Source organism: Lemur catta, chromosome 13, assembly GCF_020740605.2.
Source record: "Lemur catta isolate mLemCat1 chromosome 13, mLemCat1.pri, whole genome shotgun sequence".
Classification (NCBI taxonomy): Eukaryota; Metazoa; Chordata; class Mammalia; order Primates; family Lemuridae; genus Lemur; species Lemur catta.
Window position 1 is genome coordinate 5981488 of NC_059140.1, and position 72089 is coordinate 6053576.

General features: G+C 36.8%; 1 protein-coding gene across 1 annotated transcript; it reads left to right on the top strand.

Moving 5' to 3' along the window:
* Positions 1-30314: 30314 nt before the first annotated feature.
* Positions 30315-53316, top strand: LOC123649006 (zinc finger protein 708-like). Its single transcript, XM_045566963.1, has 5 exons — positions 30315-30329; positions 31783-31909; positions 32405-32500; positions 51566-51853; positions 51932-53316. Exons 1-5 carry the CDS (start codon positions 30315-30317, stop codon positions 53314-53316), a joined length of 1911 nt encoding a protein of 636 aa, XP_045422919.1.
* The last annotated feature ends 18773 nt before the right edge of the window (positions 53317-72089 follow it).

Here is a 72089-nt window from a genome sequence, read left to right on the forward strand (position 1 = left end):
GAACCTGTATATGTAGAGTTTTAGCAAGGCCTGGGAAATATTCCTCAATTATATCTTCAAATAGCTTATCCAACCCCTGCTTATTATCTTCTTCACCCTCAGGAGTGCCCATAACTCTCACATTAGGCATCTTCACATAATCCCACTTTTCTTGCAGACTCTGGTCTATTCTCTTATTTCTTTGCTCTATCTCTGTGACTGACTTGTTTAATTGGAAAGTGTTATCTTTGATCTCTGAGATTCTTTCTTCTATTTGATCTACCCTGCTCTTGAGGCTTTCCACTGTGCTTTTTAGTTCCCTGAATAAATTCTTCATTTCCAGGAGTTCGGTTTGAATTTTCTTTAATATTTCAATTTCTTTAGTGAATTTTTCTTCCAAGTCCTGGCTTTTTGTTTTTTTGTGGTTTCTTTGTGTTGGTTATCCATTCTTTCTTGCCTATCATTCAGCTTTCTTACAATCCATGTTTGAAATTCTTCCTGTGACATTTTACGGCTCTGAATCTGGTTTGTGTCCTTTGCTAGAGAGCTGGTGTTCGTCTTTGGGGGCATGATTTCCATTTGATTCTTTATACTCCCAGAGTTCTTTTTCTGAGTCCTTCTCATCTGGATCAATGGTTAGTTCTCTTTTTTCAGCTTTCATCTGGATAGCAGCATGCCTTGTGCTCTTTTCCTAGGCTGTGTAACAGTCTAGATGTGTTGCTTCCTTTGTCACTAGGGGAAGCCACTTATGTGTTTTTCAGGATTCTTCTACCAGAATTGGGGGGTTGTTTCTGGTGGTTCCAGCCCCAGGGTATCCTTTGACCTAAAGCCGGTTTGACCAGTTAAGTCACTGGGCTGTCGACTTTTGATCTGCTGCCAAGATTCACACTGATTGCAGACAGAAAGTGTCTTTTTCTTGTCTCTCCCTCTCTAGAGGTGGTTTCTACCTCTTTCCATGCCAAAGATACTGGCTAAGGGGAGGGGGTGGTGCCTCCATTCACCCAGCACCCCAGCTGCTGCAGATCCCGCAGGCAATGGTCTGCCCCTCCCCAATGTTTGCAACGTCCATGCTCTAATCTCTCCCGACTGGGGAAGCACTCAAAGTTCACACATGGGTGGAGCTCCTAGTGAGAGTCCACGGACTAGGGGAGTGAGCCACCCAGGGAGTCTCCTCGCACCCTATCGCACCACAGAGCTAGGCTGTGGACCCCCCAAATGGCGACTGCCCACCTGCAGATCACCAGTACTGGGGGTGAATGTTCAGGGGTTGGCAGGTGCCGGAACCGGGGGCTGAGTGGGCCTAATAGCCCACAACGGTTTCCAGGTTAGAGTCCCCTAATTAGTTTTTACCTCCATCAATCTGGACCTGCTGAGTGGTAGAGGCAGTTTACCCGTCTCCTAACTGCCTCCAGCGGTAGCCCAGACCAGTCCCTCCCCCACCAAGTGCAGTCATGGCACAGAGCTCAGGAGTTCAAAATGCTTCCCGTTAATGTTTCCTCTCCACAGAGCCCCACATCTCCTGTGGTGATTCTGCACTGACTTCAGGCAGATCCCTGACTGAGTGGGTGTGGATGTCAGTGGGGAAGCAAGACGCTCTCCTGTGGAACTGATCTCACCTCACTCACTGGTGAGGCGGGCACAGCCATCCCACACTCCACTCTCTATTTTTTGTCCGGCACTCTCTAGATTTTCGTGATCTTATCTCCCGTTCACCTTATCTTTTTCTTGCTTTTTGTGTCCCACGCTGATTCTCTGTGGATTCACACTGCTGTTCTTGTGGGGGAGCGATCCACTCACATTGTGGCAGGCCGAGATCTATACCTTCCTCTCTGGGAGCATGAATCCAAGAGGTTACCTCCACTCTGCCATCTTTCTCTCAAATTTTCTTCTTTTTTAAGGCTTAATTGTATTCTATTGTATATATAAACCACATTTTTTGTATCCATTTATCTGTTTATGAACAGAGGTTGCTTCCATATCTTGACTTTTGTGGATAATGCTGAAATGAACTTGGGAGAGCCGATATCTCTTCAACATAATGATTTACATTCCTTTGGATATTTACCCAAAACAAGAATTGTGATATCATAAGGTACTTTTATTTTTAGCTTTTAGAAGAGCCTCCACATTATTTTCCAAAAAGATTGTACTACTTTAGATTTCCACCAATGGTTCCCTTTTGTCCACATTCTTGCCAACACTTGTTATCATTGGTCTTTTGGATACTCACCTGGTTTGTCAGGGAGCTGTGGGGGCACCACCTCAGAGATCACAGCGTCTGTGCAGTGTGGGCCTGGCTGACCCTCCCCTTCCCTGGCCCCGCAGCCTCTCCTAGACCCTCCACGTCCCACAGGACTTTGACCACCAGCAGTCCCACACCCGTGGGACATCCGCCTTCTCACCTCAATCTGGCTTTGCCCGAAAATCCTCTGGGGCAGACCTCTGAGCCCACTAGGTCATGAAAGCAGGAGGGGCAATGGTGGCTCCAGAGTGTGTCATGTCTCGTCTTCTTGCCAGCCTGGGCAAGGGGGCAGGGGTCGGGTTTTAGGTGATGCACTCACACCCGCCTTCCAAATTACACCTTGAGGCTTTGGCAGAAGCTAGCCAGGAGTCGGGGAAGCAGGCAGTGGCTGCGGACGCCACTCCTAGGCTGGTTCTCCAGCTGTGGCCTCGCACTTGGACGATGGCCCGGCGGCTCCAGGTGCAACACAAATCTCTAGGTTGGATCTGGCCCCGAACTTTGGAGAGGGAGCAACAGGAAGGCGGGCACTGGCCCCGTGGTGCCACTCACATCGGTGACCCCGCCCCACCAGCTGCCCGTTCAGGTCCCTGACTCCTCTTCCTGGAGTACTCCGGCCCCTCCCTCATGCCTCCGGGTTCTTCCTCATCTGCCGCTCTCCTCAAGAATGCTCTGCTTCACACCCAGGGCCTCTGAGGCGGCGCTGCTACGACAGCTACGGCCAGGCAGAGAGCAAGGGCGCAGGCCCAGGCATGGGGGGGGGGGCACAGTGTCCTCAGGTGGTGGCGGTTACACTGCCCCCACGCAGGCCGGAGAATGTGCAGGAGCAGGGCACCACTCCGGAGTCTGCGGGAGGAGAAGGGCATCTGGTCACCTGGGCTGAAGGGCAGGAGCCGCGGTGGCCCGGCTTCTAGTAACCGACTCTTCCGACATCCAGTTGCCCAGGCGGTGCAGCTCAGGGCTTCCGGGCCCCCTGCTGCCTCCTCCCTGCCGCGGTGCCTCCCCGGCTGCTGCAGAACCTCTCGGGCAGCCGCGGCTGAAAACTTTCTAGAGCCGGAAGCCAGCGCCCTGGTGGGCCCGCCGCAGGGACCGCTCGGGATCCGAGCCCTCCGGGAGGTCCCAGCCACTCTGCCCAGCGCCTGCCTCGACCCGGCTGCAGTACCTCCGCGACCCTCCGGCTGGGCTGCGGACCGGCAGGGGTGGCGAGCGAGATCACCGTTGCCAGAGGCCGCGTCTTGCAGCGCCCAGACCACAGGCTCTCGCTGGGGCTCAAGGACAAGCCCTTCCTGGCAGGTGGCTGTGGGCAGGAGTATATGTGTTTTGTGGAGAACAACGTGTCAAAACTGGCTCCTTGTTTCCCTAAGGGGAGAAACTAGCTTTGTAAGTACATTTTTCCTTATTTATTTAAAAGTGGTAGAGTCTAATTATGGTATGATGTACTCATGATTCTGTCGGTAAATATAAGCACATTTTTATTAGTTTTGGTCAGTTTAACTAGTGCTTTTGTTAGTTTCTATTTTTAAGGCAAATTTAAAATTCTATCTGAAATCATTAAGATACCTGCAGAAAACTTTCGATGAGAGGAGGTGAATATTCTTTTGCCAAAGAAATTTGTATCTCTGGCTAAATATTTGTCCTGATGTTATAGTTTGTAAGTCAGTTATTTCATTACACTTTAGTTTCAGTAAAATAAAAATTTTTACAAAATTAGTAAAAATTTCCTATAGTCATTAAAATGGTTTAAAAAATTCTATTGCAGTGGAGATATACCAATCTTTAGAATTCTTAAATATTCTAGTGTTTCAAATTGAAGCCCTGCTTGAAAAATTCATGTCATAACAGTTCTGTTATTTTTAAATGTCTTTCTTTACTCTGGGGGAACAAAAAAACAACAAACAAACAAAAAACAATGCACTCATCATTGCACCCTAGCAGCCTGGAGAGCTGGCTAAAACACCCTTTGAAGATTAAATTTTAATGAAATAGACCTTAAATGAATACAAAAGAACAAGCCCTTTAGTTTTTTTCTCCACCTTTACAAATCTTACTGAAAAAGTGTTCGGAAATCAAAACCTGTTTGTTAGGACTTTATTCTGTCCAGGGTTTTAAGAAGTAAAATTGTGTGTGTGTACGTGTGTGTGTGTGTGTGTGTGTGTAGTGTAAAATGTATGTATACCATGGCATTTTTTCCATGTATCAGTAAGTTGCCTAACAATGGCCCAGTGTAACTTGCAGAAAATAATTGGATATTATATTCAAAATAATAATGGCAATCATTCCTTGGATGTTCTTTATCAAAATCTTTTCAGATAGTACTCTTTAATTTGTTTTTGTAATTTTCTGAAGTTATTTAACTAAAGCTCTTCACTATGGAAAATAACAGAAAAGAATGTATTTTGTCTGCTATTATTAACTTTTATTATCTGTATCTGTTAGCTTAGGAAATGTTCTTTCCGTGAACCCATCTTTCACAGGGTCATTTAGCTAACTGGGCTGTTTAAACAGATGTGCTGGGAGAAAATAAGGATATATTTTGACCAAATGCACCATTGCATTTGAAAATATAGTTTCTGAAGGCTTACCCTGGCTGGAGTTGTTTTGCACAAATTACACATCACCTGCTTACATACCAGCATTGCACAGACAGTCACAACCAAGAATGTGGGCAAAGTTACAAAAGTGGAAGTGAATGCATGCATATTTTTTAAAATTTTGGAGGCTTAAACTAAATTTTCTTGGTATTTAAAGCTGTATTTCTGCAGCTTTAAGTATTGAGAAAAAGAGTAAATTGAACCCAAAACAGTTTTTATATCAGGAAAAATTCCAAAGCATGTAAAAGAAAGACAGATGGAGTCATTGGCGTCATTGGCCTAAAGCTACAACATTGAAATACTCTGTTGTGTTTGCTTTTACATTTTTGCATCAAAAAACAAACAGTTAAAGCCAAGGTTACTTTTTATATTAAAGCAAGCTATAGCTTTTTAATTGAGTTCCATGATACTTAATAGTGTAATTTGCCAGGGCAGGTACTCTGGGATGATGGTTCCAAATTTATTTTTTTACTGTCAGTGAAGCTGGATCTAAATAAAGTGTCTTAAACTTTATCAGAAACTCATATATATGCTATATATAGTGTATTTATACAAGACAATTATAAACATAAATTCATCTGACAAAAGAGCAAAAAATACATGGGCCAAAAACTGACAAAACTGAAGGAAGAGCAACGAACAATAAGACTTACATATTGAACTTTCACTTGTGAATAACATATTTATTAAACAGATACTTAAATACAAAGTTAAATGCAAATATCCCCTGAGCAACCCACGTACCAGTTCTGAATTAAAGACCTGACTGAAAGCAGCTAAAGCTCCAAACCTGTCATCCTTGCCTTATTCAGCATCACATCTGATAGAATCTCCCGTTGCTCACCTGCCAGACGCAGGAATTGGAGTCCTTATCAAATCAGGGGCTCTAGAGTGAGAACTGTCCAATTAGGGGGCAGCCAGAGAAAAGGAGCATGACCTTCACTCCCACAGGGCCTTGGTTTCTGTGCTGCCAGGCTCCCTCTGGTCTCTGCAGAGTCCCCTCTGTGATGACAAGGTGACTCTGTAATAGCCTCTGTCGCCCTGTGACCTATAGGTACCGGAAGGTCCTTAGGGAAAGACACCTGACATCCCGAAAATCAGAAAATGGTGAGTATGCGAGTCTGGCCTCCCAAGACGTGGCAGACTGGCTGGTTGGAACAGGCTGAACTGGCTGTGGTGGGACACCAGGCCCACTCACCCCCCACCCCCCCCCCCCGCTCCCTGCTGTCAGCTTTGGAGTCTGCAGAGCTGATTCACTGCTGGTGCAGCTGGACCCTCAGTACCCTCTGGCTGCAGAGTGAGGCTGGGTCTCTGTACCACCCCAGCACAGTCTTTCTCACCAACCCAGAGCCCTCTGAGTAGCTCTGCACCTGCAGCCTCGCATCTCCCCCAGATTATGCAGTGACAATGGGAGGGTCATCAGAGGAAGATCCTGACTCAGTGGAAGAGGTTTAGGCATGGGAGAAGCTGTGGTCCATTAGGCTCCTAGTCCCTCCTTTCTCTTTTCAAAAATAAACTGAGATATCAATAAAATGTTAAAGAGTTATTTGAGCAAACAGCAATGAATGAATCGGGAAGCCTTCAGCCATCATTTGTGATTTGGAGTCCACTGGAGAGACTTGAAAGAAAGGCTTGTACCTGTACTCACCATTAAATTGGTTTCACTGATCATCACCTAAGAGCACATTTAGGAATAACATTGATTGGGTGTCTGGCAGATGTGGGGGGGGGAGGGGATGGGTGAATATATACATAATGAGTGTGACGGGACACGTTTGAAGCTCTGACTCAGGGGGGCGGAGGGGCAAGGGCAATATACCTAACCTAAACTTTTGTATCCCCACAATATGTTGAAATAAGAAAAAAAAGATGAATGAGGAAGCAAAGAAATTAAATACTTGATAGGATACAAAGTCACCTCTTTTGGACTATCCAGGTGAAATTTCCTGGTTTTGTAACCAGAGGATAATTTGCAATTTGTTGTTGGTTAAGCCTAAATTTTATTTCCAAGTTAATGTTTGGATGTGGAAAATGATTCTTCAAAAATATGGTGCTAAGGGACACTGAGGGCTTTTGAAAATTGGAAAGCCTCACAAATAAGCCTCAGAATCAAGGTCCCTCTAACCTTGTTTTGTTGCCCCCACCCCAAATGCAAGGAAAGAATCTGACATTTTCTTATCTTACAAAAAAAAAGGCTTCTTACCATAGAAGGCACAATTGCCTTCTATCCTTTTTCTGTGACCTCATTACCTAGTGCAGAAAAGGAGACAGAAGAATTGCAACCATGCTGGGATGGCCTTTACACAACATAATGCCTCTCTCTGAGGCTCATTCAGATTCCAAAGAGAATACTTTACAAGTTAATTTCTGTCTCACTGGTTCATTCGTTTTTTCCTAATCATTTACTGTTCTTAAAAAAAATTTGTGCATTTCCCATCTCCTATCTCCCTATTAAAAAAAGGATATTTAAGCTTCTGTACTCCATTGGGAGATCGGAGTAATTAATCTGTCAATCCTCTACCACACACATTAATAAATTTGTATGCCTTTTCTGTTATTAATTTTGCCTTTATTCAGCTGATTTTCAGTGAACATTCAAAGAATGAATAAATAAATTTTCCCTTGGCCCCTACTTTAGTAACTTATGACAAATATATTTGAGTTAGATTTTGGTTTTCTTAGGTATGAACCCATGGGACTAGAGCCATTTCAATCTAATTGCCTCCTATTTAATTATTTTAATACTCCTCAGGGGGATTTTTTTTTTTTTGTTCATTTCCCAAATATATGGCAAACAGGATCTCATATCTACCACTTGGTTTCATCAGCCTAATTCTTCTATGGATTGCAGTAAAATCTTGTTTCTAGGTTTTTTTCTACATTTCCAAATGCCAGCTTCTCCTGCAATTCACACTGTTAATTGTTTTTCCTTTATTATACATTTCAAACAAACACAGTGCTTTAATTATTATTTCTTTGCACAACAGTGGATGACTGTTTTTAAATATTTGTTTTCTGTTTCTGAACATTTCACATGAGAGGAAAGCAGACAATAATCCCCTTATACTCTGCTATAACAAATTCTTTTTGCTTTTCCTACTTTTCTCTTTCCTAGGCACACATACTTTACCAGAATATCTGTAGGTTGAGGTTTCTCTTTGGAAACTTTACAAGGTAATATTTCCTCAGCTATCCTCCTCTCTTTTCCTGGTCCTGGTTTTACAACTCTCTGGGGATAACCCAAGATGTCCACAGCAGCCATGTCTCCTGGAATGTCTAATGAATATCAGCTCCTGGGTGATCTCTTCCAAGAGGGCAGCATGAACTCTGAGAGTAGACCCTCTCAGGGCAGCAGCTGGATGCCCTGGGGCTGAGGAGTCTTATGGTGTACCATTAATCTAAAAAGCTAACCCCTTTATATTTTAAGATTTTTCCTCCAACTTCAGTTTTCATTTTCTGGAGACACATTAGTGGTCAGACAATCAGATGCTGGTATTCAGGGGAAAATGCAGAAATGATTTCTGCTCTCCAGATTCTCTCAGATTTGTGAAGGGAGAAGAACTATCCCAAAGGGCAAAGGTAACTCACCCCCATAGGATGGTGTTAGAACCTCCAAAGCAAAATGTGGAGAGTTATCCTAGGGTTGGAAAGGATTTTGTTGTTAGTTATATTTTCCAAACACAGTTCAGAATTACTAGACATGATAAAAAAATACATAAGGTACCCACCAGGCTTCACCGTTAGAGAGGACTTTTCTTCTCAGGCTTCCAGTAACAACTTACAATTGTGCAAAAAAGTGCACACTGCCCCCAAATCTGCAGATAGAATGGTCTTTCTGCCTATTTGTGACTCTGTAATTTCTTCTAGAGCAGTTCAACTAGATTTATACAAAACTAACTTTATGGGGTAGAAATCAGCCTTCCAGGCTCTGCCAATTAATGCCTCTGGCATCTTTAGAACTGAAACCGAGTCAGAGGCTATGAGGCCTTGAAATACAGCCAGGACCATACATGGGCACTGAGTAGGCCTGAGAATCTCAACTGCCCTACTCTTTCTGAAATTCCCATGAATGTGTAGAGGGCATTAGCTGCTTCCCTGCTTCTCTGAAGCCTAAATCTGCCACTCCAATTTCTGAATCAAGGTCCTGGGATTCTTCATGATGCATTAGAGCAGCCTCTGTAAAGAACTCTCTCCTCCAGTTTTTCTCTCTTTACTGTAATACACATGAATTCAGAACCAGGTTGATTCCACCTACAATATTCACATAAGTGCTGGCCTCATGGGATTCACAAGACAGGGCAGATTTTGAACTGAGTATGTACAGAATACCCAAGGGAGACATTTTCTGCATCTTGAAAAATAAGAGTGGGAAAAAAAGAGCAAAAGAAAGAGCAAAGAACAAAGAGAGAAAAAAAGACTGAAAGAAATGATGAAAGAAATAATGAAGAAAGAAATGAGTCAAAGATAAAAACATAAAAAGTGAAAAAAAGGCAGTGCAAAAGAAAGAGTGAAAGAGAAAGACTGGAATAAATTTTAAAAAGAGGAAAAGTAACAGCAAAAGAGTGAAAGAAACTGCAAAAAGAGCATTAAAGAAGGAAAAAAACAAATGAAAGGGCAAAAGGAATACTAAAAGAACAAAAGAAAGGGCAAGGGAAAGACAGAACAGCAGAAGAAAAAAAATAAAGAGTGACAGAAAAAAAATGAATGAATGAAAGACAGCCAAAGAAAGAAAGAGTGAAAGAAACAGCAGAGGAAAGTAAGAAAGAAAAACAGAAAGAGAAGAAAGAGTGAAAGAAAAAGTGAAAGAAAGAAAAAGATAAAACAAAAGAAATAGCGAAAGAATGAAGGTGCTAAAGAAGAAAAGACAGAGAAATAGAGCAAAAGAGTAAAAAAACAAGTGAAACAAAGGGTGAAAATAAAAAAAGAAAGAAGCAGCCAAAAAATGATGAGCAAAATAAAAAAAGAAATGAAAGGGAAAAAAGAGCAAAAGAAAAAAGAGAAAACAAAGTGAAGGAAAGACAGAGCAGAAAGAGAAGGGAAAAGAAAAAGAAAAGAAAAAGAAATAGCGAAAAAAAGAGTGAATGAAAAAATGGGTTAAAAAATAGAGAAAGAGTGAAAGAGAAAGAAAGAAAGCAAAAGAACGAAACAGAGAAAAATGAAACCAAGTGCAAAAGAAAGAATAAAAAGGACTAATGACAGCAAGAGTTAAAGAGCAAAACAATAGTGAAAGAAAGAACAAAGGAAGAAAGAAATAAAAAGTCAAAGAAAGAAAGGGCAAAAGACAGAGAGTGAAGATAAGAATGAAAGACAAGAGAAAAGAAAGGAAAAAAGTAAAATAGAGATAGAAAGAGTGCAAAAGGGAAGTGAAAGAAAGAAAGAGCAAAAGGGGAAAGGGAAATAAGAGTGAAATAAAAATGGAATAGAAAAAGAGTGAAAGAGAAAAACAAAAAAAGAGAAAAGAAAAAACAAATCATAAAGGGAGTAAAGAAGGAAAGGGCTAAAGAAAGAGTGAAAGGATGAAAGAACAAAAGAAGAAAAGAAATAGGAAAAGAAAGAACAAGCAAAGCATAACTAAAGAGCAAAAGAAAGCTAGAAAGAAACAGCAAATGAAAGAGTGAAAGAAAGCAAAAGGATAGGTATTGAAAGAAAGGGCAAAAGAATAAACAGAGAAATAGCAAAAAAAATGAATGAGTAAGAAAACAAAAAAACAAATCAAATAAAAAGAATGGGCAAAAGAAAAAAAAACAGCAAATAAAGAAAAAGAGCAAAAGAAGGAGAAAAAAGGAATAAAGAAAGCCACAGAAAGAAAGAGTGAAAAAAGTAAAAGAAAATAGGAGCCACAAAAGAAAAAATTGTGTAGAAGTAAAAGAAAAAAAGTCAAAAGATAAAGTGAAATAATGATTAAAAATAGGGAAAGAAAGAGGAAAAGGGCGAAAAAAAAGAAAACAAAGAAAAAGTAAAAGAAAGAGCAAAACAATGAAGAGTAAAAAAGCAAAAGAAAGTAAAATAAGAGTAAAAGAAAGAGTGAAGAAAGAAAAATTGTGGAAAAAGAGTGAAAGACAAAACAAAAGAATGAATGAAATAAAGATACCATAAATGAAGGAGCTAAAGAAAGAAAGAGTGAAGGAAAACTAATGGTAGAGAAAAAAAAGAGCAAAAGTGAAAAAAAGAAATATTGAAATAGCAAAAGAAAGGAAGAATAAGCAAAAGAAAGCAAGAGTGAAAGAAAAAAGAATGAAAAAAAGCAAAAGATAGAATTAAAGTTAAAGAGTGAAAGAGAGAATACAGTGTGAAAAATGAAAGTTTGAAAGAGTAAAAGAAAAAACAAAAGAAAGTGCAAAAGAAAGAATGCAAGAGAGAATGAAAGAATAAAAGAGCAAAATAGTGAATGAGAAAACAAAAGAGAGAAGGAAAGAAAAAGTGAAAGAACAAAGAAAGCTAAAATCTAAAGAGTGAAATAGCAAAAGAAAATGATGCAGCAAAAGAAAGAGTGACAGAAAGAACAAAAGAGCAAAAAAAAAAAAAAAGTGATAGAGCCAAAGAGAGAGCAAGAGGCATGAGAGACCCCTCCTCCAAAAAAAAGAATTAAAGAAAGAGTAAAAGAAAAAAGAGGTTAATGGCCATAACAAACTATAAATCAGTCTCTAAGTCCAGAGAGCAGTTATTCAAAATTTCTAGATTTGAGTTTGAGGCATATTTTCCTCTTGTGCAGTTTGAATGTCAATGGCTATGACATCTAGCATTTTAGTGAACTACCTGAGAAATCCATACATCAACCTGCATGAAAGTTGTCCTGTGAAATTTATATCAAATCATTCAGCTCTGGCATGTAGGGATTCGGGGAAAGGACAGTTTATAGATAGATAATAAGATCTCAAAAAGAAATGAACAGTACTAGAAGCTAATAATGGGTATACTATAGTTTTTTACCAAAACATATTTTTTTAGAGTTGCCTTTATTTCTACCAAAAATAACCACAGTAATACTAATTTGTTTGAAAAATTCATCTAGTCTCTTTAAATATGGGCTGATTATTTACATAAGTGCAGTAACAATAGTGATTGATTATATATACTTTTTAAGTTTGTTTTGTTTAAACTTTTTTTTTATTTCAGCTCATTATGGGGGTACAAAAGTTCAGGTTATATATATTGCCCATGGTCCCCCATCCCCCCAAGTCTGAGCTTCAAGCGTGTCCGTTCCCTAGACAGTGCTCATCGCACTCATCACGTAGGTAAGCACCCATCCCGTCCCCCCATCCCCCCCCCAGTATTTCAGACTAAACTGTTAAAAGACTTTCCAGGATAGGAGGCCATGTCAAGGGCTTGGCATCAGACTTTACCTGAAATACCTATAGATCTGGTGAATTTCTCTTCTCAAGGTCCTCAAAAAAATTTTTTAAGAATTCTAGGTCTTTCTTAACTTTTAAGCCTGGGGAACAATTAAGTTAATTATAAGGCTGGCATTTCTTTCCCAGGGGCTCCATAAAGTCAAACTGAGTTCCTTAAAAATATCTGGGCATAATTAGAGTTTTACACATTCTCAAATACATCATTCTAATTAAAGTCTTGGTGATATAACATGTTTTCAACTGTATCATGTTATAAGGAGAACAGATTCTTATTGAACTTAGGCAAATGAGTATATTGCCATAAAAATAAGAATACTCAATAATAGTTTTTGAATTCTAGAGGGATCAGGCAGGGAGAAAAATTGTTTCATATTTGTTCCTTAAATGTACATTTTACCAAATTAATGCGAGCTATAGACAGCTTAAGAGAAAACAAAAAGATTTTCCTAAATCTGGAAAACAAAATATTAAAGAACCAACAATGTTTTAAACAAAACTATCATTTAAAAAATCCTTAATTCTTCATCAGTTCACTCAGTCCAATGTAATTAATTCCTGTTCTGCTTGATGTTTGGTTATCAGCTCCATGAACCAAGCAGTTTCTTCATTAGAGTTCCAGAAATACTTACCTAGTCCAAAGGTAGGACATAAAAATTAGCAGAAAGCTGTACTAGTCAGTCTTTTCCATGAATCTCCTTTAAGACACAGCAGTTGCTAAATACTGTTTTTGATATTTGTCCTTTGAGATTCTATATGAATTTCAAGATGGATTTCTCTATATCTCAAAAAATACTGTTGTAATTTCATAAGGATTGGACTGAATCTGTAGTTTTCTTTTGGTATATGGACATTTTAACAATATCAAGTTTTCCAATCCATGAAATAGCATGCTTTTCATTTATTTATGTCTTCTTTACTTTGTTTTAGCAGTGTGTTGTAGTTTTCATTATATTATACAAATCTGTCACTTCCTCTTCAATTTTATAGGTATATTCAGATTTTTTTTAATTTTTCATGATTCACTCTTTTTTGTTGTTGTTATTGTTTCTAAGAATTTGTCCATTTCCTCTAGCTTATCCAACTAGCTGGTATACAATTTTTCATTGCACTCTCTTACACTTTTTAAAAATGTCTATAGAATTGGTAGTAATTTCCTCATTTAATTTTTTTAAGTAGATAATATCAGCCTTTTAAATTTTTCTTAGGCAACTTTGCAAAAGGTTTATCACTTTTGTTAATCTTTTTGAAGAACAAACTTCTGGTTTTCTTGATTTTTAATTTTTTATGCTGCATTTTATTTACTGCTTCTGTAATCTTTATGATTTATTTCATTCTGCTTCCTCTATCTTTAGTCTTTTCTTCTTTTTCTGGTTCTTGAAGTTGTAAAGATGAAACTTATAACTTTCTTTTTTAACATTAGAGTTCATAACAATAAATTTTCTCCTTAGCACTGTTTTTATAGCATCTTGTTAGTTTTGATATGTTGTGTTTGCATTTTTATTCTAACCTTAGTATTTTCTAATTACTCTTATTTTTTTCCTTCATTCATTGGTGAAGAGTGTGTCATTAATTTCCACAAATTTGTGAATTTTCCAGTTTTTATTCTATTATTGATCTCTGACTTTACCTCGCTATGTTTGAAAAAGTTACTTTGGACAATATCTATTTCTTTAAAATCTATCGAGGCTTTATTTGTGGACTAATATATTTCTATATTTATGGGACTAGCTCACCAAAGTGTCACTCTTGGGTCAGTTTTTTCCTCTTATTTGTCATGGTGAAATCTAGGAATTCTGGTCTGGTTAGATCCCTGAGAGATGAACCCTTCATGTGTGCCCACCAGTTTAAGCAAAGTTTCCTGTATGTTCTATCATTGAGAGTTTTCTATGGGACAATTTCTCGTCATAAGTGATATGCTCAGACACTTCCACAGGACCCCAGGCACCTGGGGTGCCTTGATTCTGGGAGAAAAAACATCCCTTTGTCTTTGGGACTTATTATATACTCATAAAGTTATTTTTATGTATAGATTTTGGTACTCAAAAGAATTAAATGTGACAATTTGAACAAGATTTAAAACCTTACCAGTTTACAATCACAAATTTTGCTTAAGCCACAGACATTTCACTCCCTTCTGTTAAAAACTTCTTTCCCTTTAACAAATTTGAATGAGAAAAACATTTTAACCTTAATCAAGATAGAGAAATAAAACCTTAACACTAAATAAAAGTAAAATCACAAGCTGCAAACAGCAGAATCTATAGAGAAATAACAAATAAAATCCCTACCTTGAAGCAGCAGAATTTCAATTCTAGCACTATTAAACCTGAAATCACATCACTTAAGTCTGAATTTCACCTAAGCAATGGAGGTTCAAAATGCAAGAGGGCCTTGTCAAGGACTCCTGCAAACAAACTCTTGTGAAAGTCAGTTGAATGGAAAAGTGTCCTGCCAGTTCTGAGCACAGGTCCATGAATAAACAGAGGTCAAAGCAAAAGTCCACTTTGGGGTCCCAACTGGGTCATAAGATATGTCAATGTAAAATAATCAAAAGGGTCAGAATCCCATTTAAAAGAGTTTATTTGAGTGAAAAATCTGGCAATGGACAGTCCAGGATGCCCAAAGTCTTGTTCTCCAAAGTGAAAAACTAAGTTTACTCAGTTAAATTTCACACAGACATTTGATAAGATTACAACGTTTTCTGTACAAGGCTGGTTTAGAAGTTATAACAAATTAATTAGTTATAGTTTCTTTCCATTTCTGTGTAGCTTGTTTTCTTTTCTTTGTAGTTGGTTTTCATTTCCTTTCCAAATTAAAAGGGTGTACTTAATATTTTATCTTAAGGCAATGTAATAGCCATGAAGTCTTTGTGTAAGAAAGGTAAGAGGTTAATCTATAATAAAATTCAAGAGTTGAAAGGTAAGAGGTCTTTCCTGGTGTCTTTTCACCATTTACAACATTTTACAAAACAATGCAGTTAAGGGAAAATGCTTAATCAGGTTTAAATAGGGTTTCTCTTCTCCATGCAAATGATTTAAATATGGTCATTGTTCCCTAGGTTGCTTTCCTATAATTGCTTACTACTCAGAAGTCATATAGCTGATGGTCATAAAGACTCTTAGCTTTCTTCATTTGCTCCCTTAGGTAATATCACCCTAGTGAAATCTGAGGCCAGTCTTCGGGATCTCTTTCAGACCCTGCATTCTGGTGGACCAACGAACTCAAATGGACCAGTGGTCCATATCAAAGAGTCAACCCAACTGGTCTTGAGACTTGGAAACTGACTCAGCACAAGGGCACAATTTTTGCTTCCTGACCCTATGAGTTCATCCTCAGCCAATCAACAGACCCAGTTCTCTAGCCCTTTGCCCAATAAAATATGTTTAAAAACCCTTTCTCCCACGTTCTTAGGGAGATAGATTTGAGCAATTCTTCCCATCTCCTCATGGTGCCTGCAATATTAAACTCTTTCTCCATTGTAACACCTTTTGTCTCAGTATGTTGGCTTCCTCTTGAGCAGTGGGCAATGAACCTGGTTAGGCTGTAACCGTAATAGCCATGCTATTGGGTGTGAAGTGGTGTCTCACTGGGGTAGGCCATTGATTTTTATATTTATTTTATAAATATGTTTATTTGATATCCTGCCATCATGCTAAATCTTCATATTTGTTGATTATTTTGGTTTCCAGGTATACTATTATATCATCCACAAATAGAAAATATATTACTTATTTTTTCCTTTGAGAACCCCTTCTGTAATGCTATAGAACACTTACTATATGCCAGACACTGTTCTAAGAATCATGGAATCAAACTATAATGTGATGGAGACTGAAGATGTAGACATTTCCAGAATTATGGCTATGAAGGTGACAAGCTAGATGGTGAGCTTCTGCTCCCTGAGGCCCCGTAAATCTGAGTTTTTTTCCTTTCCCTATTATGAAGGCTTTAATTGATTTCAAAATGCTTTAGTGTAGACAGGTTGAATATTATGTGTAAGTTAGTTACTTGAATCTACTCTGTAGGGGCAGTCAATTGCCTAACCAGGTTTTCATATTACAGCTCTGGTAAGCAAGCATTTAATCAGAAATTCTGCTCTCTGGAGACAGCTACTATCAGTGCTTCACCTTTCTTTATTGCTCATCAGTACCAGTGGTTTGGCCAATTGACATAATGAAATGTTAGAAATAGATTCTCATTGGTTAGATTAACACCATTCAAGATAATGGGGATTGGCTGGGCTTTGTTAAACATTCTCCTTGCTTGCATGAGCAGGATATTAATAACCTAGCAAGTCTTGTTGCCTATAGCCATAGGAAATGGGACCACAGATTTGATCCTAAAATTTTTCAGATCCAGGCTTTCTCTCACCACTCTCTTGGGGGTCTCTGTTGGCCCTGGACCCCTCTCAATCTCTCTTCTAGGGGTGTCTTTCCACTGCTTCTTTTTTGGTCTTTATCTCGCCACCTCTATTTAGAGTCTCTGTTTTCTCTCTAATTCTCCTTCTGTAGAAAATGGCAGATTAGTGGTGACCTCCTGGCTCTCTGCTCCCAGAGAAGGTGAAGAACTCAGATGGCTACACAAGAGTGGATCGCTCCAAGAACAGCATTGTGAATCTGCAGAAAAACAGTGTGGGAAATGCAGCGCAGGAAAAAAAAAAAAAAAAGGTGATTTGGATATAATCGCAAAGACTGGAGAGTGCGAGATATAAAATAGGAAACACAGCATGGGATGGCTGCACTTGCCCACCCAGCCAGTGCAGTGTGATCTGAACCAGAGGATGACGCCCAGCTCCTCCACTGACCTCTGCACTCACTCAGACAGTGATGTGCCTAAAGTCTGTGCAGAGTCATTGCATGGGAATAAAAGGCTCTGTGGAGAGGAGACAATAGTGGGAAACATTTTAAGCTCCCTGGTGCTCTATGCTAGGACCCCACTGGGTGGGGGAGACTGGTCTGAGTGGTCACTTCCCATGACTGTGTGAGGGAATTTGAAGACAGGTACCTCACCTCTGGTGGTCAGCAGAACCAGAACAAAGGAGGTGAATGCTGAAAGGGGCTCTGCCCCTGGAAACTGCTGACAATTTGGCTGGCTCAGGGCAGGTCAGAAAGAGCAGGACTCTCTGCTGTGCAGATGAGAGACAGCAGGATTCTGATGCAAAGAGGGCAGCTGGCAGCCTGTTGATCCAGCCTGCTGAACCAGAATCTGACAACTCCTCAGTGGTTGCCCCCAGTGCTAGCTCTCCATGGGTGGGTGGCTGCTATTTTGGGGGTCCACAGCCTGGAGACACTGCAGCCTGCTGCAGTTTTGGACAGCACCCCTCCCCCAGCCCAGGAACTTTTGTGCTGGGTGTGGTGGGCTCTTCCCCTGGGGGTGGGGAGAAGCAAGAAAAGCTGCTTCCTCGTGCAGCTGGTGTGAATCCATGGGACTTTGCTGCTGAAAAATAGTCCAAGACCTGTTCATTCAGCTACCCTGGCTGGTGTCAGTGGGCAAATCTTGAGTGCTTTCCCGCAACACTAGGTCTCCAGGGGTGCGAGGCCGCCATCTGTGGGATCCCCAGACACTGGGGCATATGGCAGTCTCGGGCAACACCCCTCCCCTAGCCTGGCGACTTTCACACTGTGGGCGGCATGTTTCACCCTTGGAGGTGGGGAGAAGCCAGAAAAGCCAGTTTCTCTGTGTGACTGGCATGAATCTCTAGGCCCTTGGTGTTGAACAACAGTTGGTAGCCTGTTGATTCGGCCCTCCAGACTGGCTTAGGTCACCTAATAAGAATGTAGTTCTAGGGCTTGCTCTCTACATCTGAGCGGTTGCCAGCATTGGGGTTTGTGGACAGGGAAGGAAAGTCCTGACCAGTGACTTCAGCAATTGCACCAATTGAACCCTCCCATAAGGAGCAGCCTCCCAAGTGTGGTGAAAGAGCCCTTAATAACATATTAGTGGCTCCCCCTAGTGACAGATCAAGCAACCATAGAAGCACACACACCCAGGCTTGCAGGCACCAGCTGCAATCTATCTCACCCTTACCCCCACCTTAAGGAGAAACAGGGTCAAAATAACCCTCAGGAGTGGCAAGACACTTCCTAAACAATGGGGTATTCATATACCCCATCTGGGGGACAAGAGCCTAACACAGAGGAATCAGATTACTTTGATAACTGGCTCCTCCATGCAAACTACAATCAATGACAGAGGGTAACTCCATAGCTTAACAAAGTGCCTTCCATCTCAAGCTATTAGAGGGCAGTGCAGTCATACACACAAGTGTGATCCACCACCTGGGAGCTTTAGCTGGGAGATCAAACTAACTAATCTTCATTGGCAGGAAGTAAAGACAACAGGTCAGAGGTAACCTAACTTGCATAAAAAAAAAAAAAACTCTAAAGCAATAGAGGACCAGCGTGCCTCTTCCTAGCACTGTCAAGAAACGTCCCTTGGGAACTTTTAGATAGGGCCATAAACCAGTCCTAGCACCCCTAGTTCTTGACCAAGTAGCCTGATGAGAAAGAATCAGTGAAAGAATGCAGGAAACATGGAAGATTAGAGAGAAAAGTCACCCCCAAAATAAATCATTAGACCTTTAACAATGAATATCAATTTAAACACAATGATTAAAATGATGGAGGAAGAATTTCGAATATAGATTGTAAAAAAAATCAATGGAACTGAAGAGAAAATAGAAACTCAACATAAAGATGCCACAAAAACAATACAGAAAATGAATGAAAAATGCTCTAAAGAAACTAAAATATTATGAAAGAACAAAATAGAAATACTGAAAATGAAAGAGGCATTTAAGGAACTACAAAACACAGTGGAAAGCCTTAAGAATAGAATGGATCATGCAGAGGAAAGAATCTCAGAGCTTGAAAATAATGCCTATATGCTAAACAAATCAGATGAAAAAAAAGACAGAAGCAAGAGACAAGAACAAAACATACAAGAAATGTGGGATTATGTGAAGAAACCAAATGTAAGAATTATAAGTATCCTGGAGAGAGAAGAAGAAAATATACAAGAGCTGGAAAATCTATTTCTTTGAATAATGGAGAAAAATAAGCCTGGCCTGGCCATAAATCTAGATATCCAGAAAAAAGAGCACACAGAACTCCTGGGAGACTCAATATGAAAAGGCAATCACCATATCACATAGTTATTAGGCTGGCCAAAGTAAATATGAAAGAGGCAATCCTTCAAGCAGTAAGACAAAAATAGCAGATAACCTACACAAGAAAACGTATCAGACTAACTGCAGACTTCTCAACTGAAACCTTACAAGTCAAAAGTAACTGGGGACCCATCCTCAATTTCTAAAACAGAATAATGGCCATCTTAGAATTCTTTACCTGGAAAAATTAAGCTTCATCTATGAGGGAGAAATAAAAACTTTTCCAGGAAAGCAATGATTGATGGAATCTACGAAGACCAGACTTGCCCTACAGGAAGTACTCAGACCTGCATTATATACTGAACAGCACAATAGACACTCACCAAAGTAAAATCACTCAATAGGTAAAGTCCAGAACCTGGATTCCACAATGGCTTGAGAGGTAAAACAAAACAATAAGAATTTATCCAATAATATGAACAAAAATTTACCCCAAATATCAATTCTCTCAATAAATGTGAATGGCTTGAATTGTCCTCTGAAGAGAAATAGACTGGCTTAGTGGATAAAAATTCATAAGCCAAGTATCTGCTGTTTCCAGTAAATGCATCTAACCTGCAAAGATGCTTTCAGACTCAAGATCAATGGTTGGAAAACAAACTTCCAGGAAAATGGAAGTGCAAAGAAAGTGGGGGTAAGTATTCTTATCTCAGATAACATAAAATTTAAAATAACAAGAGTAAAGAAAAACAAAGATGGTCACTATATAATGGTGAAAGGAAAAATCCAATAAGACTTAACAATTCTTAATATTTATGCACCTACCACAGGAGCACCCAGATACATTAAGCAAACAATGTTTGACCTAACTAGCATGATAAACACTAGTGTCATAGTAGCTGGGGATTTCAACACCCAACTGACTGAACTGGACAGATCCTGCAAGCAGAAAATAAGCAAAGAAACAATGCAATTAAACAGAGCTCTAGAACAAATGGGTCTAACAGACTTCTACAGAATCGTCCACCCAAATAAAGCTGACTATCCATTCTTCTCATCAGTTCACGGAACTTTCTCCAAAATTGATCACATTCTAGGCCATAAATGAGAAGTCAACAATTTTTTTCAAAATAGAAATTATCTTATGTATCTTCTCAGACTACAGTGGTATAACATGAGAGATCAATTCCAGCAGAAGCACTCACCATTTCACAAAGTCATAGAAATTAAACAATGTATTGCTGAATGACTATTGGGTAAAAAGGAGATCCAGATGGAAATCAAAAGATTGTTCTAACTAAATGATAATAAAAACACAAAATAACAAATAGCAAAATAAAATAGCAAAAGTAAAGAAAGACAAAGATGATCACTATATAATCATGAAAGGAAAAATCCAACAACACTTAAAAATTCTTAATATTTATGCACCCCCAACAGGAGTGCAAAGATACATACAGTAAACCCTGTTTGATCTAAATAGCATGATAAATAGTAATGTCATAGTATCCAAAATCTGCTATCAAAATCTGTGGGATACAGCAAAAGCATTCCTGAGAGGCAAACTAATACCATTAAATGCTCACATCCAAAAAATAGAAAGCTCACAAATCAACAAACCAAAAAACCATCTCAAGGAACTGGAAAAGAGCAAATTAATTCTAAACCTAGCAGAAGAAAAGGAATAACTAAGATCAGAGCAGAACTAAATAAAATTGGGGATAAAAGAACTATACATCAATAAAATGAAAAGTTGGTTTTTCAAAAAGATAAGCAAAATTGACAGTCCTCTTGCTAGAGTGACAAGAACTAGAAAGGAAATGACTTCAATAAACTCAATTAAAAATGTCATTGATTTGTACTTTTTTTTTAATGACTAACTCACTCACCCTGGGTAGAGTACAGTAGCATCCTAATTCTCTGAACCTGAAACTCTTTGGCTCAAGCAATTCTCTTACTTCAGCCTCCCAAGTAGCTGGGACTACAGGTGCACACCACTGGCTAATTTTTCTATTTTAATAGAGATGGGATTTCACTCTTGCTCAGACTGGTCTCAAACACCTGAGCTAAAGCCATATTCCTGTCCCAGACTTCCAGAGTGCTAGGATTATAGGAATGAGCCACCATGCCTGACTGATTTCTCCTTTTTTAAAATATAACTTTTCTTCTATTTGCTTTGTACATAAATTGTCCTGCTTCCTGTATTTTCCTAAGGTGGAAAATTCATTTATTGATTCAGATTTTCTTTACAAATAGATGAATTTAATGCTGTAAATTTCCATCCCCCCTGCTTTTTCTGTTTTACTACACAATTTGATAATTGGAGTTAACATTTAGCTCAATTTTTTTAAAGACCTCTCTTGAAATTTGTGCTTTGGTCCATGCATTTTTGAGGATTGTGTTGACAGGTACACAAAAAGGTGTTCAATTTCACTAATTATCAGGAAAAATGCAAATTGAACCACAATGGGTTATTGTCTCACACATATTAGAATGACTGTTATCAGAAACAAGAAATATAATGTAAGTTGGCAAGTATATGGAGAAAAGAGAACCCTTGTACACTGTTGGTGGAAATGCAAATGGTATACCATTATGAAACTCAATATGCAGGTTCCTCAAAAAATTTAAAAATTGGAGTACTCTATGATACAGGAATCCTACTTTTGGGTATATATCAGAAAGAAATGAAATCAGTGTGACAAGGAGATATCTGAAATCCCATTTCATTATAGTATTTTTCAAAATAGTCAAGATACGAAATAATCTATACATCCATTGACAGAGGAATGGATACAGAAAATGTGGTACAGATATACAATGAAATATTCAGCCTCAAAAAGAAGGAAATTCTGCCATTTGTGACAATGTAGATTAACCTGGAAGACATTATGGTAAATGAAATAAGCCAGACACAGGAAGATAAATACTGCCTGATCTCACTTATATGCGGAAATAAAAAATGTCAAACATGTAGAAACAGATGGTAGACTTGTGGTTTCTAGGAGCTGGAGAAAGGGAGAAATGAGATGTTAGTGGACAGATACGAAGTTTCGGTTATGTAAGTTAAGTTCTATACAACAACATATGTATAGATAGCAATATTATAGTGTATGCTTATCAGTTGCTAAGAAGAAAAATTGTAAATGTTATAAGAACAAAAAATTGTATCAATGTAAGTGATGGATGTGTTAATCAGGTGTATTTGGTTGAATATTTCACAATGTCTATGTACATCAAATTATCAAGTTGTATAACTGAAATACATATGATTTTACATATAAATTATGCCTCAATAATATTGCAGAAAACTGTTGTTTATTTCCTTAATATTTGGGGATTCATTCTTTATCTTTGTGTTGTTGATTTCTAGTTTGACTCCATTATAGTCAAAACATAGTGTGATGTCTACTTTTATAAATGTTTGGGTATGCTTTATAGCACAAAATAAGAAATTTGAAGATATTTCTTCTCAGGTTTTTACAATGTATCCTTAGAGGATAACAGTTTTTTTTTTTTCCATTTTGAAACATGCCAGAATTCTGGAGGTAATTGGACTATATATGAGGTATTTAACTGATGACTGGTGTGCCCTCATTCTGATTCCAAATTTTTCTCTAACTTTTTCCACACTTGCTTCATACAATTTATCGAAAAACTGAGTAAATAATTCATTCATTAATTAATCCATCTAATTCATTAATGCATTTAACTAGGTTTAGAGACTATGAACTAAAAAGGATGTTTACTGTAATGTGAGAGGAGTTCAATTTCTAGAGCTTTAATAAAGGAAAAATATTTAAAAAGTACATGTTCAAATTAAACAGTGATTATGCCCTCTCTTCCAATTTGTCAAGTGTCATATTCTAGAATTCTCAGAAGATTCCTTAGTAAATTCTGGTGAAATGCAAATGAATTTATGTACTGAAACTAAAAGATGAAGGGAAGGGCAAAAATGAATTTGAAGTGCTGGAAAGTAGTTTGTGATTTAATTTGGTGTAATTATGTACCGATTGTGAACATAATGCTCTTTTTAAATTTCAGCTTATTATGGGGGTACAAAAGTTTAGGTTATGTATACTGCCCATGCCCTCCCACCCACCAAGTCAGAGCTTCAAGCATGTCCATTCCCCAGACAGTGTGCATTGCACTCATTATGTAGGTATACACCCATCCCCCGCCATCTGCCCAACACCCAACTGCTGTTATTCCCAAATGTGCACTTAGGTGATGATCAGGGAAACCAATTTTCTGGTGAGTGCATGTGGTGCTTATTTTTCCATTCTTGGGATATCACGGTGGATAACAGACTTAAACCTTAGGTGTGAAACTATTAGAATTCTAGAAGAAAATATGGGAAAGACTCTTATAGACATTGGCCTAGGCAAAGAATTTATGAAGAAGACCCCAAAGGAAATCACAGCAACAACAGAAATAAATAAATGGGACCTATTAAATTAAAAAGTTTCTGCACAGCCAAAGAAACAGTCACGAGAGCAAACAGACAACCTACAGAATGCGAAAAATTTTTCACATACTACACATCTGATAAAGGACTGATAACTAGAATCTATTTAGAACTCAGGAAAATCAGCAAGAAAAAATCAAACAACCCTATCAAAAAGTGGGCAAAGGACATGAATAGAAAATTTTCAAAAGAAGATAGAAGAATGCCAACAAATATATTTTAAAAAATGCTCAACATCTCTAATCATCAGGGAAATGCAAATCAGAACATAATGCTTTTTGAAACTGTCTCCAAAGTTAACAAATAAGGAATAAGAGAATGGCACGGCAGAAAAACCAGAGTTCATGGGTGATTTCATCCTCTTGGACCAGTTTCACGGCCCCCCAGGCACCCTGGCTTCTCTTTGTTCTCACCATGCTGGAGCTCCTGGTCCTTTGTGGCAACACCATGGTCATCCTCCTCATTCACACCTACCCATTTCTCCACTGCCTCATGTATTTTCTGTTCAGCCAGCCATCCCTGATGTACCTGTTCTATATTTCCATGTTCATCCCCCAAATGGACCTCGACTTTCTCTCTAGGGATCATCACATCTCTTTCACTGACTGTGGCATTCATCTCTTCCTCTTCATGACTCTGTTGTCAGGAGAGTGTCTGATGCTGGCCATCCTGGTTTAGGACCTCTATGCGGCCATCTGTCACCCATTGAGCTGCCCCATCCAACTTCCCCATGTTCTCTGTGTGTACCTGGTGCTTGCGTCTTGCTTGAGCAAAGTGCTCTACAATTCAATTTTCCACTACTTCTCCTCCAGTGAAAACCATCATTTCGTTTCTGAGTTCCCAGCCCTATTGAAACTAGTCTGTGATGACACCTCCCTCTATCAAAAGGGTCTTTTGCCAGTGGTGTTATTTTTCTCCTCTATCCTATCTTAGCCATTATGGCCTCCTATGGAAGTACACTGTCCACTACACTGGTGACAGGCTGAAGCCTAGGGCACATGGCAACCTTGGCCACTTACTCCTCTCACATGCCCCTGGTGTCTCTATTCTATGTGGCTGCCATTACCAAGTACCTTCCACCAAAATGCCACTCCCCTGAGCAGGAGAAGTGGTCCCTGTCTTCTACAGCATTCCAACACCAACACTCAACCCCCTCACCTACAGCCTGAGAAATAAGGATTTCTTTGGGGCCCTCAGGAGAGTTCTCAGAAAATGGGGAATATGATGTTTTCTAATTTCCAATGAAAATCCAAATCTAACACAATGAAAGCATATACATTGAAATGGTGGAATTTACCATATGCAGAGAGACATATTCATATGCATTTAACTATAGAGAAAGACAGTCTGAGGAACAGATAATAGACAAAAAGAAATAATCCTGTGTTGAAAGTTGATATGTAAATTGGTCATTTTCTTCCTTTAATTCATTTATGTATTTGTACTCAAATATAACATATTGGAAATGTGGTTTATTTGTATCCCAGATCAAATACACTTTCCTTACTCCTATGCAATCATCTTATTTGGTCATTGTTATTTATTTTGCTATATTTTTTATTTTAGTTGACAAATAATTGTATATATATATATATATATATATATATATATATGTAAGACACAGTGTGGTTATTTTATCTATGTATACTTCATGGAAGGTACAACAAAGCTAATTAACATTTCTCAAAAGAGAGATATGAATGTTCAACAGACATATGGCAAATTTTCAACCCTTCTTATCATCAGGGAAATGCAAATTATAACCACAATGAGCTACTACCTCACACCTGTGAGAATGCCTACTTTGAATATGATGAATGCTAGGTGCTGGTGAGGATGTGGAGAAAAGGGAACACTTCCATATTGTTGCTGTGAGTATAAATTAGGACAGCATAATTCATTTGTATTTCAATAAATTTAGGAAGTACCAGTCATTTTTTTTTGATAAATGGATGAATTATATGGTGTTGAATTGTTGAATTCAGGACATTTAGTATATCCTCATTCAAGTAATATACATTGCACCCAGTAGATAAGATTTGATCCCTTAACCCCAATCACCCTCCTTCCTTCTGAGTCTTAAAAATCTATTTTCTCAATACAGCCATTGTAGAAAATAATATAGAGATTCCCCAAAAATGAAAATTGAATTACCATATAATCCATCACTCCCATTTCTAGATGCATATTCAATTGAAGTGAAACTGGTATGTAGAAGATATATGTGTACTTCCATATTCATTACAGCATTATTCATTCTAGCCAAGGTATAGAAGCAACTTAAGTGTCCGTCAGCACAGGAATGGATAAAGAAAATGAGGTGTATATACACAATGAGATACTATACAGCCTTTAAAAAGAATGAAATTCTGTCATTTGTGACAACACGTTTGGAACTGGAGGACATGATGCTAAGTAAAATAAGCCAGGCACAGAAAGGCAAATACTGTGTGATCTCACTTATATGTGGAATCTAAAGAAAGTTGCTCTCATAGTAGGAAAGGTGGTTACCACAGAGAGTGGGATGGGGAAAAAGGAAATCAAAGGGTACAAAGTGTCACTTTTTGCATTTTTTAAAATTCATAGACCTCTAAATAGAAGAACCATGGTATCCTTAAATAATTATCTCTATTAACAATGTAGTACTCTTCTAATGTTACCATTATTGATAACAGAATAATATTTTTAAATGTATAATTTTTGCTAAATTTTAAATTTCCTCTAAAGTCATCTTAACTCCAATTTCCTGAAATGAAATTATTGAATCAAAATTTATTGATACACTTATAAATTTTAAATAAATTTGACTTTTTGGCTTAATTTATTTTGAAATCATTACTTGATTTACCTTTATATTTTCTTTGTGACTCAATATCTGGTATTTTTATATAGTGTAGGAAAGATGCATTATTTCTATTTTTTGACTTTAATATTGTAATATTCCCATTAATTTCATTTTATTAGAATTTGTATCTTGGGAGGTGTAAGGTGTTATCAAATAATCAACAGGTGTCCTCAAAATTTCATCTAACTATAGGAGCTCCCTCTAAGAAAGCCCATGGGAGGGGATGAACTGCAATGCAGATTAAAGCTAATGACAGATTAATTACCCTTAGGTTACTCTAGTTCACTTTGTAAATCTTATTATGCCTTGGCTGGGGCAATGCTAGATTGATAAAGCATGCCCTCTTTCCCCAGGTGTAGCAGTGGCTCAGGATAGGATTAAGGGTGGGCAGCACCAAAATGGAGTGCCAGCCTTATCCATCTCCCCAGGTGGAGCAATTGCTGGAAACAGCAGCAAAACAGGGAACCCTTGTCTGGCTATTCTCGGGACAAGGGTTCCCTGTTGTTGTTGTTTTTTATAAACATTTGGAATTTTATTTAAAAAAAAAAAAATCACAACCATGACCTTGTTACAGTTAGAGGCCCTCTCGGTTCTCCACGACACTGAGCATGTTCACAGGGGTTCCCATTGTTAAGTCTTAGTTAAACAGCCATCTTTAAAAGAAAAAAAAACTCGGCACACTACCATTTAACTTGTTTTAATGTTTCTTCACAAATGGTGAAAAATACTAAAGTACAGACAAGGAATAATCATAATGTTGTGGCCAACATTATAAATATGGAATTATACATTTAAAACATTTTCTGGTTTAAAAAATAAATCTGGTAGTCAATGCAGCTCTGTGGGGTCTCTGTGTCTAGTAGGGCCGGTCTCTGCGCTCCTGACGGTGCTCGCCTTTATCCATCTTGCCAGGCCCTCCACGTCCGCCTCTTCTTCCTCCCATCCCTGTTTTGCTGCTGTTTCAAGCAATTGCTCCACCTGGGGAGATGGATAAGGCTGACACTGCATTTTGGACATTCTATAAAAAAGAATCTGGACTAGAATGTTTATAGTACCACAACTGACAATTGCAAATATGTGGAAACAACCCAAGTGCCCATCAATACACGAGTGAATTAAAAACATGTGGTATATGTATACCATGGGGTTCTATTCAGCCACAAAAAAAACAGTGGTGATAAAGCACCTCTTCTATTATCCTCAATAGAGCTGGAACCCATTCTACTAAGTGAAGTATCCCAAGAATGAAAAAATAATCACCACATGTATTCACCATCAACTTCGTTTTAACTGATCAACACTTAAGTGCACATATAGTAATAACATTCATTGGGTGTCTGGCAGATGGGAGGGGGGAGGAGGGGATGGGTATATAGACATCTAGTGAGTGCGGTGCACACTGTCTGGGGGATTGACATGTTTGAAGCTCTGACTCAGGTGGGGCAAGGGAAATATGTGTAACATAAACATTTGTACCCCCATAATATGCTGAAATAAAAAAAACCTCTTTTTCTGAACCTGAGAAACATCTCTTTGAAATGAAACATCAAGGAAGATAGTGTCGTATCCCACAATTTCCACATGAAGATGGGATGCTAACTTCAGTGAGCACCTAGCTTTAAGTTGCAAAATTATCTCCTCCTACATACACTTGAGTTGTGTATTTTTTATTTGAATAAAGCCATTTAGCAAAAAACAGAATCTCACTAATTACCAAGTAAATTTAGTGTGCACTCTGTATGACAAATTCTGCTGTCAAGTCTTCTTACATCAAAACTATTTATCTAGAGAACATGTCTGTAAAAGGTAGCATTTGCTTTGTTATATAAAGTAATGACTTTATGTATGTCTTTGAAATCTCTCAGTGGACTGGCGTTATGTACATCATGTATGGTTTAATTGAGTAACAAAAGGGTTTTTAAATTTCTCTTTTAATTTTGTGGAGAGATTTTCTGGGTTGGAGATTATTTATATTTAAAAATATTTCCTGAGCACTTTCCAGAATTAAAGATGTAACATAAAAATAAAATATTTCCCCCAGAATTTACACTAGAGGTGCTTTGAAGACTAGATTCCTTCTTTAGCTTCCAGTCTCTAACCCACAACTGTGCAGCACAGACCTTCACTGTCTCCACATCTGCACACAGTAAGTTCTCTCTGCCTGTTTGGGGTCTGCCGTCCCATCCAGAGAATACTCAGACCAAATTCCTATGAAAACACTCTCACAGGATAATAATCAGTAGTACTAGCCTTTCATTAAATGCACCTGACATCTTCAAAACTGAAATGCATTCAGAGACCATGGGGCCATGACACAAACTGAAACAAGATAATGTTCACTGGTTTGGACCCAGAAAAACTCCTTCTGCCTTGTCCTCTTGCCCAAATGCCAGGGAATGTGTAGTGAATCCAGGCCTCTCTAGAGACCCAAGTCTGCAGCTCCGAATTCTGAATCCAAGGCCTGAGGTTCTTGAGGATGCATTAGAGCTGGTTCCAAGGAGGGATTTCTTCTCCTGTTTTCCTTCCCTCTCTGTAACACCAAAGAATACACAGCAAGTTTGATCCAACCTAGACCTGGCCTCAACCTGGAATTCATAAGACAGGGACAGACTTTGGACTGAGGATGTACAAAAAACTCAAGAGAGACATTTTCTGCAGTCTAAGAGATCAATGTACTTTGTAAATTGACTTTGAAAGGACTTTTTGGGGTAGGTGTAAAGAATTTTCTAGGTCTTGTGTAGTGTACTATTATAGTTGTGTGAGAAGAACAATAGAAAGGCTGGCACCACATCTAAATTTTTCTGGAAATTATTGGAAACTTAGTACTCACCTTTTCTTGTATTATAAGTATTATGTAAAGGCTTCTTCACAGTGCACCATTCTATACTTCTGAGCACAAAGTACATGCTCAGTAGACATTGCATTATGCTGGTCTTCACTTTGGAAACTAAGTATCTGTGTTGTGATGACTGTTGGGCATAAGGCATTCTGTATGCTGTGCTTGCTGTCTCTAGCTGAGTGCTACTAATAGTGGATCTAGGTTGAGCAACATCAGCACTAAAAGGGGACTTGACAAAGAAGCCAATTAACGTACCCCTTCCACACGAGCAGATCACATTTCTTAGAGTGAGGCCCACAATACCACATGATTTATATTCACATTGATCGTTCAGAGACAATTTGAAGGTAATTGCCGCTCAGGCTTTCAATTAGGATCACCTGGCTAGCTTGAAAGAAACACCATCACCTATCTGTCTATTGGGCTGGGTGGTAACATCCATGTGGTTTTAATTGTGCCCCAAACCATTATTATTTAACACCAGGGTAAAGCATTAGCACTCAAGGAGGTCAGTTTAGCCTTTGTTCCAGAGGGAAGTCACAGGGCCTGCTCTTTTGGATTTGGTAGGGACAGATCAGTGTGGTCCAGAGTCCCACTACTGTAGCAGAAACTCTTGGCACATGTGGAAGGGGGAGGTCACCAAGGGAAAGATAGCAGAAACTCACATTTTGGTCTCCATGAAGGAGCTCATCATACCTACCATTTCCTGTGACTAAGAACAAGTGAGTGTAGCCTTTTCTGCATTTTGTGGTCCTCCTGCTTGTGGATGCTGTGTAAACAGGTGAAGAAATTGTGCTGACTCCTTTCAGGGCATAGTCTCAAGATGTAATTGTTATTTTTCTACACAATCTCACCTGAAAAGAAATTTCAGAGTAGGAGAAGGACAAGGAGAAATGGCTGATTTTCAGGTAAGTGTGTCCCAGGTTAGGGGCTGTGTCCACTATTCCTCCTGGAATGTCATGGAGAACTTCAATTTTTAGAATTTGTAAACCTTTACTTCTTTACTTCTGATGTTTATGCCTAATGAGATTTTTCCACCACATTTTTTTTCATATCTTCTTATGATAGTCAAGGAGCTCTGGAAAATCTTTCCTTCCTATATAACAGAGCCTGCTCTACATTCTCTCCACTGAACCTTCTTAATACCATAAGTATGTTTCATATTATATGTATGACATATAATATTGAAAATGTTCCCATTGTGACAGGTCAACTTATAATAGTGTGGATGTCTGATATTCCTGTTGGGGAAGGGGTAGGTTCTTTAGATTTCAGGGAAGAAGGGGAACATGTACTCTTGAAGTTTGATCTGGATGCTTCATCTGCTCTATGTGAAATAGTATTAATAAAATGCAGAAAGAGGATAGCATTGATTGCCTAGGATAAACAGAAAATTATTGAAAAAGGAAAAAATAGAAGACTTACTCTGTATGATGCTAAAGAAAAAGTATTTACATACATTATTAAAGATTACAAAACATGGGAAATATCTGAAACTTGAACTTTGCGTAAAACTGATGATTCTTCATGGTTACGTATTGTTGGCCACTACCATCCCAGAGGTAATTTTGTATCCTCCTCTGTGCAATGGTGCCTAATACCAATTTGTCCCACTACAGTTGATGTTAATTTCATTCACTTGGTTAAGGTGCTCTCTCACAGATTCATCCAATATACAGTCAATTTTTTTTCTTTATCAATGTCTTGTGGAGATTCACTGACTGATGTGCATGAACCATCACATTTACACTAGAAGCTACCCTTTCTTCTTGTAGCATGCTTTGAAAAATGAGTGCTCTCATCTTTGTCTTCTGGTCAGATGAACTGAGATAAATTGAAAGTCTACCAGTTACTGGATGTTGACAAAATACTCTCCTTAGGTTAGAAGCCCTGGGTTCACTGGTTATTGTATGTGAAATGCAGAGACTCAGATCTCACCCTAGCCCTCCTGAATCAGAATCTGTATTTTAAGAAGATCTCCAGTTCATTATTATACACATGAAAATTTGGTGATACCTTCTAACTCATTGTTTCTCTATGTGAAAAATATGCACAACTTATTTCATATTATGTAAATATAGCACCCATAAACTTATATTGCTGTGTTAAGACCATTAATTTTATATTAAATACTTAACCTCCAAAACAGTATCATATGCACACTAGTTTCATACATGTTATATGATCTTCATTCCTGAGAATTAGAGAATATATTCAAGAATATCAATGTGCTAAAAAATATCTTATTTGATAATTCCAGTCACCTATATGTCAGAAACAGTTCTCGTAACTTTCATTTTCCTTGTAGTCTAATTAAGAATTCTCTCCTTGGCAACTTGGGAAATGTGTGTCTTTTTTCAGGAACTGGTGACATTCAGGGATGTGGCTATAGAATTCTCTCCAGAAGAGTGGGCATGCCTTGACAATGCTCAGCGAAATTTGTATAGGGATGTGATGTTAGAGAACTATGGAAACCTGGTGTCCCTTGGTGAGGATCACTTAAATACAAAATTCCTATTCCACATTAAGGACATTATTTTATTTTTGTAGATTGTTTCTTGGGAGTTTCTACTTTACATGAATGAATTTTATATCCCTGCTTTTAAAGAAAATTTGAAGGTTTTTATTGTAGAATATAAAATCACTAGGTGTCTCATATCATGAACCTTTTCCTTTCTTGAGCTGATTTGTATATTTCACTCTATATTAGTGGTTCCTCTAGAAATCAGGGTATATCACTGTTGCCTGCACCTTAGAATACAATTTCCACCACGTATTTTTTATTTGGTGCTAGTGGGAATTGTTGCTCTGGAGCCATAAATTTGAAATAATTTCTTATCATTCTACAGGGTCCATGAGAAAACAATATTTTGGAATACAATTTTCTAGAATCTTCTATAATGTTCTGTCTATAAGGATAGTACTGGATTAGTAATTGGAGAGTCTTCGGCAAGAGTCATGTGAATTCTTTCTAATAAAACAGGTCTTGCTGTCTCAAAGCCAGAGCTGATCACATGTCTGGAACAAAGGATAGAGCCCTGGATTACGAAGAAAGAGGAAACAACAGCTAAATATCCAGGTAGGTGAGATTCAGTAAAGCAGATAGCAAATGTTAAAAAGCCAAAGCTTAAGGCGGAAGGCAAATACTAAAAAGTGGTTTGGAATGCTCCGTTCTATTGGAAATGTTTTTTTAGAAGCCTGTGTATGTTTCCCTTTCTTTTACACAAGGACATCTTCTGTCCCATGCTCTTAAACTCTCTAAGAACTCTACCCCTGCTGTGATACTCCTTAGAATTCAGTGAGAGCTAAACTTCTTGTCATAGCTTTTAAGGGACTACATTATATGTCAGCACTTTTATTATTTGGAGGGATATGGGAATATCTGTATGTATTTTGAAGACCTCCACATTAGACCATCTTTTGACAGGGTTTTGCTCTGCTGCCCTATCTGGAGTACAGTGGTTGATCATAGCTCACTGCAACAACAAACTTCTGGGCTCCAGGGATCTTACTACCTCAGTCTTCCAAGTAGCTAGGCCAGCTAATTTTTTCCTATTATTATTATTTTTTGTTAAAATGGTGTCTCATTATGTTTCTGGGGCTGATTTCACGATCCCAGTCCCAAGTGATCCCTCTTCCTTGGCCTCCCAAAGTGCTGGGATAATAGGTGTGATCCACCATGCCCAGCTCCATGTTTTAAGTTCCTTTTGTTGCCTCAAATCTGAAATGTGTAAAGGGTAATAGTGGAGATACTGGAATTTGTTTCAGTCATGCTAGAAACAGTAGGGACAAATATTCATGTTTTCTGTATCATGATTTCCAATTCTAAGGTTTCAGAGGCACTCCTGCAGAAATTCAGACTCACTAATTTTATACCAATGCATAGCCTCTTCCTAAATGTAAGAAAATCTAATGTTATTTTCCTTCTAAATATCCTTTTTTCTAGTATGAAATGAGTAAAATTTCAACTTTATTACACCCAAATTCCCAAACTGTAATATAGTTTATTTTCCCTATTCACCTCATAGAATTCTTAAATATACTGGCTCATTGAGTGCTTCAAATTGCTGAATATATTTATACTCCCAATTGATACATAATATTTTGATAACTTACATTCCATAATTTTCCCCTAATTAGTACCAACAGGAATGTGTCATTCATATGTGTATGTATATATTTGTGTGTGTGTTTAACAGGTAGATTTTTCCATAAATAAGTATTGTATAACTGTATATATTTATTGTATACATTGTAATTACCTGATGTGTGTATACATTGTAAAACAACATAAGTAAGGTAATAAACATATCCATCATCTCACATATTTACCATTTATTTAGAGTGAGAACATTTATTTAGAGTGAGGTCTATGGTCTTAACAAATTTTAAGCATCTAAAACATTATTAATAACTCTAATCATGATGCTATACATTATATCTCCAAGACTTATTCATCTTATAACTAAAAGATTTTACCCATAAACATCTCCACACTTTCCCTGCCTCCACACCCTGAAATCACTGTTTTACTCTTTATTTTTGTAAGTTCAACTTATTTATATTACCCATAGCAGTACTTATATTTCTGGGAATGGTTTATTTTGCTTAGCATAATGTCTACCATGTCCATCCATGTTGTTGGAATGGCAGGATGTTTATCATTTTCATGGCTTAATAATATTCTATGATATGTGTTTTTATACTCATTTGTTAGTCTATTCATCATAAACAGGCATTTAGGTTGTTTCCATTTTCTTTGCAAATGTGCATAATACAGCGATATTCATGGGGGTGCAGAATCTTCTTGAGATACTGATTTTACATCTGTGGTTATACTCATAAGTAGAATTGATGAATGATAAGACAGTTCTAATATTTACATTTTTTAACCAATCTCTATGATGACACTACCAATTTACAATCAATACCAATGTACAGGGATTGATTTTCTTCACACTCTTGAGTCCACTTGTTATCTCTCTTCTTTTGGAGATTAGCTATTTTAACAGTTGTGAAGTGATAACTTATTATAATTTTGATTTCGGTTTATATGATGTTTTGATGATGCTGAGTTACTCTTCATGTTACCTGTTGTAAACTTATATGTTTTCTTTGAAAAAAATCTACACAAACTTTTCTTATTTTTAATTGGGTGATGATTATGATGATAATATTGTTTTTGCCTTTGCATAATATGAATTTCCTATATATTTTGGGTGTTAACATATTATAAAATATAAAAGTTGAAAATATATTCTCTCATCCTATATGTTTTCTTATTTTGTTTGTTTCCTTGCTGTACAGAGGAAGGAAAGCTTGATGCAGACCAAACTTTATATTTTGTACCAGTGCTTATTTTGTCATATCCAAAAGAAAATTACAAGACTCATATCAATATTTTGCCATATTTCTTCTTTTCATTTTACTTTTTTTGTAAAGAAACATTACAGTTTTATGTTTTCCATTTAAATCTTTCTTACATCTGGAATTAGTTTTTGGGTATCATGTAAGAAAAAATAGTCTACTTTTATTCATTTTTTTGTGGGTATCGAGTTTTCCAGCACCGAGCATTGAAGAGACCATACTTTCTGCATTGTGCACTGCTAGTGCCTTAAAGGTTTGTTGGCCTTATATACTTTGGTTTATTTCTGAGCTTTCCAGTCTGTTCCATTGGGTTTTTTTTATTCTTTTCTCAGCATGTTGTGGGGGTACAAAAGTTGAGGTTAAGTATGTTGCCCTTGCCCTTTTCACCCCCTCCCCGAGTCAGAGCTTCAAACATGTGCATCTCCTAGACAGTGCACATCGCACTCCTTATGTATGTATACACCCATACCATCCCCCAATCACATCTGCCTGACACCCCATCAATGTTATTCCTAAATGTGCTCTTAGGTGATGATCAGTGAAATCAATTTGATGGTGAGTACATGTGGTGCTTATTTTTCCATTCTTGGGATACTTCACTTATTAGAATGGGTTACAACTCTTTCCAAGAAAATACAAGAGGCGCTATATCACCATTGTTTCTCATAGTTGAGTAGTACTTCATGGTGTACATATATCACATTTTATTAATCCACTCATGTATTGATGGGCACTTGGGTTGTTTCCACATCTTTGCAATTGTGAATTGTGCTGCTATAAACATTCAGGTGCAGATATCTTTGTTATAGAATGTCTTTTGTTCCTTTGAGTAGATGCCCAATAATGGGATTGCTATTCCATTGTTTTTTGTGTTGGTTTTTATGTGCATATTTTGTTTTTCTTACTATCAACTTGAAATATAGTTTGAAATTAGAAAGTGTGATGCCAGATCTTTTTTTCTTCTTTCTCAGTACTGCTCTCGCTCATCAAAGGTATATGTGGGCCGGGCGCGGTGGCTCACGCCTGTAATCCTAGCTCTGGGAGGCCGAGGCGGGTGGATCGCTCGAGGTCAGGAGTTCGAGACCAGCCTGAGCAAGAGTGAGACCCCGTCTCTACTAAAAAAAAATAGAAAGAAATTATCTGGCCAACTAAAAATATATATACAAAAAAATTAGCCGGGCATGGTGGCTCATGCCTGTAGTCCCAGCTACTCGGGAGGCTGAGGCAGTAGGATCGCTTAAGCCCAGGAGTCTGAGGTTGCTGTGAGCTAGGCTGATGCCACGGCACTCACTCTAGCCCGGGCAACAAAGTGAGACTCTGTCTCAAAAAAAAAAAAAAAAAAAAAAAAAAAAAAAAAAAAAAAAAAAAAAAAAAAAAAAAAAGGTATATGTGATATCGTACAAATGGATTTCTCTGTTAATACTGTGAGTAATGCCCCTGGAATTGTGAAAGAGAGTGCATTGAATCTACACATTGTTTTGGATAATATATTTCTATTTACTCATGTCATCTTCAATTTCTTTTATTAATATCTTATAGTACACAGTGTAAAGGATTTTTTAACCAATTTGCTTGAATTTATTTCTTAACAATCTATTATCTTTTTTTATTTCAGTTTATTATGGGGGTACAAAAGTTTAGGTGATGTATATTGCCCATGCCGCGCTATGCCCCCTGAGTCAGAGTTTCAAGCATGTCCATTCCCTAGAGAGTGTGTATCGCACTCATTATGTAGGTATACACCCATCCCCTCTCTCCACCACCCACATCTGCCCCACACCCAACTGCTGTTATTCCAAATGTGCACTTAGGTGATGATCAGGGAAAACAATTTGCTGGTGAGTACATGTGGTGCTTAGTTTTTCATTCTTGTGATACTTCACTTAGTAGAATGGGGTCCAACTTTTTCCAGGAGAACATAAGAGATTCTATACCACCATTATTTCTTATACCTGAGTAATACTCCATGGTATACATATACCACATTTTACTAATCCATTCATGTATTGATGGGCATTTGGGTTGTTTCCACATCTTTGCAATTGTGAATTTTGCTGCTATAAACATTTGGGTGCAGATGTCTTTGTTATAGAATGTCTTTGATCTTTTGGGTAGATACCCAATAATGGGATTGCTGGATCAAATGGTACGTCTACTTGTATCTGTTTAAGGTATCTCCATATTGATTTCCACAGGGGTTGCACTAGTTTTCAGTCCCACCAGCAGTGTATGAGTGTTCCTGTCTCTCCACATCCATGCCAACATGTATTGTTATGGGACTTTTTGATAAAGGCCATTCTCACTGGAGTTAAGTGATATCTCATTGTGGTTTTGATCTTCATTTCCCTGATGATTAGGGATATTGAGCATTTTTTCATATGTTTGTTGGCCATTCTTCTATCTGCTTTTGAAAAATTTCTATTGATGTCCTTTGCCCAATTTTGATAGGGTTGTTTGATTTTTTTCTTGCTGATTTTCCTGAGTTCTAAATAGATTCTTGTTATCAGTCCTTTACTGGGTGGGTAGCATGCAAAGACTTCTTCCCATTCTGTAGGTTGTCTGTTTGTTCTCATGACTGTTTCTTTAGCTGTGCAGAAGCTTTTTAAGTTAATCAGGTCCAATTTATTTATTTTTGTTGTTGCTGTGATTGTCTTTTGGGTCTTCTTCATAAATTCTTTCCCTAGGCCAATGTCTATAGAGTCTTTCCGACATTTTCTTCTTGAATTCTAATAGTTTCATACCTAAGGTTTAAGGCTGTTATCCACCATGTTCTGATTTTTGTGAGAGGTGAAAAGTGTGGGTCCTGTTTCAGTCTTCTACATGTGGCTATCCTGTTTTCCCAGCACCATTTATTGAATAAGGATTCTTTTCCCCACAGTATGGTTTTGTCTGCTTTGTCAAAGATTAGATGGTTATATTAGAATGGTTTTATATCTGGATTTTCTGTTGTGTTCCACTGGTCTGTGTCCCTGCACTTGTGCCCATATCATGCAGTTTCAATAACCACAGCCTTGTAGTATAGTTTGAAGTCTGGTAAACTAATACCTCCCATTTTGTTTTTATTGCCTAAAATTGCTTTTGCTAAATTGCTTTTGCTCCGGTTCCATACAAAGTGTAAAATTATTTTTTCTATATCTATGAGAAATAATGCTGGTAATTTAATAGGGAGTGCATTGAATCTGTAGATCACTTTTGGTAGTATAGACATTTTAACAATGTTGATTCTTTTTATCCACAAGCATGGTATGGTTTTCCACCTGTTTACATGCTCTGGAATTTCCTTCCTCAGTGTTTCATAGTTCTCGCTATAGAGGTCCTTTACCTACTTAGTTAAATGCATTCCTAGGTATTTTATTTTCTTTGTTGCCATTGTGAAGGGCACTGAGTCCTTCATTTGGTTCTCCATTTGACTGTTATTGGCATGAATGCCTCTGGTTTCTGTTTATTGATTTTGTATCCTGAGACTTTACTGAATTCATTGATCAATTCCAGGAGTCTCTTGGTTGAATCCTTGGGGTTTTCTAGATATAATGTCATATCATCAGCAAAGAGTGAGAGTTTGATATCTTCTGTCCCCATTTGGACATGCTTGATTCTGTTCTCTTGCCTGATTGCTCTCTCAAGGACTTCCAGCACTATGTTGAATAGCAGTGGGGACAGTGGGCAGCCTTGTCTGGTTCTAGTTCCAAGTGGGATTCCTTTCATTTTTTTCCTATTCAGTATGACTTTGGCTGTGGGTTTGTCACATATGACTTGTATCATTTTTAGGTAGCCTTGTCTATGCCTATTTTGTTAAGCGTTCTTACTGTAAAAGGGTGTTGAATTTTGTCAAATGTGTTATCTGCATCTATTGAGAGGATCATATAGTCTTTATTTTTGCTTCTATATATGTGGTATATTACATTGATAGATTTGCATATGTTGAACAATCCCTGCATCTCTGGGATGAAGCCCACTTCGTCATGGTGGATTATTTTCTTGATAAGCACCTGGATTCGATTTGCTAGGATTTTATTGAGAATTTTTGCATCTATATTCATGAGTGATATTGGTCTATAGTTTTCTATTTCTGTTGCATCCTTTCCGGGTTTTGGTATTAGAGTTATGTTGCCTTCATAAAATGTCTTGGGGAGAGCTCCATATTTCTCAATGTTGTAGAATAACGTTTGTAGGATAGGCACCAGTTTTTCTTTGTACATGTGGTAAAATTTGAGTGTGAAGCCATCTGGTCCTGGGCTTTTCTTTCTGGGAGATTTTTATTGCTATTTAAATTTCAGTTCTTGATATTGGTCTGTTCAGGAATTCTATTTCTTCCTGGTTGAGCCTAGGGAGGCTTTGTGTTTCTAAAAATTTGTCTATTTCCTCTACATTTTCCAGTTTCTGTGCATAAAGGTTTCTGTAGAATTTATAGATGATGTCTTGTATCTCTATGGCGTCAGTTGTAATTTCTCCTTTCTTGTTCCTGATGAAGCTTATTAGGGATGTTTCTTTTCTGGTCTTAGTCTAGCTAAAGGCATGTCAATTTTGTTTATCTTTTCAAAGTACCACCTTTTTGTTTTATTAATCTCCTGTATAGTGTTCCTGCTATCCATTTCATTTACTTCTGATTTGATCTTATTAATTTCACTCCTTCTGCTGGGTTTGGGGACAGTCTGTTCTTCTTTCTCCAGCTATTTGAGTCTATTCGTTAGGTTGTCTATTTGTAAATTTTCTGTCTTTTTGATATAGGCATTTATGGAAATAAACTTTCCTCTCAGGACTGCTTTAGCTGTGTCCCACAGATTTTGATAGCTCATGTCTAGTTTGTCATTTAGTTCAAAGAATATTTTGATTTCCATCTTGATTTCCTCATTTATGAAATTATCATTCAGGAGAAGGTTGTTTAGCTTCCACGACTTTGAGTAGAAATGAGAGTTTCTGTTAGAGTTTATTTCTGCTTTTATTCCACTGTGATCTGAGAAGATGCATGTTATAATTTATATATTTTTAAATTTTTTAAGATATGCTTTGTGTCCTAGGATATGGTCAATCTTAGAGAATGTCCCATGAGCTGATGAGAAGAACATATATTCAGTGGAGTTTGGATAGAATGTCCTGTAAATGTCAGTCAGGCCATTTGTTCTAGCATTCCGTTTAAGTCCATTGTTTTTCTTTTTTTATGTTCTGTTTAGAGGATCAGTCCTGTGCTGTCAGTGGGGTGTTGAAGTCTCCAGGTATTATGCTGTTGCTGTTTATCATTTGATTTAGTTCAAGTAGGGTTTGCTTTATTAATCTGGGCACACCTAAGTTGGGTGAATACATATTAAGTACAGTTGTGTCTTCTTGTTGAACTGCACCCTTCACTATTACAAAGTGACCATCTTTGTCTCTCATTACTTTTGTTGATTTAAAAACTAAGTTATCTGAAATTAAAACTGCCACACCAGCCTTCTTTTCACATCCGTTTGCTTGAAATATTGATTTCCATCCCTTTATTTTCAGTCTAAATTAATCTTTGCAAGTTAGATGAGTTTCCTGGAAACAGCAGATAATTGGCTTGCATTTTTTTATCCACTGGGCCAGCCTATGTCTCTTGAGTGGGGAGTTCAAGCCATTCACATTGATTGAGAAAACTGATAGGTGGGGCAGATTTGTGTTCATCCTGTTGGATAGAACTTCATTGCTATGTATTCTGTCTTGACTCATTGTGGTATCTTGTCTTTGATCTTTAGTGTTTGAGTAGTTTTACATTTGTGAGTATTTCTTGTGCTGGTCCATGTGCAACTCTATTTTGAGTACTTCTTGGTGGGCTGGTCTTGTCTTGGTGAAGTCCCTCGGTCTTTGTTTATCTGAGAATGTCCTAATTTCTCCTTCATATACAAAATTTAGCTTTGCTGGGTACAAGATTCTAGGCTGGGCATTATTCTGTTTCAGAAGAGTGAGAATGTGGCCCCAGTCTCTTCGTGCTTGTAAGGCTTCAGTTGAGAATCTGGCATTATTTGGATGGGCTTTCCTTTGTTTGTTACTTATTTCTTTCAACTTACAGCTCGAAGAAGGGCTTCTTTAGTGTATATTTTGGTCAGTCTGATGACTGGATGATGTGGTGTCTTCCCATTTGCAATGAATCTCCCAGGGGTCCTTCGGTCTTCTTTTACCTGTATATCTAGGGTTTTAGCAAGGCATGGGTAATTTTCCTCAATTATATTCAAATAGCTTATCCAACCCTTGCTTATTATCTTCTTCACCCTCAGGAATACCCATAACTCTCACATTAGGCTTCTTCACATAATCCCACATTTTTTGCAGACTCTGGTCTTTTTTTCTTTTATTTCTTTGCTCTATCTCTGTGACTGACTGATTTAATTGGAAGGTGTTATCTTCAATCTCTGAGATTCTTTCTTCTGTTTGATCTACCTTGTTCTTGAGGGTTTCCACTGTGTTTTGTAGTTCCCTGAATGAATTCTTCATTTCCAAGAGTCAGTTTGATTTTTCTTTAATATTTTGATTTCTTTATTGAATTTTTCTTCCAAGTTCTGGATTTTTTTTTGGTGGTTTCTTTGTGTTGGTTATCCATATTTTCATGCACATCATTCAGTTTTCTGATGATCCATGTTTGAAATTCTTCTGTCATTTTGGTGTTCTGATTTTGGTTAATGTCCATTGCTAGGGAGCTGGTGTTTCTCTTCAGGGGTGTGCTTTCCATTTGATTCTTCATAATTCTGGAGTTCTTTTGCTAATTCCTTCCCATCTGGATCAGCTGCTGCCCCTTGCCTTTAGATTTTGGTTTGGATGGTGACACACCCTGTTAGTATCTGAGCCAGTAGGTGGTGCTTGTGGGTGAGATTTGACCACACCCTATACAATGAATCAGTAGATGCAGTAAAAGGGTGTGCAGAATGACCTCCCTGTTAGTAGGTGGTGTTTTCTGGGAGGGGCAGGCTGCAGTGTTGTTTTGGGTCCTGTAACCAGCTCTCATTCCTCTGGAGAGGCACTCTAGTGCCTCACGTGGTTGGTGGGGCCCTGGGACTTCCAGGTGCATCCTTATTCTGCACCTCAGTGGGGGCACGTTGGGGAGTGAGTCTGAGCAGAGCTAGGTTGGGTGAGCCTGCCTTTACACTCCACAAATGCTGTTAGCAGGGGTCAAAGTTCTATTCTTTGCCTCTGGGCAAAGCTGCTAGGGAGGGGCTGGAATAGCCCCTCTCAGCAGAAAAATCTGCGTGTGGAGGGTGGGGCTGTCTGAGACCTACAGTCTAGAGAAGGCCTTACTCCTTTCCACTCTCCCCTATTCTGCAGTTTCTCTGGCGCCTCTGTGTGCAGGCAGGACCTCAAGCCAGTGGATCTACCCTGGCTGTCATGCAGGCCAGGAGGTTCCTTGCCCAGGATCACAGCTTCGCCTGGGTGCATGGCCTTCCTGTGTCAGGAGAGTTGCCCCTCAGGCATGCTGGTCTGCCCCTGAAGGCACACACACTCAGTAGGGTTGTTCACAAATAATCCTTTTGTGCCCCAGGGGTATGCGGTTGAAGCCTGGGTGTAGGGGATCTGGTCTGCAGGCCTGTCCCCTGGGCCCTGGAGATCACCCCTGACTCTTCTAGGAGTGGATTTTTGGTCTCAAGTCACCCACAGGGTGCCCAAGCTGGATCAGTGTCTCTCTGCCTCAGGATTTTCCCTGATCTCCTGGAGTCACCAGGCAAGCAGCACCTGGGAGGGCAGTGTGTGGAGAGCTCACACTCTGAGTACCCCTGAGTCTGCTGTAGGTCCCCAAAAGAAGAAATCCTATTCCCTGCAGATGCCTCTGGGTGGTGGCTAAATTGTCTCTCAGCAGTGGCCGGTAGGCAAAAAGGGAGGGGAGAATGAAGCAATATAGCGCTTGCCGATCGGCTCGGGTCTGCGGACTGGGAGGTCCCCCGAGGGAGATGGGAGCCTGGTGCCATGTCTGTAAGAGGCTCATGGCTCACGGGTGGTGGCCATCTCTGGGCTGGTGTGGGCAGGTTTCTCCGCTCAGGAGCCCACCCACAGTCCAAAACACAAAGGAGAGGAAATGTAGCTGCTCCACCTACCCTTGTTGCTGGCCCCCAAACCTGTTGGGGGCCTTTCTTCTTCCAGTTCTCCTCTACAGCTTCTTCATGTGGAGTCTCCTGTAGTTTCAGGCACTCTTCCTTCTGACCCTTGTCTGAACTATGTTCATCTGCTTGATTATTTTTTTTCACTTTCTCTAAAATCTGTCTTTCTTGCAGAGACACTCTGGCTGGCAGTTTTTCTCATCTTGATTCTCTTGGGTCTGAGCACTCCGTCTAAATTAGAGCAGCTGCCGACAACACCACTCACTTTAATAGAGAGTTCAGCTTGATCCAAATGTTCCTTGAGCTGCCAGTATTCCCCAAGGGGAAGTGTCCCCCTGGTGGAGCTTCCTGAGGGTAGAGAGAAGACACTATAGTTGAATGTGGTCACTTCAGCCCCTTCTGGACTCAGAGGCATGGAATGGACCTTTAACCCATATATATCTGTGACTAGCATTTGTGGTTCTGAGGACAGCATAATCCAACCTAACCTCACCCAGCCTAATTCCCCACCTGCCTCTTCTGTGGTGGTAAATAAATGACTTACATGGAGGTTTCAGGGCCCCCACCCACCACCTGGGGCATTGGAGGGCTTCTCCTGAGGAACTAGAGCTGGTCTCAGGATCCAAAGACAATAATTTACCTTCTTCCTTCCTGCAAACACCACCTACTGACAGGGAGATAAACTCACATGCTTGTTACAACATTTACTCAATCATAGAGGGTGAAGTTGATTCTCACTCACAAGCACCAACTGACTCAGAGAATAAACTGCACATATCATTTTCTAAACAAAAGAAAATCCAAAATAAAGAAGCAAAGTGTGCTCCCAATGAGAAGGAACCAGTGAATGGACTCTTGACATATGAAGAATCAGAGTAAAGCATCATCCCCAAATGGGAACACCAGCTCCCTAGCAATGGATACCAACCAAAAACAGAATATTGAAAGGACATATGAAGTATTTCAAACATCAATAGGAAGGAAGGTTCATGAAATTCAAGATAAAATGGAAACCTAACACAAAGAAACCACAAAAACTATGCAAAAAAATGAAAAATTTACAAAATAAATTGAATTATTAAAGAAAAATTGAACAGAGTTTCTGGAAAGGAAAAATTCATTCAAGGAACTACAAATCACAGTGGAATGCCTTAAGAACAGGTTACATCAGGCAGAAGAAAGAAACACAGAGCTTGAAGATAACACCTTTCAATTAAACAAGTCAATCACAGAGATAGAGCAGAGAAATAAGAGGAATGAGCAAAGCCTACAAGATACATTGGATCATGTAAAGAGGCCTAAGATAAGAGTCTTAGAGACTCCTGAGGATGAAGAAAAAAATAAACAAGCATTGGATAATTTTGGGGGGAAAATGTTGAGGAAAATTTTCCTGTCCTTGCTACAACTCTACATATCCAGGTACAAGAAGCTCACAGGACCCTTGGGAGACTCATCAAGAGACAAAAACATCACAACACATTGTCATCAGACTGGCAAAAATAAACATGAAAGAGATACTCCTAAGAGCCATAAAGTGAAAGGAGCAGGTAACTTACAAAGGAAACCCTGTTAGACTAACTGCAGATCTCTCAACTGGTACCTATAAGTCAAAAGGGATTGGGCCCTATTCTGTCTTCTCAAACAGAATAATGCCCAGCCTAGATGTTTGTGTTTTCCAAAATTAAGTTTGAGGTGAAAATAAAGTCTTTCTCAGAGAAGTGAAAACTGAGGGAATTCGTCAAGACAAGACCTTTCCTGCAGGGAGTACTCAGAACTTCATTATTCATAGATCATCATGATAAACACTTAACAGCATAAAATCACCCAAATGCTAAGGTAGAAGTCCAGTGGCTTAAGAGATAAAACAAACCAACAACATTCAACTCAACAGGATGAACAGAAATCCACCACATTAATCAAATATTTCAATAAATGTGAATGGTTTTAACTATCTAGTGAAGAGACATATGCTGGATGAATACATAAATATACACAAGGCAAGTATTCAAAGGACAACATTCTATGCTAATGGAAACCCAAAGAAAGCTGGAGTAACAGTTCTCATACCAGATAACTTCATCTTCAAATCAACAAAAGTAATGAAAGAGAAAGATGGCCATTATATAATGATAAAGGGAACAATTCTCCAAGTAAGTATAGCAATATAAAATATTTATTATGCACCAAATACAGGAACACATAGATTCATACTGCAAAACCTACTTGACCTAAACAAAATCATAGATAATACAACCATCATGCCAGGGACTTCAACACCCTGATGACAGAACTATACAGCTCCTCCAAACAGAAAATAAACAAAAAGACAAGGGACTTAAATAAAACTCCAGAATATATGGGCCTACCAGACAGTTACAGAACATTCTATTCAAAAAACACCAAAAAATTACTTTTGTCTCATCAGCTCAGAGGACATTCTCTAAGACTGATCATATCCTAAGTCATAAGAAATGTCCCCCCAAATTAAAAAAATATAGAAATTATACCATGCATTTTCTCAGACCGCACTAGAATAAAATTAGAAATCAACAACAACAGAAACACTCATCTCTACACAAAGGCATGAAGACTAAACAACCTACTGCTGAATGATTAACAGATCAAGGAGGAAATTAAGATGCAAATGAAAATATTCTTTCAACTAAATGATAATGGGACACAAGTTATCAAAATCTGTGAAAACAGCTAAAGCACCCTAAGAGGAAAATTCATAGTCATAAATCACTACATCCGCAAGACAGAAAGGTAACAAATTGACAATCTAATGAATCAACTGAAAGAACTGAAAAAAGATGAGCAAACCAATCCCAAACTCAGCAGAATAAAGAATATAGCCAAGATCACAACAGAACTAAATGAAATTGATAACCAAGGAACTATACCGAAGATTAATAAAGCAGAAAGTTGTTTTTTTTAATAAATAAATAAAATTAAACTGCCTTTTAAGAGATTCACCAGAAGCAGAAAAGATAGAACTCTAATAAACTCAATTCAGAATGAGTAAGAAGAAATTATAGGCTGGGAGTGGTGGCTCACGCTTGTAATCCTAGCACTCTGGGAGGCCGAGGCAGGTGGATCGCTTGAGGTCAGGAGTTTGAGACAAGCCTGAGCAAGAGTGAGACCCTGTCTCTACTAAAAATAGAAAGAAATTATCTGGCCAAATAAAATATATATAGAAAAAATTAGCCAGGCATGGTGGCACATGCCTGTAGTCCCAGCTACTCAGGAGGCTGAGGCAGGAGGATCGCTTAAGCCCAGGAGTTTGAGGTTGCTGTGAGCTAGGCTGATGCCATGGCACTCGCTCTAGCCTGGGCAACAAAGCGACACTCTGTCTCAAAAAAAAAAAAAAAAGAAAGAAAAGAAAAGAAGAAGAAATTATAACTGATTCCACAGAAATAGAAAATATCATCTTTGAATATTCTAAAAATCTCTATGCACAAAAACTTGAAAAGGTGGAGGAAATGGACAAATTCTTAGAAACACCCAGCCTCCTTAGGCTCATTGAGGTTGATATACAATTCCTGAACACACCAATATCAGGACTGGTATTTGAAGCAGTAACAAATAAGCTTCCTTAAGAATAAAGTCCTGAACCACATTGTTTCACCCCTTAATTCTACCATACTTAAAAATAAGTACTGCAGCCTATCCTGCAGAAATTATTGTACAACATTGAAAAGGAAGAAATGCTCCCCAACATGTTTTACAAAGCCAACATTGCCTTGATACCAAAGCCAGAAAAGGACAGAACAAAAGGAAGAAAAATACAGACAAATATTCCTTATGGATATGGATACAAAAATTCTCAATAAATTCCTACAAAATGGAATTCAGCTGGTCTTCAAAGAAATAATCCATTATGATCAAATGGGCTTCAGTACAGAGTTGCAGGCATGGTTTAACATATGCAAATGTATTAATGTAACTACATACATAAAAGGTAAATAAAAACAAAGACCATATGATACTCTCAGTATTCACAGAAAAAGCATTTGACAAAATTCATCCCTCTTTTGTGTAAGAATGCTTAATAAAATAGGCATTGAGGGGACCTACCTCAAAATGATAAAGCCCATATATGACAAACTCCCAGCCAATCTCATAGTGAACAGGAAAAAATTGAAAGCATTCCTGATTAGAACCAGACAATATTTCCCTCTGTTATAAGTTCTATTCCACATAGTACTGAAAGTCTTAGCCAGAGCAATCAGGCAAGAGAAGGAATTCAAGGGAATCACAATTGGGGCAGTGGAGGTCAAACTATTGCTCTTTACAGATTACATGATCTTATAAAACCCCAAAGATTCTGAAAAGAAACTACTGGAGTAGATAAATAAGTTCAGCAAAGTCTCAGGTTACAAAATCGTTGTACACAAATCAGTAGCCTTCACATAGGCCAACAACTGTGAAACTGAGAAGCAAATCGAAGTCTCATAACTTTCATAATAGCAACGCAGTAAATGAAATACTTAGGAATATATCTAACTAAAGAGGAGAAGGACTTCTATAGGGAGAATTACAAAACACTGAGGAAGGAAATAGAAGAGGATACAAACATGGAAAAGCATACCATGCTCATAGATAGGCAGAATCAACATGGTTAAAATGTCTGTACTACCCAAAGTTATCTACATATTCAATATAATCCCTGTTAAAATATTGACATAATTTTTTACAGATCAAGGAGAAATAATTCTATGCTTCATAGGGAACAAGAGAAGGCCCTATATAACCAAAGCAACCTTAAGGAAAATAAACAAATTGGGAGGCATCCATTTACCAGACTTTAAGCTATAGTACAAAAGTATAGTAACCAAAACAACATGATACTATTCACAAGAACAGGACATAGACCAATGGAAGAGAACTGAGAACCCAGACATAAAACCATCCTCATATAGCCATTTGATAGCAGACAAGTATATACACTGGGGAAAGGAATCCCTATTCAATAAATGGTCCAGTGACAATTTGGATAGCCACGTGTAGAAGACTGAAACAGGTTCTGCACCTCTCATCTCTCATAAATACCAACTCAGAGTGGATAAAAGACTTAAACATACATGAAACCATAAGAATTCTAGAAGAAAATGTTGAAAATACTTTTACAGATGTCAGCCTAGGCAAAGAATTTATGAAGAAGGCCCCCAAAGCAATCACACCACCAACAAAAATAAATAAATGGGACCTGATCAGACTAGAAAGCTTCTGCACATCCAATGAAAGTATAACTAGAGCAAATAGACAACCTAGAGAATGCAAGAAAATATTTGCATGCTATATATCCAATAAATGGCTAATAACTAGAATTTATATATAACTCAGGAAAATCAGTAAGAAAAAAAATAAAAGAACCCCATTAAAGGTGTGCAAAGGACATGAACAGAAAATTCTTAAAAGAAGATGTACTAATGGGCAACAGACATATGAAAAAAAATGTGTACATCTCTAATCATCAGGGAAGTGCAAATGAAAACCACAGTGAGATATCACTTTACCCCAGTGAGCATGGCTTTTATCAATAAGTCCAAAACAACTGTAGGTGTGAACATAGAGAGATAGGAACATTTATATATACTACTGGTGGGACTAAAAACTGGTATAATCTCTGTGGAAAGTTATATGAAAACACATCAGAGTACTAATAGTAGAACTACCATTTCATCTTGCAATCCCACTACTTGGTATCTACCCAGTGAAAAAATGTCATCCTATAATAAAGACATCTGCACTTGAATGTTTATAACATCACAATTTACAATTGCAAAGATGTTGAAACAACCTTGGTAATTATAAATACACATAAAAATGTGGTATATGTATACCATAGAGTAGTACTGAGCCTCAAAAATCAGTGGTTAAATAACACACCTTGTATTATCCTGGATTGTGCTGGAGCCCATTCTTTGAAGTAAAGAATCACAAGAATGGAAAAACAAGCACCACACATACTCACTATCAAATTGTTACCAATTGATCCACACATATGTGACAAAATGAAAGTAAAAATCAGCAGATATTGGACAGTTGGAAGGGGGTGAAAGGGTTGGGAAAATTCACACCTAATGACTGAGGTGCACACAATGTGTGGATGTGCACACTTGTAGGTGTGATCAGTCAGTACAAAAGCAATATATATAATCTAAATGATTTCCTCAAATATTTTGAAATTAAAAAAAGAAACAGTTTTATAATATGTAGGAAAGGTTTGAAAAGCCTCATAACTGTGTATCTCTTTAAGGTATTTTATTTTAATTATTATAAAATCACAAAAATTACCATCTTAATTACTTTTAATTATTCTCATCAGTCATGTTAACTATATTTATATCATTATGCAATATATGTCTAGAATGTATGTATTTTGTAAAACTAAAATTCATTACATATGAGAAAACTACCTATTTTCCCCATTGCCTAACTGCTGACAAACACCATCATGTTTTCTGTTTCTAGGAGTGTAACTGCTTTAGAAATATTGTACAAGTATAATCATAAAACATCTGTCTTATTGTGCTTGACATTTCATTAAGCATAATGTCATCAAGCTTTATCTCTACTGTGGGTGTTATTAGATATCTGTTTTTTTAAAGCTGAGAAATAATCCATTATTTCTAAATTTCAGACTGTCTTTATCCTTTCATTTGGTAAGGGCAGTTTGGGTTTCTTTCATCTACTGGCCTTTGTGAATAATGATGAAATAAATATGAGTGTGAAGGTACCTTTTTATTTTACAATATATGCAAGAGTTTATATTTGTATTTCTTTCTGATTCATTGGTCCAGTTTTCTGTCTTTCTGCCAGTAGAAAACTTCATTAACTACTGAAGCTTTTTTAATGTTCTAAAATGGAGAAGTGTGGTACCAATAGCATTGTTTCTCTATTTGATGATTGTTCAGATCTTTGTGGTCTCTTGAGATTCCATATTATTTTTGGGTTTGCTGTTTCTATTTTTGAAAAAATTAAATTGAGAATTTGAAAGGAATTGCATTTAATCTGTACACCACTATTGACAACTTCCAAGCATTAAGTCTTCTTCCCTTGAACAAGAACATGTTCAAAAGTGTGTTATTTTCATATATTTGTGAATTTTTCTGTTTCTTCTGTTATTTATTTACAGTTTGATTCCATGCTCATCAGAAATTCAAGTGTGTAAAATTTCAGTTTTCTAAAATTGGTTAAGACTTGTTTTGTGGCCAAACAAGTATTTTTTAGGAAGAATGTTTTATGAGCTATCAAGAAGATTGTATGTTCTGGTATTATTCTGTAGAATGTTCTCTATATATCTGTTAGGTCTAATTGCTCTGTGGTGTTTTCAAATCTTCTGTTTTCTTATTATTAATTTGACTGGCTTTATTATTACTGAAAGTGGAATATCAAAGTATCCTATTATTTTGCTGTCCATTTCTTGCTTCAATTCCATCAATGTTTTCTTTACATATTTGCGAACCTTGATGTGAGATATAGATATCATATATATATGTATTATTTTCATGGGTTCTCAGTGAATGATCCCTTTTTATATTAAATGTCCTTGTTTGTCTCTTGTGACAGTTTTGGCCTAAAGTATGTTTTATATACTATAACATTTTTCACCTCAAATGTAATGTGCCTAATATAATTTTGAACTCCACTGCTCTTATATGCTTAAGGTGTTCATGGTATATCTTGTTATATCCTGCCAGTTTTAGTTTATTGTTTTCACAAGATATGAAGTAAAATCTCTTTAGAGAGAATATAGTTGAAATTTAATCCCTTTATTTAACTGTGACTTCTGACTGGAAATACTAGTACATAAATATTTACATAATTTTCTCAGAGGGAAGGACTTACAATTTCCCTAATATTAACTGTTTTATATAACTTTTGTCACTATTTTTTCTTTCTTTCCTCTCTTTTTCTCCTGCATTGTGTGCCACTGATATTTAGGGACATATTTTATTTCTTTGTCCACCTTACTTTGTGTATCTCTATAAACATTTTCCTGATGTTCACTGTGAGAATTACCTAAAATCCTTTGAAGCTGCAACATACATTGAACTGATAACTACTCAACTTCAGTTGTATACAAAAATTCTTAATCTTAAAATCTGCCCCCAACCTTATGATATTGATGTCAATAATTATATCTTTTTATATTGTATATCAATTAACATATGGTAATGCTCTTTTTTTATTTTGTCTTTCAAATTTTATAGCATAATTAAATGTTTTTGTACCATCATTATAATACTGCAGAATTTTATTTTTGATATGTGCATACCTTTCCCAGAGAGTTATGTAGTTGTCATAGAAGACAGAAACCAACTTGTGGAAAGGCAATAAAAAAACAGATGTATGGACATATGTGCCAATAGTTTCATTCTCTTTTGAAAGGGAGTCTAGGAGATGGGATTTTACTACTAATGTGATTCCTCTAAATCTGTGGAGAGGAAGGGCCTTGGTAGGTAAATGTAACAAATTTTCCTTCCAGTTCCATTTGGTTCTTGGTGTCATTCTCATCTGGGCTTCTATGAACTATTAGCAGTTATGATTAATCAAAAACTCATGTTTGTAAGTATATTTTCAGGGTCATACATCTATAATGGAAGTAAGACCATGGTATTCTTTTGTGCTTTCTTGCTAATGTGCTTAGTATAGTTTTATATATTCGAATTGTGAAGTATATTCACCTGAGTCTAGTTAGTGAGATACTTTGTTATTTTCATTTCTTTCAGAACTGTCTTCCCATTGCACCCAAGACCTATTGCCAGAGCAGGGCATAAAAGATTCATTCCAGAAATCAATAATGAGACTATATGGAAGCTGTGGCCTTGAAAATGTACACTTAAGAGGAGACTGGGAGTGTGTGAATGAGTGTAAGAGGCAGAAAGTATATTATGATGATCTTACTCAATGTTTGTCAACTACACATACGAAAATCTTCAAATGTAATAAATGTATAAAAGTCTTTACCAAATCTTCAAACCTAAATACACATAAGAAAAGACATACAGGAGAGGGAAGTTTAAAGCATAATAAATGTGGCAAAAGTTTTAACCACATCTCAAACATTTCTGGACATAGGAAAATTCATACAGGAGAAAAAACCCACAAGTGTAAAGAATGTGGAAAAGCCTTTAACTGGCACTCAAAACTTACTACACATAAGAGAATACATAGTGGAGAGAAACCCTACAAATGTGAAGAATGTGGCAAAGCCTTTACCCAGTCCTCAATACTTACTTTACATCAAAGAATTCATAGTGGAGAGAAACCATACAAATGTGAAGAATGTGGCAAAGCCTTTACCAGATGCTCATATCTTACTGAACATAAAAGAATTCATACAGGAGAGAAAGCGTACAAGTGTGAAGAATGTGGCAAAGCCTTTACCCAGTCCTCAATCCTTACTGAACATCAATCACTTCATACAGGAGAGACACCATACAAATGTGAAGAATGTGGCAAAGCCTTTGACCGGTGCTCAAACCTTAAGGTACATAAAAAAATTCATACCGGAGAGAAATCGTACAAGTGTGAAGAATGTGGCAAGGCCTTTACCCGGTGCTCACATCTTACTGAACATAAAAGAATTCATACAGGAGAGAAACCCTACAAATGTGAAGAATGTAGCAGAGCCTTTAGCTGGTGCACAGACCTCACTAAACATAAAAGAATTCATACAGGAGAGAAACCGTACAAGTGTGAAGAATGTGGCAAAGCCTTTGGCCAGTGCTCAAACCTTAAGGTACATAAAAAAATTCATACCGGAGAGAAATCGTACAAGTGTGAAGAATGTGGCAAGGCCTTTACCCGGTGCTCACATGTTACTGAACATAAAAGAATTCATACAGGAGAGAAACCCTACAAATGTGAAGAATGTGGCAGAGCCTTTAGCCGGTGCACAGACCTCACTCAACATAAAAGAATTCATACAGGAGAGAAACCGTACAAGTGTGAAGAATGTGGCAAAGCCTTTGGCCAGTGCTCAAACCTTAATCTACATAAAAAAATTCATACCAGAGAGAAATCGTACAAGTGTGAAGAATGTGGCAAGGCCTTTACCCGGTGCTCACATCTTACTGAACATAAAAGAATTCATACAGGAGAGAAACCATACAAATGTGAAGAATGTAGCAGAGCCTTTAGCTGGTGCACAGACCTCACTAAACATAAAAGAATTCATACAGGAGAGAAACCGTACAAGTGTGAAGAATGTGGCAAAGCCTTTGGCCAGTGCTCAAACCTTAAGGTACATAAAAAAATTCATACCGGAGAGAAACCCTACAAATGTGAAGAATGTGGCAAAGCCTTTAGCCGATGCACATACCTCACTCAACATAAAAGAATTCATGGAGGAGAGAATCCCTACAAACATGAAGAATGTGGCAAAACCTTTACCCAGTGCTCACACCTTAATCTACATAAAGGAAGTCATACTAGAGAAAAATTCTACAAATATGAAAAATGTGGCAGTCTTCAATAACTGCTCACATCTTACTCAACCTCAAAGAAATCATACTAGATAAAAGTGAGATAAACGTAATTACTATGGAAGTGCTTTCCCAAAGCATTAGCCTTAAAATGCACAATAGTATTTATACTGAAAGTAAACAATATTAATGTAGAGCACTGAACATACCTTTACTTATATCACAGATTGTACTGGACATGAGAGAACTTACTGAAAGAAACCCTTCAATGTTTTCTCAAGCATCGCTTAACATCAGAAAATTTTTAATAGATACAAACCTTACAAATTTAATGAATGTGAAAAAAGATTTATGCAAAAGGTATACCTTAGAGAACAACAGAGAATTGATACTTAAAACCCCTTACAGATATAATAAATTTCAGAACAGATTTAATAAAAAATCAAGTCTAAATAGATATCACAGAATTCACAGTACAATGCACTAAGGCACTAACACATTCACCCATTTCTTTAAACCAGGTTGTTGACTGTAGAGAATAATCCAGTTAAACTAGTTAGATAATTTATTTTTATGTCAGTTTTAAAAAAGAGAGATTTTTTTGAGAGTTATAATTACATGTAAAATATACCTTCTGGTCAGGGTGGGGTGAAAATGTAACAAAGTATAATTTTTTGCATTTTTTGACAAGCAAATATTGATGTCATTAAACTCTCAAAGCAGTAGATGCTACGCTTTCATTCCTAGTGTGTATGTGAATGTGTGTGGTTAATGGTAGCTACATCACAGTTATTAGAATTCTTTCTGTATTAAGTAGGCATCATTCATATACTTTCCCATGGAAAATTAAAAACACTGAAATGTAACATGTATTAAATGGAGAGGTGCTTTGTGGTTGACCTTTAAAAACAGTATTTCACATGATGTATAATGTAGGTATACAGACTAATATTCTTCTCATTATAATCAGAATGAAACAATTACAATGTTAGAAATAAATTGTTTTACTAATTGAAAATTAGGATGATGAAATACAGTGAATTTCGAAATATTTTTAGATTACATGTAAACTTAATTTGTTTTATTAAATTAAAAATGGTTTTTAATGTGTCAAACATGTTGTAGACTGAATGAAGTGTTATTTTGTCACTAACATTAACCTATCTGATGTTACTCAAAGTTGGAGATAATGGATTGTAAAAATGTACAATTGGGTAACACACTAAAATGACATCATTTGTGATCCTTTTATTCAGTAGCTTTAAGTTTCTAATACTTTGAAGAATAATGTTCCCAAAAGATTTATTTTTTATTATTTTGCAATTACATTGCTACTGTAATGCTTATAATAAAGATTGTCCACTTAATTAAAAGCCATCCATTTCTGAACACTGAATGACTACTTCTTCCATTTTATTCTACATTTCTCTTTGAATATGCAACCTCTCTAGCCAGTGAAGCACAAATAAACACATTTTTTATTTACATGGAATCAAACATACAAATACATCATGGTTAAGATGAACTTTAGTTGTAATACATTTACAGAGTAAGTAATTATGTTTGTGTGAATGTGGATGTATACCTATTTTGAAATGAAAAGAAGAAATATAGGTAATTTCAAAAGTTTTGAGAATTTACTAGCAAACTAGAAACTTCAAAGATCCTGAAAGCAAATTTGTTTTGCTTTATGTTGAATTAATTTGTTTAAAACCCTAAAACTTCTGGTTCAGAACATGCCCACACCAATCCTCTGTTCTTACATGCTTATTACTCATGCTAGGCCTAATGTATAATTTTATTATTTCAAAGTTCATTAAGTATTCTTTATATGACATGCTTTTCAAGTATAAGAATGATTTTTAGAAAATTTAATGGTACTCATAAAATAATCTGAAGGTATGAGTAATTCCACAGTGTATTAATTTCATTTTATTTACTTAGTACATTCTATATTTTCCTTCTAATTTGGGGAGCATATTGAAAGCACTTTTGGTTACTGTTTCTTTTACTTTTGGTCATTGACCTAATTGATTTATTGACTGTGTCAGGCTAATTTGTTCAGGTAAACACTAAGAAGGATTTATAAATTATGGGGTTGTTTTGATATTTAAATAGAAGGAACAAGTATAGGACAGTGTTATGTATGTAATAGATGCTTTATAATTAGCAGGGAATATTTCTGTGGGAGTGAGTTTGTGGCTCCAGGTAAGAGATTGAAAATGTCCAGGGTGAAAAAATGGCACTGATTTTGCATGTGGAGAGAGGAGACCTACAGAACAACCAACGCTTGGAATTTATAAGTGGAAACACTGCTTCTTTGATTTCATAATTATCTCCCATTTTTTTGCTATCTTTTTATCTTCATTTGCTTCTACAAATGTATCTAAGCCATTCTTCTTTCTGCTTGTACTTGGTCTACAACTTTCTCACTGTTGTACTCGCCCCTTGCCAGTTCACACAGTACTTTAAAAGTTCTGATGAGAAGTTCAGAATTTTATAATTTGGTGAAAAAAAAATTAACTAGAGAGTTTGAGGCCATTTATAGGTTATACCTGAAGCATTCTGATTACTTAAGATTAGAGAGATTCAGTGTCCTAAGCTAAAAACAAGAGCCTTAAAGTACAAAGAAAGATAAACAATTCTGAATGCCAGAGAATTAAATCAAGAACTCAGTATTGTTTGCTTTGTAAAAGACAAATGTTATTAGATCCTAACATATAATGTCATAAATATGAAAATAATTAAAATACGTAAGCATTAATAAGTGTGCGATTCTTATGATAAGCACTGTATAAAGAAACATCAGAATTTGGCCATCTCTTAATACATAGTTTAGGTAAAGGAAGAAGTTTGAATTTAATTTTCTATGAATTACTTATAATATAACATATGCATCCATCTAGAATCTACTTATGAGTGTATTTTCAGTGTTAGAATATAATAGAATGATTTCTGTGGATTTAAAATTTGGAATAATCTTTCTTTACCTGATATTTCAATCTTAGAGAATTTATTTTACATGACTTTATTTCAGTTGGTACAGTGCACAGTACACAGTTTTCATTTTTAGTCATCTAACTGTGGCCAATAATTTGGTCATTCTCTATAGAGGAATCTCAGATCATGGCAGCTTTTAGATTGAAAATTTCATAAGTGACTTGGGATGCAATCCTGTTATTTGTACTAACAGTGGCCAGAGGTGGGACAGTGAGCACCACATACCCTTTTAGTGTCTCCCATACCATAATCATTAGCACCAGGAAGTCCAGGTGTCCTTAGCTTAAAATAAAAGCGTTAAAGCACCTTTCATGTTCTGTGCTGGATTCTGAATCTGCTGGTAAATATCAGAGTTCCCTTGCTTGTGAGTGACAAATGGAACGACAAAAACAGCACAAAAACTACATATTTTTGATACGGTTCAGCTAAGCTCATGACAAAGATCCAGGCTTAGTATTTAGAACAATGCTATACTTCAAAGATTTTTATTGATTTTTTTAATTGACTGATAACATTATATGTATTTATCATGTAAAATGTGATGTTTTGAAATATATATATACACACACATATTGTGTAATGCTTATTCTAGCTAATTAACAGATGCTTTACTTCTCATAGTTATCACCTTTGTGGTGAAGAACACTTATCATTGACTGTTTCAGAATATTTTAATAATACAATGTACCACCATTAAGTATAATAAGCATGCTGTACAGTAGATTTCTTAAATTTATTCTTTCTATCTAACTGAAATTATGTAGCCTTTGAAAGACATTCCCCCAATCCTGCTCTTTCCTAAAACCTTAGCCTCTGATGCCACCATTTTTCTTTCTACTTCAGTGAGATCAAAGATTATGAAGCATGTGTCTGTGACTGGCTTATTTCAATTAACATGTTCTCCATGTTCTCCCATGTGATTTAATATGACAGGATTTTTCTTTTTGTGGATGAATAGTATTTCATTATGTATATATGTTCCATTTTACTTAGTCATCTTTCCATGATGGGAAAGTAAATTGATACTATATCTTCACTATTGTGAATATTGCTGAATAAATATGAAAGTGAAGATGTTTCTTAAACATACTGCTTGCATTTTGGGGGGATATATAGCCAATGGTGTGATTGCCATATCATATGGTTCTATATTTAATTCTTAAAGAAATATTTAAACTGTTTTTCACAATGTGCTGATTTGCATTCACACCATGTACAAGCATTCCCCTTTTTTGTGCATATTTGCCAATATTTGTTATATCATATCTTTTTAATAGTAGTCATTCTAACAGGAGTGAGTTGACATCTCATAGCAGTTTAGATTTTCCAATCCCTGATGATTACTGACCCTGAGAATTTTTCAATTATATGCTCCCATTTGTGGGTCTTCTTTTGACAAAAATCTCCTTATGTCTGTTGCCCATTTTTTTAGTTATTGTGGGTAAGTATTTGTTGTATATGTTTATGGGGTTCATGTGATAATTTGATATAGGAATATGGTGTGAATTAATCAGGATAATTGGGTTAGCCATCACCTCAGACATTTATCATTTGTTTGTGTTAGGAACATTCTAATTTCATTCTTTTAGTTATTTTAAAGTATACCCTAACTAATTGTTGATTATAGTTACTTTGTTGTGCTATCAAACATGGTTCATTCTAATCAATGATATGTTTACACCCATTAACCATCCTCAATTTATCCCCCTTCCTGCTATGCTTTCCAGCCTCTAGTCACCATAATTCTACTCTATGTTTTCATGAAATCCGTTGGTTTTAATTTAGCTCCCACATATGTGTGAGAAGATGAGAGATTTCTTTTGCAGTATTTGGCTTATTTCACTTCACCTAATGTTCTTCAGTTCCATGCATGTTATTGCAAATTGCAGAATTTTGTCCTTTTTCTGGCTATATAATATTCCATTGTATATATTGACCACGGTCTCTTTATCAAATGATACAATAAAGGATAAATACAATAAGGTGATTCCATATCTTGGCTATCCTGAAAAGTGCCTTTAGATATATAACTAGAAAGGGGATTACTATTTTTAGTTTTTGAGGAACCTTTATACTCTTCTGCTTACTGGTTGCACTAGTTTACATTCCCAACAACAGCATATGAGGGTTCCTTTTTCTTCAGATCCTCTCCAGCATTCATTATTGCCTGTCTTTTTGATAAAAGCTCATTTAAATGGGGAGAGATGGTATCTCATTGCAGTTTTGATCTGCATTTAACTTATGACTAATGATGTTGAGCATTTTTTTCATACACCTGGAGGCCATTTGTATGTCTTCTTTTAAGAAATGTCTATTCAGATATTTTGTTCATTTTTAATTGAATTGTTTGACATTTTTCCTCCTGAGCTGTTGGAGCTCCTTCCATATTCTAGTTTCAATCCCTGACCAGATCAACATCTTGCAAATATTTTCTCTCATTCTGTGGATTATCTCTTCACTTTTTTCATTGTTTCCTTTGCTGTGCAGAAGCTTTTTAGCTTGATGTAATCACATATGTCCAATGTTGCCTTGGTTGCCAGTGCTTTGGGAGTATTACTCAAGAAGAATCAAATGGTTTTTCTACTTTAGGTCCTTGATTTATCTCCATGTTACTTTCCATAGTATTTGTACTAGTTTTCAGTCCCACCAGCAGTGTATGAATGTTCACATTTCTCCACAGCCACTCCAACTTTTGTTGTTTTGGGACTATTTGATAAAAGCCATTCTCACTGGAGTTAAGTGATATGTCCTTTTGCTTTTTATTTGCATTTCCCTGAGGGTAAGAGATGTTGAGTGTGCACTTACAGTAGTAAGATTTATTGCGAGTTGGGCAGGAGGGAGTGAGAAGGAAGGGATGGGTACATTCAAACCTAATGCACCATCTAGGGGATGGACACACTTGTAGCTCTGACTCAGGTGGTTCACAGGCAATACATGTAACCAAAAGATATTTATCCCCATAATATGGTGAAATAAAAATTTAAAAGGCCCTTGAAAACACCAATGTCCTGAAGCATTTCCTAAATGTTTTCTTTGAGTGGTTCCATAGCTTCAGGTCTTAGATTTAAGTCTTTAATCCATTTTGTTTTGATTTTTGTATATGGTGAGAGAGGAGGGTCTAATTTCATTCTTTTGCATACGAGCATCCAGTTTTCCCCGCATTCTTTATTGAAGAGACTGTTCGTTCCCCACTCTATGTTCTTGGCAACTTTGTTGAAGGTAATTCCCCTATAGATGTGTGGATATATTTCTGGGATCTCTATTATATTACATTGGTCTATGTGTCTGTTTTTAGGCCAGTACCATGTTGTTTTGTTCCCTACAGCTCTGAAGTATAATTTGAAGTCAGGTAATGAATTATAACCCATTCAATTTTGTCTTTTTTGCTGAGAATAGCTTTGGATATTGTAGGTCTCTTTGGGTTCCTATGAATCTTAGGATTATTTTTTTTCTATATCTGTGAAGAATGTTATTGATATTTTGATGGAGATTGCGTTAATTTTGTAGATTCCTTTTGGTGGTATGGACATTTTAACAATGTTGACTTTTATCGATCTTTGAGCATGGAATGTATCTCCATTTTTATGTCATTTTCAATTTCTTTTATTATTTTTTATAGTTTTCATTGTACTGATCTGTCATTCCTTTGGTTAAGATTATTTCTAGGTATTTTATTTTATTTTCTTATTTGTAGCTATGGTAAATGGGATTACTTTCTTGGTTTCTTTTTTAGAGTACTTATTGGTGACATATAGACATGCTACTGATATATGTTGATTTTCTATCCTGCAACTTTATTGAATTTGTTTTTTAGTTCTAAAAGTTTGTTGTGGAGATTTGCCCCCTTTAATAGTTATTGGTTTTTTGTTGTATAGTTTTTTGAGTTCTTATATATTTTGGCATGAAACCATTAGATGTATAACTTAGAAATATTTTCTCCAATCTGTATGTTGTTTTATCAGTCCATTCTATCTTGTGATGTGCAAAAGCTTTTAATTTGAAGTGATCATATTTGTCTTTTATTTTCATTTATTTATTTTTTGCATTGCCTGAGATTTTCAAGTTAAGTCCAAACCACATTGTTCAGACTGATGTCATGGAACTCTTCTATGATTTTGGAGTAGTTTCAAAGTTTCACGTCTTACATTTAAGTCTTTAATCCATTTTAGTTGGTTTTTTATATATGGTGCTAGATGATGGTCTCATTTCATTCTTCTACATGTGGATATCCAATTGTCAAAATATCACTTATGGAAGAGATAGTCCTTGATTCATTATTAGTCCTTGTCACCTTTGACTAAAATCAGTTACCTATAAATGTATACATTTATTTTGTGTGTTTCCACTGTGCTGCACTGTCCTATGTGTCTGTTTTTCTGGTTGTGTTACACTGTTTCAGTTACTAGAGTTTGTTGTATAAATTCAGATAGTGTGATGAAGTCAGCTTTGTTTTTTGTTTTTGCTTAGTTGCTTTGGTCATTCTGGGTCTTTTGTACTACCATATGAATTTTGGATATTTTGTGAAATTTTTGTGAAAAATGTCATGGGTATTTTGATGAAGATTGCATTGAAGCTGTAGATCATTTTGTGTGGTATAGACATTTCAACAACATTAATTGTCCAAATAAATGAATAAGGGACATCTTTCCATTTATTTTGACTTCTTAAAGTTCTTACATCAACGCACAGATTGTTCACATTTTGGTTAAAATTTGTTTCCAATGTTTTTTTTTTGTAGCTGCTGTATATGGGAATGTTTTCTTGGTTTCCTTTTCAGATAGTTTATTGTTAGCATATAGAAATGCTACCAACTTTTTATATTGATTTATAGCCAGCATATTTACTGTATTTATTATTTCTAACAGTTTTTTGGTAGAATATCTAGGGATTTCTACAAATAAGATCATATCAATTGTAAACAAGGACAATTTAATTTCTCCTATTCCCATCTTTGATTTGTTCTTTAATTTCTATGGCTTAGAAAATCTTGGACAACATACAATAACAGTGCTGAAATTGGGAATCCTATTTACATTCCAGAGAAAAATCTTATAACTTTTTTTTCTATTTTTTATTACGTTAGGTATGCATTTGTCATATAGGACCTTTATTGGGTTGGGGTGTAGTTGTTCTATATGTAACATGTTGAGAATGTGTATCATGAAGGAATATAGAATATGGTCCTAGGCTCTGCCATTTTGTTCAGAATATGGGAAGATGCATCCATAATTACAGGATGCCATGAGGGCATTATATCTAACATGACCTATTTATCATGTCTATTGTGAGTGTCTGGTTCCCTAAATATAACTGAGTCACAGGGATTGTCACCTGCTTTGTTCATTGGATTCTGCCATAACCATTTTCAGAAAGGGGACATGCCTTATGAGAGTGGGTTAAATATTTGTTGCAAATATATAAGAAAATAATAAAATATTTACCTTTGTATAGTTATCAAATAATTTTATTATTCTGTTATGCGGCTTCTATTATGCAGTGTATATTATCAATATGATTCAGACATATAGTGACAAAATAAGTATAAATAAACTGGTGGTCATTTTCCATGTATTATTTTTTATTTTTTGGTTTCTGCTTTTTTTTTCTTTTTTGTTTTTCATTATTTCAGAATATTATGGGGGTACAAAAGTTTAGGTTTCGTATATTGCCCTTGCCTCCCTGCCTCCCCGAGTCAGAGCTTCAAGTGTGTCCATTCCCCACACAGTATGCATTGTACTCATTATGTATGTATACACCCATCCCCTGCCCCCCTTGCATCTGCCCGATGCCTGATTAGTGTTATTCATGAATGTGCTCTTAGGTGATGATCAGTGAATCCAATTTGATGGTGAGTACATGTGGTGCTTATTTTTCCATTCTTGTGATACTTCACTTAGTAGAATGGGTTCCAACTCTATCCAGGAGAACACAAGAGACACTATATCCCCATTATTTCTTATAGCTGAGTAATACTCCATGGTATATATATATATATATATGTATATATATATATATATATATATATATATATATATATATACATATATATATATATATATATATATATACCAAATTTTATTAATCCACTCATGTATTGATGGGCACTGGGTTTGTTTCCATATCTTTGCAATTGTGAATTGTGCTGCTATAAACATTCTTGTGCAAATGTCTTTTTTATAGAATGACTTTTGTTCTTTGGGGTAGATGCCTAATAATGGGATTGCTGGATCGAATGGTAGGTCTACTTGAATCTGTTTAAGGTATCCCGATATTGCTTTTCACAGAGCTTGCACTAGTTTGCAGTCCCACCAGCAGTGTATGAGTGTTCTTGTCTCTCTCTATCCATGCCAACATTTATTGTTACGGGACTTGTTGATAAAAGCCATTCTCACTGGAGTTAAGTGATATCTCATTGTGGTTTTGATTTGCATTTCCATGATGATTAGAGATGCTGAGCATTTTTTTATATGTTTTTTGGCCATTCTTCTGTCTTCTTTTGAAAAATTTCTATTGATGTCCTTTGCCCACTTTTTGATAGGGTTGTTTGATTTTTTCTTGATGATTTTCCTGAGTTCTAAATAGATTCTAGTTATCAATCCATTATTGGATTTGTAGCATGCAAAAACTTTTTCCCATTCTATAGGTTTTCTGTTTGCTCTCATGACTGTTTCTTTGGCTGTGCAGAAGCTTTTTAATTTAATCAGGTCCCATTTATTTATTTATTTATTTATTTATTTATTTATTTATTTATTTATTTTTGTTGCTGTGTTTGCCTTTGGGGTTTTCTTCATAAATTTTTTTTCTAGGCCAATATCTATAAGTGTCTTTCCGACATTTTCTTCTTGAATTCTAATAGTTTCACACCTAAGGTTTAAATCTGTTATCCACCATGATTTGATTTTTGTGAGAGGTAAAAGGCTTAGGTCCTGTTTCAATCTTCTGCATGTGGCTATCCAGCTTTCCCAGCACCATTTATTGAATAAGGTTTCTTTTCCCAAGAGTATGTTTTTGTCTGCTTTCTCAAAGATTAGATGGCTATATGAGGATGGTTTTATATCTGGATTCTCAGTTCTGTTCCACTGGTCTGTGTCCCTTTATTTGTGCCCATACCATGCAGTTTTAATAACCACAGCCTTGTAGTATAGTTTGCAATCTGGTAAATTAATACTTCCCATTTTGTTCTCTTTGCCTTAAATTGCTTTTTCTAAACGGGGTCTTCTCTGGTTCCATATAAAGTGTAAAATTATTTTTTCTATTTTTTTTTTATTTCAGCTCATCATGGGGGTACATAAGTTTAGGTTATATACATTTTCCATGTCCCACCCATCCTCCCGAGTCAGAGTCCCAAGCGCGTCCGTTCTCATTCTCCAGACAGTGCGCCTGGCACTCATCATGTAGTCATACCTCCATCCCCTCCCCCCCCACCTCCCCGGGTCTGCACCTTCAAGCATGACCATTCCCTGATGTTGGTAATTTAATAGGGATTGCATTGAATCTGTAGATCACTTTGGGTAGTACAGACATTTTAATAATGTTGATTCTTCCAAACCACAAGCATGGTATGGTTTTCAACCTGTTTACATGTTCTCTGATTTCCTTCCTCAGTGTTTCATAATTCTCCCTTTAGAGGTCTTTTACCTCCTTAGTTAAATATTATTTTCTGTTACTAGAATACCATTCTTAAAACATGGGTATCACTATGTCTTAAAAGCAGTATTATTCAGGTGTTTCTCCTGGGCCCAACATGTTAGTAGAACCTGAGTGTACTGTGGGTGCAGATATATATTTGTGGGAAATATTAGATTTTTGGTTTTGGCAGTTTCTCCTCCTCTGCCTGTCAGCTTCCTCTGTGCAGTCTGTCCCTCATGGGATATGGGGCTGTGTGTGTGTGTGTGTGTGTACATGTATATGTATGGATAAATGCATCCATTTCATATATTAGGGTTTGGTAGAAAGAGTAACAAACTCTTAATCAACTGTACAATTTGTCCTTTACACTTTTGTATACATCCAGCTATTCAAGATCAATGATCTACATCAGTTTTAGACTTCTAAATATGAGACATGAACAACAACTGTTAAAATTTCTGCATTGCTTTCCAAATTTATATTTTGGACAATTTCTATATGTATAGAAATTGACCTGACAAGGTAATAACAAAATTTGCTGCATGTAGTAAATCTTCAAGGAATAAGCACTATGTGCTTATTTTGATTCCCTTTCTATATGTTATAACAAGAATAATTGTGTGGATTATTTTCCATATAATTTGAAAGTTTTATGTCAGTGATTTCCTCCTAAGTCTAGGAAACTTATGTAAACATTATCTGAAATAGAAAGTAAACTAAGAAAGAGCAAGACAATTTTGAGGTTAAATGGACCATTGGCTGGCAGTGTAACAGCCCCACAAAGATGACCACATCCTAATCGCTGGCTTGTGTAAATATGTTAGGCTGTGTGACAGGGGAGAATTAAGGTTCCAGATGAATTTAAGGTTGCTATTTGGCTGCCTTTAAGATAAAGAGATTACCCTGGGTTATCTGGATGGGCCCAATGTAATCACCAGGGTCCTTCAATGGGTAATCAGAAGTCAAGAGACTCAGTGTCAAAATGAGGCAATGTGAGAACAATGCGACCCACCATTAATGGCATTGAAGTTGGTAAGGAGGCAGAAAGGAGCCAAGGACTTAGGTGGCCTCTGGAAGCCGGAGAGAAAAAACAAACAAGAAAATAGATTCACATCTACAGCCTGTGGAGATAAACCTCATCCTGCTGACACCTCAATTTAGCCTAATAAGACCATTTTGGTCTTTTGACCTCCAGTAATGCAACATAATAAATACATGCTGTTTTAAGCATCTATGTGTGTAATAACATGTTACAGCAGGAAGTGAGAACTAACTCAGGAATATTGTCACATTTTATGAGAAACTTTTTAAAAAATCATCATCATATATACAAAATCCTATTTCCATTCTGTCAAAATCAATGATTTTTTTTGTTGGCAAGACTGCATTATATCTCCATATAGGAAATGAGCTGTAGGCAATAAGTCAGAATATTAAAAACTCAGAAAAGATGTAATAAACATAAGAATTCTTGGTTTCCAATTGTTACCTTTGGTGATTCCTTTTCCATTAACATAAAATTACCTTAGTTCATCTAGGCAAGCATTACTGACTAATTTTAAATGCTAATTTTTAGTGAGGAATTGTGGAATATTAACAAATGCATCTAAGGGGTCCAATTACTGTAGATACATAGATAATGGAAGGCTTGGTTTTGCTTGAGTTTGAAATAGGTGTACAACAATTATTTAAAATAAATAGTAATGCAAAGAGGCTGATTATTTAAAAATTTTTATGAGCGAGTCAAGGTTATTCATGGTAATTGAATTAAATAAAAATGATATTAGTGGCAATGATTTCAGCTTTGAAAAAATAACATCACTGTGAGTTCTATTGTTTTGTTGTTCCGATACAAAATGTATTTCTTTTTAACTATTAAGAAGAAAAAGTTTCCAGTTTTTGTTACCATAAAAAAGTTTTTTTTCCAAGCTGGCATTGGAATCTCAGCAAATGCTTTTTGTTGTGCACACATTCACACGTCATATTGAACACAAGTCTAAGACCACCAATGTGACTACCAGTAACTTGCCCTTGTCCACACATTGGTGCTACTCATTGATATCTTTGTGGTATCTCCAGAACTGTCTGAGTCATTGCCTTTTCAGAATGACTTCAACGTAAAAAAAATTTCTACAAAAGTAGGGAGAAGGGAGGCCTCTCCATCTGCATTACCCACATCCTGAGTGTGCTCCCAGTCATCACCATCAGCCTCAGGACCTCCTGGTTGGCCAGGTATAAACAAATTCACAAAATACATTTAAAAATATTTTCCTCTTCTTCTTTTTTTTTTTTGAGACAGAGTCTCACTCTGTTGCCCAGGCTAGAGTGCCATGGCGTCAGGCTAGCTCATAGCAACTTCAAACTCCTGGGTTCAAGCAATCTTTCTGCCTCAGCCTCCCAAGTAGCTGGGACTACAAGCACGCACCACCATTCCCAGCTAAGTTTTTTCTATATATTTTTAGTTGTCCATATAATTTCTTTCTATTTTTAGTAGAGACAGGGTCTCCCTCTTGCTCAGGCTGGTCTCGAACTCCTGAGCTCAAACGATCCGCTCACCCTGTCCTCCCGGAGAGCTAGGATTACAGGCATAAGTCACTGTGCCCAGCCATTTTCTTCTCTTTTTATGGTCTCTCAATTTGTCTTTCAGTAGCAACTTGCTCATCTGCACTGTGGTATGTTCACATGATTCTTACTACATTTTTCTCTCTTCCTTCCATGAGCTACATCATCAGGGGCATGTCACTCTGACAATATACAAGGATGCCTTTCTTGTAGGAGTTAAGTTGCTTTCCAGTGTGTACATGGTGATTCTCTTGTTCAGGTATCAAAACAGGTGTTCTCAACACCTTCATAGCACCAATCTCTTCCCAAGAATCATTCCAGAGAAAAGGGACACCCAGATCATCCTGATGCTGGTGAATTTCTCTATGGTAATGTACTGTGTGGACCTTATCATCTCATCCACTTCACTGTTATGGGCATATTACCCAATTCTCCTGGGTAGCCAGAGGCTTGTGGTCAATATCTATGTGACAGTGATTCCTTTGGTGCTTCTCAGTTCTGAAAAAAGAAAAATCACATTTTGGAAATTGTGTGGCAAAAATTAACATCAATTTTCACAGATTAATTATAACAATAATTGTCTCAAGAGTAGATTCTTCTGCCATTAATTACATTATTTATGTAGCACAGTTTTGCTGTGTGGTTTTATTAAACTGTGTGAAATCACATATTTAAAATGCCTCAACACTGCCAATACCTGTGCTTCTATATTGTGGTTTCAACTTTTTTGGCCATTATAAGAATTCTTCTAATTTCTTAATTACCTTTTCCTTTGTGCATTACAATGATTTTTAAAATATCTAATATTATTTAAAGCACAATATGCACAATGTGCACCCAGTGGGAATAATACACTAAGATAATTTGTGGCAGAAAATTTGGTCTCATGAGAAATCCTGATTTTTTTTTTTTTTTTTTTTTTTTTGAGACGGAGTCTCGCTTTGTTGCCCAGGCTAGAGTGAGTGCCGTGGCATCAGCCTAGCTCACAGCAACCTCAAACTCCTGGCTTCAGCGACCCTACTGCCTCAGCCTCCTGGGTAGCTGGGACTACAGGCATGTGCCACCATGCCCAGCTAATTTTTTTCTATATATATTTTAGTTGGCCAGATAATTTCTTTCTATTTTTTTAGTAGAGATGGGGTCTTGGTCTTGCTCAGGCTGGTCTCGAACTCCTGACCTTGAGTGATCCACCCACCTTGGCCTCCCAGAGTGCTAGGATTACAGGCGTGAGCCACTGCACCCGGCCCTGATTTTCTTAATTTGGTCTCTTACTCCATCCTCCTCCCCATAGGATATTGATATTAGTAAAGTATGATTATTTTTCTTTCATATGAAAATGTTTTTCTTATAATTGAAAGAAATTGTTGATGAGTCAATCCTTTAGTTAAAAATATTTGTGTATTTATATACTTTCTGTATTTGTTTAACAATACTCTTGTAATTGGGTCAATTAGTTACCTAATTTCAGGTCCTTTGATTCTGGGCATCATTTGTCCACTTTAGCATTTCCCTGACACATAAAACTAATATCAGTTTGGCTTTTCCACTTAATTCAGAAATTTTAAAAAAAGAATATTAATTGAAATTTGTGTGTGGTTAGATATTACTGTTTACTCTTCAATTCATATTCTCTACTGTCATTCCTGATGCCTAGAAAATATGACATGTAGGATTTCTGGTTCTCAGAAAGTTAATGGAATTCTTAGGCCAAAAAATTCCACTTTTAATACTTTCCTCTTGTATTTGAAATAATTGTGCATTTTCTGATTTCTGGTACAAGATGCTATCCATTGCTTATCTGTATAACTATTAAAGCTTACCAATAATGCCATTAATATTAACACCCTTTCTGTTAATTTGTTGTATGCCACAACAGTTGATCTTTTGATTTCTTTAATTTCATTTAATAGCATTGTAAATGTTTCAATTTCTTTTTATTCCCTGCATCTTTCTGTTAAACACTGTAACTCATACATTATGATATCTGTGAAAGTGGCTTGGAATAGTGCCTAAAAGATTGAATTTTCTTAGTAAATATTACTACTATTTCTAAGTAAATATTACTACTCAGAATAATAAAGTTTTCATCCATTTATACATTTATTGCCTTAAAATGTCGTATTATATTTGTCCTTACCAAAAACTTCTCTGTCTCTCTTCCTACATATTGAAGCTAAAGAGGAGGATAATTTAGCATGCCATCTTGCTAAACTCCAGGTCAAATGGAACATTTTTCTAATTTTAAATACTGAATATTAGTGGTCTCATAAAATTAAATGAGTGACAGATATGGCATTTATGATAATTTGTCCATAATTGAAGAGTGGACTCTAGGACTTAGAGCATTTATGGATTGTCCCCAAGGATCATTTCTCTACTATATTTTTCCTACTTTTTACAACTGTCACGCAAATCTAGATACCTGGAATAACAAAAATAATTTTAACAATCCCAAATAAGCACAAATTAACAAAATAAACTCAAATATAGAACATACAAATAGACCTATATATAAAGAAAGACAATGCACAAATAGACTGATAACAGTGGTATAGAAATAATATTAAAAAATTTTAAATTTCAGGTGTGAAATAAAAACAGAAGTCTGTAAGGCATATTAATGGACAGGACTCTTCTGTTTATTTCTTCCCCCAAATGAAGTAAATCGTATTAATGGATAGAGCATGCACTGCTCCATCTCACTGATAATTAGGAACCTATAATGGTATAATTACCAAAATATCAATAATTTTGAGAGTGATTGACTAATATGGTGTGTCAGGGAGAAGGTTCCCCTAGTGCATAGATGCATAGGCAGAAATGACTTGGCCAGATGAGTTTGGGGAGGCAGCAACTCTGGCTATAGCAAGCCTGGGCAGAGGACTGGCTGCTAAGAGTAAGCACTCTTCACCATCCAGGGTGCTGAACAAGAAGATCTGCAATTCACAGGCAGTGGGGAAGATCAACTGATTTGATGTCAAGCAGTAAGCAGCCATTCTGGGCACAGTGGTGGAAACCAGTATCCCATGTATAAGATAAGAGCTGGTTCGGCAGAAAGTACCTGGGCATGTGGAGCCAGTAGTCCTGGTACATTAGGAGAAGCATAAGGGCATTGCCCAATGGGACAGTGAAAACAATTGTCAGAACCATACCAAAGACAAGTTGGCGCACTCTTTTGTGGGCTCTTGTCTGGTTAAAATTTCCTAGGAGAAAGAAACATGAGGTGGTGTTTCCACTTTTCATGATTTCAAACAGGAGGGAGTCTGCAAATGGAGAAATAGATAATAGTGTTGTCATCATTTATAGTGCTACATTTGAATTACATGTTTCTTGCAAAGTACTTCTGTGAAAATGATGAAACATACTAGAAATCCTTCATCTGCCATTTGAAAAATGTTTTAAATTGTGCGTTGCTCAACATTTTCTCATTTCCAAGGTTTTCCTGGTAAATACTGCTTAGGTGGAGTATGATTAATTTGCATAATGAATCCAAGTTTTTGATAAATTGCAAGTAAGAAGTCAGTGTGATGTCGTTTTATCTGATATCAACAGAAGTGAAAGAGTAGGAAATGATTCATGTGTCATTTTATATGTGCTTGCTTTACATCATACATAGTATTTTCAGAGTGTGAATTAAATCAATATATTTAATTAAGTTAAAGCAAAAGAGTTAATATTGAAGTTTATGTGTCTATAACATGTAAATTTCATTGGAACCTACTAAAAATTGCATAATTTACCTTGATATTGATTAATCCATAAATACACTTTTACTTCCCAAAGAAGATGACCTAAACCTTCTGGTGAATAAACTGGAAGGACTGAGTCTTCAGATGGAAGCAAGACTTCAGTTGGAGTTGTCAGCACATCGAGTTCAACTCTACTGAGTTATACAGTGAGAACAGCAATGACTTCTTTGGATTTTTTTTTCAATGAGTATGATGTTAAGTGCACACTTTCATTAACTGTACCATTGCTCATCAGTCTACAAATACAACCTTACTGGGCAGAGGAAAGAAAATAAAACTCAGTTCTTTACCCAGTCATAGAGATGAATTAATTTGATCTTCAGGCTCTAGAGAAACAAAATCTTTATAGGCAATTTCATTTCAGATATACCAGAACTGTTCTACCACCCTTCATTGCTCTACCTTGCTGAATTTATATAGTCATATCTGCAGAGATGTCGATGCTAATACAGTCTTTAGGATATGGTCTAATTCAATACAGTTACATGGCAGAAGAGGTTTTTTTCTTCTGCGAGCATTCTCTTTATTCTCACTTCACATACCCATCCTAAACTCAGATGCCGGTCACTCCTGGGAAAGGCAGTGCAATAGGCTCACTTGATCCCTGAATGAATTACTTGAGCATCATTGTTGTACTGGCTGAGCAGTACTTGAGAGTTTCTTTTGGTTGTTAAACGAAGAAAGTATATTGAAAGATCATGAAAATATACTCTCTGCTTGCCAACTATATTCTGCATTTGCCAAAACTTTGTGATCTGAATGCAGTCATATCTCTAACACGCACTTTCTGTGCACAGCAACTATATGAAATCCCTACTTATGGCCCTCAGTGTCACTTCCTGAATGACATAAAATCTCTCCTAACTCATTTCATTCATTGAGGACATCTCTTTCTTCATTTTCTTAACTATCCTTATTTTTGAACATTGATCACACTTTATTTTTTATTTTTTTTTTTATATATATTTTTTTTTATTTCAGCTCATCATGGGGGTACATAAGTTTAGGTTATATACATTTTCCATGTCCCACCCATCCCCCCGAGTCAGAGTCCCAAGCGCGTCCGTTCTCATTCTCCAGACAGTGCACCTGGCACTCATCATGTAGTCATACCTCCATCCCCTCCCCCCCCACCTCCCCGGGTCTGCACCTTCAAGCATGACCATTCCCCAGAGGGTGTGCAACGCACTCATCACTTTAAACATTTAAAACAATCAATTCATATTTAAAAAATCAAAATTAATTAAAAATTGTGATGGACAAAATATCAAACTTTAAATAAATACAAAATATTTGTGTACTGGAACAAAATAAATCAGTCAGTAATTTAGTAATTTACTGTAGGGTAAGGGGAAGTTTCTTAAATTCATTTTTGTTACCATAGTAACGATTTTTAAGTATACATTCAGTATACTGCCATAAAGTACATTTACATGGTTGTGCAACCATCAACAATATCCATCTATGGCTCTTCTTTCTTCTCCCCTAACTTAATCTCTGTTCCTATTGTTCTTCCCTGCCCAGCCCCTAGCAACCACCATTCTCCTTTCTGTCTCTTTAAATGTATTACTCTAGGAACCTTATCTAAATGGAATTATATACTATTTGTTTACTTAGGACAGGGTTATTTCACTTCCTATAATGTACTTAAGTTTATCCCTGTTGTATCATGTGTCAAAATATCCTTCATTTTTAAAGACGAACAATATTTCATTGCATGTATACAACGCATTTTGTTTATTCATTCTTGCAGCTGTGGCCATTGTGTTATTTCTACACACTTCAGCTGTATAGTTGAGTATCAATTTTATGCAGTGATTGAGAACAGATGTTAGAGTTTTATTTTGATAACATTAACATGTATAGCATAAAATATAGCAATTTCA

What these genes read in the sequence shown, in the direction of transcription:
- LOC123649006 (XM_045566963.1), top strand. An exon ending in TGGAAACCTGGTGTCCCTTG is followed by an intron (nt 31,910 to 32,404) that starts GTGAGGATCACT and finishes CTAATAAAACAG; the next exon opens with GTCTTGCTGTCTCAAAGCCA. An exon ending in AAGACATACAGGAGAGGGAA is followed by an intron (nt 51,854 to 51,931) that starts GTTTAAAGCATA and finishes TTCATACAGGAG; the next exon opens with AAAAAACCCACAAGTGTAAA.